Source organism: Choloepus didactylus, chromosome 9 (assembly GCF_015220235.1).
Source record: "Choloepus didactylus isolate mChoDid1 chromosome 9, mChoDid1.pri, whole genome shotgun sequence".
Lineage (NCBI taxonomy): Eukaryota > Metazoa > Chordata > Mammalia > Pilosa > Megalonychidae > Choloepus > Choloepus didactylus.
Genome location: NC_051315.1, coordinates 4,406,094 through 4,478,182, shown reverse-complemented (window position 1 = coordinate 4,478,182; position 72,089 = coordinate 4,406,094).

Sequence of the window (72,089 nt, the reverse complement as noted above, 5' to 3'; positions counted from 1 at the left end):
GGAATCCTGTAGGTCCCTTTCTGGGGACAAGTTTTTGTCCCCCAGGATTTAGCATCTGTGCTTCTGACCAATATGTGCACAGGCTGATACAGGTCAGGGAGCACTGGATCACATGCACCCCAAAGAATTCTAAGTTCTTCTATGAATATTTGCTGTGTTTGGGGAAATCTTTAATTAAAGCTCTTAATTCAATTCAGGACCAAGGTTTAAGTTTTGCCCTAAGAGGCAGCCAGTCTCCATAGAAGCCTTAATTTGTGGAGGAGTCAGGACTAAATCATTTTCCCTCAGAAAGTCAGGAGAAACTGGTCAGGGCAGCTATGGGGGAAGGGCTGGGTGCAGGAAGAAGGGGGTGGTATAGGTTTGGTTTGGAGTTTGTTTTCCTTTGTTCTGTGGTTGTTTGTTGTTTATTTTGTTTTGTTTTGTTTTTGACTTTTCTTTTTCTAATGAACTTTTAAGTGAAGCATTGTGAAGCCAGATTGCTCCCTAGCAGCCTCTGAGTACAAATCTTGCAACCCTTTCCCCTTTTTTAAGGCAACTCTCAAGTACACAAATTTGTTCCTTTGTTTCTCAAAGTGGCCAAATCGTCCTTCATCAGATCTACTCATGACCAGAAAGTCACAGGTCCACGGAGTGGGTCTATGTAAGAAGCAGGAGTTTTAGCAGGAAGAGGAGAGGGAGATTGAGAGCAGGGGGGTCCCATTATGTTGCTCGCGGATGATATGTCTTGGGGCCCTGGCATTTTGACTCAGCCATTTGGACACTGCTCTGACCTTAGCAGGGTCCCCCTGTGAGTGGGAATTCCAGGCAGGTATCTGGAACTGAACACAGGTAGCATAATGGGTAGGTAGAAAAGGAGGCCAATTACACAGGAGCAAGAGGACTGGCAAGCTGCTCACCAGGTAACCCAGAGGGAGTCTTCTTAGCAGGCCGCGTTGATTCCCAAACCCTATGTCTCCAAGAGAGACAAAATTAGAGCTGGAGGCAGAAAAGGAATGAAAGCAAATGGAAGGTCTGATGATAGAACCCAAAACAAACCCAGACCAAAGGTAATTAAACTCAAAGCAAACTGCAGAGTTCAGATGTAGGAAGCAGTTACCTGGGGTATTGGACAGCAGACACAAGGGGTGTTTTGTGAGTGCCTGAGGTGTGGTGGTTTCTGGAGCCTGCAGCCCTAGAGGGCACCTTCTACATCTCGCTGGGGCTTCCAAACTTACAAAAGACAAACCAGAGTTGAGTTTTCACACTGCAGCATTTTATTTGGGACACCAAAGTATTGCTGAAGCAAAGGAAGTCAGATCACCTGCAAGAATGGGAGTAGCTTGGGGTTTCTGGGGATGGCAAACAATTTTTATAGGCATACATGAGAAGTTAGCATGACTCCCATTGATTGCACAAGCGTTCACCCATCTTAACAGAGGTGGGTTTAAAGCAGGTGGAGTTTATTTTGTATCAGGTCAAACTAATGAACTAGGAGCTAGATTGGCTGTCTGAGTCAGCTGCCTTAGTGGGGATTTCAAATTTCAAAAGATATCAAGAAGAAGCTCAAGTAGGGGTTCAAAGGGGAAGTAAGACATATTTTCTTTGGCTCTGAGGTACTCCCAGGACTTTGTCTAATTTAATCACATCCAACTTTAAAAGCAGATTAAAACAAAGCCCTTTGCATCTCAACAGTGTACTGGACAAAGGGGTAGAGACACTGGGTTTTCAGAGAGAAAGAGTTTATTAACAGGCATGAAGCAGGAAACCAGACAGCCTAGCAGCCCAAAAATCTGTCTCCCTGAACTGCAATAATTCTGATAGTTTTATAGTATCAAAAGATGGTCAGGTTTTAGGATAATGAGCACAATGGCCCCAGATGATATAATTAGAGATGATCTAATTATTGAGCATGTGCAGATTGATTACATGCTTAGTCACAGACTGTATGTAAGAAAATGGCAGCCTTAATATTATGATGGGTGTGATTTTTAGTATTATAGTGAGGTATAGGTGACTTATAGATTAATGCCTAAGCTACTGCACATCAGGCAGGCCCATTTTGGTTAGATCCAGCTTTGGGTATCAAGATAACTTTGAACCTGTGGTGAGTTAGTTCTGGGCTGATGCAAGACCATTCATAACAAACATTAGGGGCTGTCTTTAGTGATCATAAGTCTCTAAAATCAAAAAAAACAGATAAAATGGGTACATGTGAAGATTAGTTACAGGGTTTTACAATCACAAGAGCACAAGATAAAGGCTATACAATCATTATCAGAGATCAAGGCAGCTGGATTATGGTTCAGAGATTTCAGGCTTTTCCCTCTGTCTACTCTAATATACCAGAAAGTAAAAAGGAACATCTATATAATGATTCAGTAATCATAATCATCCCTTAAATCCTAACATCTCAGGTACAACTTTCTCTTTGCAGGAGCTTCATCCTTAGAAATCTGGTGTCCAAGTAGGTAAATATTTGAACTGTAGAAAGGTTGACTCAGATAATAAATAGATAATAAACAGATGTTGATTTAAACTGTGATGATTATGAAGATTTATTGCCCTAAGAAGCATATATTGACTTATTAAAAAGTAAGGGGAAATTTTGACATTGAATTAGCAATAAATATTGCTATATGCCAGAGCAGAATGGCAGTAGATGAAAATACTGCTCTCTACATGCTGAATCTAAAAATGAATCATTTGCTCTTCCAGCCCTTGGTTCCCAAAACAAACACACACCCTCAAAGGCTTGGTAAACAATGTGAGAAAAAAGGCGCTTGGAAGCAGAGCCCTTCTGACATCATCTGCATCAGCCCCAATGTGGCTTTGGGATAATTACCAAAACAGGAATCTCACTGTAGCTAGGACAAGGCAGCTGTCCCCAACCTGATTTTTTTCTAGGGCACAGGGTTCATTGCAAAATAACACTGTATAGGAATCCCATGCTACCCTGGACAGGTAGAGGAGATATTGGTAGTCAGTAAAGCCTACTGGATTCAGTTGAAAAACTGCTTTCCAGACATGAAGGGTGTGTGTACACCAACCAAACGTCTGGATAGAAAGCTTGAGATGTGGTCGGCAAAGTACCATGGTTTGAATTTTCTTTTTCATTCAGACACTGTCATGACTTTGTAATTCCTAGAGTGCTTTATCTACTATTTCCCTCCTATATATCATCTGTCTATCTTTCTAATGCCTGCATTCCTGATGCCAATTGAGAGGCTCAATGAGCACAGAAACTTGTCAGATTCTAGGTTTTAGGCTACAACAATCAACCCCAATGTCTGTAGGTATGTTTCAGCAAACAGAAAGCTCCTGAAATTGTATAAAACATTGTACACGTATTTATAAGTGTATATGTATCTCTCCATAGAAAGTGTCCACAGTTCTAGAAAGATTCTAAAGAGTTCTGTGACCTGAAAGAGGTTAAGAACTTGTAAAGAAACATGTATTTTGAAATATATTACAAAGCAACAGTGGTCAAAACAGCATGGTACTGGCATAATGACAGATATACCAACCAATGGAATCGAATTGAGTGTTCAGAAGTAGACCCTCACCTCTACAGACAATTGATCTTTGATAAGGCAGTCAAGCCAAAGCAACTGGAACAGAGCAGCCTCTTCAATAAATGGTGTTTGGAGAACTGGATATCCATTTCCTATCTCACACCTTATACAAAAATTAACTCGAAATGTATCAAAGACCTAAACATTAGCACTAAGATCGTAAGACTTTTAGAAGAAAATGTAAGGCAATATCTTAAAGATCTTGTGATAGGAGGTGGTTTCCTAGACCTTACACCCAAAGTGCAGGCAACCAAAGAACAAATAGACAAAGAGGATCTTCTCAAAATTAAACACTTTTGTACATCAAAGGACTTTCTCAGAAAAGTAAAAAGGCAACTTATGCAATGGGAGATATTTGGAAACCAAATATCAGATAAGGTTTTAATATCCCGAATATAAAAAGGGATCCTACAACTCAACAACAGAAAGACAAACAACCCAATTAAAAAATGGCCAAAAGACATGAACATACACTTTTCTGAAGAGGAAGTACAAATGGCTCAAAAACATATGAAAAAATGTTCAACTTCACTGGTTATTAGGGAAATGCAAATCAAAACCACTATGAGATATCATCTCACACTTACCAGAATGGCCATTACCCAAAAAACAGAAAATTACAAGTGATGGAGAGGATATGGAGAAAGAGGCACACTTATTCATTGTTTGTGGGAATGTAAAATAGTGCAAGACAGTATGGAGATTCCTCATGAAGCAAAGTATTGATTTGCCATATGACCCAGCTATTCCATTGCTAGGTATATACTCAGAGGAACTGAATGTTAAGACACAAATGGACATTTGTAAACTGATGTTTATTGTAGCATTATTCATGATTGCCAAGAGATGGAAACAGCTCAAATGTCCATCAATGGATGAGTGACTAAACAAACTGTGGTATATACACATGATGGAATATTATGCAGCTGTAAGACAGAACAAAGACATGAAACATATACTAAGGTGGATGAACCTTGAGTGAAGTTAGGCAGAAACAAAAGGACAGATACTGTATGATCTCACTAATGTGAGCAAACATTAATGAAAGCAGAATGAGATTCAGAGAGACAGAGTGAAAAAGGCAAAGGGACCAACCAGAACCTAAAATCCAATGGAACTCAAAAGAGAACAGAGACCGGGAGACACCGTCATGTGCATTGCCATATGACAGAGGAGATAAAGACCAAGGATTGTCAGCAGCCGGCCCCAGAACACCACAGTCTTCAGGAAGAAAGCACCATCTTGATGATGCCTTGATTCAGACATTGCCACAGCCTCAAACCAGAGGAGCTAAGATGGCGGCATAGAGAGGAATGGAAGCTAATCAGTTCCTCTGGAACAACTAATAAACAACAGGAGCAACTAGTAAATAATCTGGAATAACTGCGGGGAGACAAACATGACTGTCCACTCATCATACACCAACCTGAATTGGGAGGAAAGCCCAAGATTGCAGCATAAAATCTGTAAGTAAAAACTGTGGACCTGAGCCGAGAGCCCCTCCCTCATGGCAGCCTGAACAGAAAAGCCTCACAGTGCTAGAGAACAGCTCTCTCTGAACAAGTGAATATACCTCAGCCCAGCTCCAACTGGGGTTTTAATGTTAATGGCTCAATACAAACTATGAATCCCCAAGAAGCAAACAGGCTTTTGGTGAGGACTGACCTTATCCATCACATACAAAGGAAGCTTAATAAGACTATGTGTGGATTTCTCAGCAGAAACCATGGAGGCAAGAAGGAAGTGGTGTGATATATTTAAGATACTGAAAGAGAAAAACTGCCAACCAAGAATCCTATATCTGGCAAAACAGTCCTTCAAATATGAGAGGGAGTTCAAGATATTCTCTGACAAACAAACAATGAGAGAGTTTGTGAACAGGATACCTGCCTTACAGGAAATACTAAAGGGAGCACTACAGACTGGTTTGGAACACGATCTTGGGTGGTGGTAGCACAGCAATGTAAGTACACTAAACAAAGATACCTATGAATAGGGTTGAAAGAGGAAGGTTAGGAGCATGTGGGACACCAGAAGAAAAGAGGAAAGATAAAGACTGGGACTGTATAACTCAGTGAAACCTAGAGTGTTCAACAATTGTGATAAAATGTACAAATATGTTTTTTCACAAGGGAGAAAAAACGAATGTCAACCTTGCAAGGTGTTAAAAATAGGGAAGTATTAGAGGAAAAATACAATCAACATAAACTAGAGACTATAATTAACAGAATCATTGTATTATGCTTCCTTTAATGTAACAAAGGCAATATACCAAGGTAAATGCAGATAAGAGAGGGGCATAGGAGAGAGGTGTGAGACTCTTGGCATTGGTGGTATTGTCTGACTCTTTATTCTACTTTGATCTAAGGTTATCTGTCCTTTTGCTGCTTCCTAGCTGTCATTTTTTTTCTCTTTCTTTTTTTCTTTTCTTTCTTTTTTTTTTTTTTTTTTTTTTGCCTCTCTGCCTTCTTTGACTCTTCCTCCTATGATGGAATGTATGGTGTATGTACAAAACCATCTTAAAAAAAAAGAAATGTGTTGATGGTGAAACCTTGAGGGCAATATACGTGTGAAATAAACCAGACACATAAGGACAAATATTGCAGGGTCTCACTGATAAGAACTAATTATAATATGTAAACTCATAGACATGAAATATAAGTTACCAAGATACAGAATGAGGCTAAAGAATGGGGAGCAATTGCTTAGTATGAGGAGAATGTTCAACTAGGATGAACTTAAATGTTTGGAAATGAACAAAGGTGATGGTAGCACATTGTGAGCATAACTAACAATGCTGAATGGTGCATGAATGTGGTGGAAAGGGGAAGCTCAGAGTCATGTATGTCACCAGAAGGCAAGTCGGAGGTTAAAAGATGGAAATGTATTAAACAGTAAACCTTGTGGTGGGCAATGTCTGAGATTAACTGTACAAATATTAGAAATCTCTTTCATGAACCAGAACAAATATATGACACTACAACTAGAAGTTAGTAATAGAGGGTCTATAGGGAAAAAACATATACCTATTGCAAACTATATACTACAGTTAGTAGTATTTCAATGTTCTTTCATCAATAGTACAAATGTACTACACCAATACTATGAGTCAACAATGGAGGGGGGTTGTTAGGAATATGGGAGGATTTGAGTTTCCGTTTCCTTTTTTTTTTGTTCTGTCTTTGTTTCTTTTCTGGAGTAATGAAAATGTTCCGAAAATTGAACAAAAACTAATTGTGGTGATGGATGCACAGCTGTATGATGGTACTAGGGTTAATCGATTGTAACTTTGGATCTTTGGATAATTGTATGGTATGTGAAAATCATAATTAAAAAAAACATTAATGAACAAACTTTGAGAGTTAAAAGCTGACAACACAGGCTACCAGGAGACAGAAAGAGGGTAGAGATCGGTCATTTGATGCTGAAGGACTACAGAATGTTCAGCAGGATTGATTGTATAGATCCAGAAATAGCATAATACTGTGTGATGGTAGCACAGTATTGTAAGTACACTGAACAAAGATGTTTGTGAGTAAAGCTGAAAGAGGTGGGATAGGGGAATGTATGACACCAGAGGTAAAGATAGATGATGAAGACTGGGACTATATAACTTGGCAAAAACTGGAGTGGCCAATGATTGTTACTAAATGTACAAATATAAAAATTTCCTCACATGTGGGAGAACAAATGAATGTCAGCCATGCAGAGTGTTGAAAAAGGGATGGTATTTGGGAAAAAACATAATCAAAGCAAACTGGAGTCTGTGGTCAACAGTAACATTGTAATATGCTTCCATTCAATGTAAGAAAGGCAATATACCAAAGCTAAATGTGTATGAGAGGGGGATATAAGGGAGGGATATGGGATTCTTGGTAGTGGTGTTGTTTTCTGTCCTTACTATTGTATTGTATGATACGTTATTTTTCTTTTTATCATGTTTATTATTCTCTAAAAAAGAACAAAAAAACACACCATTTTTTGTAGTACTTAATATGTTCAAGTGCTGATTGTGGTGATAAATGTACAACTTTATGATGACACCATGAACAACTGACTGTACACTGTGGATAAATGTATGGTATGTGCATATAACTCTATAAAATTGTAGGAAAAAATATAAATAGGAGTAAAAGTGTTGGAGAAAACATGGAGAGAGGGATATACCTATCTACTGTTGATGAGCAGGCAGAATGGTATAGCCTTTCTGGAGGTCACTGTGGTGGTTCCACAAGAAGTTAAGTATGTGGGAGCTATAAGGTCTTGCAGGCTCATTATGGGGTATGTAATTGGAAGATCTGAGAGCAGAGACATGAATGGACATTTGCACGCTGGTGTTTATGGAGGCAGTATTCATGATTTGCAGTGGGTGGAGGTGGCCTAAGGGTACATAGACTGAGGAACAGAATGGTGAACTGTGGTGTATGATACAGTGGAATATTGAGCAACTGTGAGAAGGAGTGAAGCTGTGAAGCATGCAATGAGGTGAATGGTTCCTGTACACAGCATTTTGAGTGAAGTACGACAGAAACCAAGGCAAACACTATAATGCCTCACCAATATGGACTAACTACAATGTGCAAACTCAGAACTGTATCTTAGAACACAGCCTAACAAGGGAATGAGTATTGTAATGGTCCCTAGATTGTAAGCTCTTACAGCTATCAAATCTATATCTGAATAGTAATAGCTATCTCCAAACTTTGAAATGCTAATCCCTTAGTGTATAATCTGATTGGTCTCTGGAACATTGGGTATCTGTGTGACACCTGAAACTCAGAGCTAGAGCTCAGCAGATATGAATGTCAGTATTAGTGCATACAGCAACTGTTTAAAAAAAAATCTGAAAAAGACTTCAATTAGTAATATAAATGAAGCAGATCTGGTTAAGACTAGAGCATACAGGGCCAAAGGGTGAAGATCAAAACTGACTGGTTTTAAAACTTCAACTTCCACGTGAGGCCAAGGGAAGAGATGTCTATTTGGTACAGGATCTATATTTTCTGAACAGTATAACTCTATAGTAAGTTTGTTCAAACACCACAATTACATGGAACTTTGAATAGGAAGTGAGATATGGTAACTTTGTATAGGTTAGAGTGAAATAGTGACACATCCCAAATACATATATATATATAATATATTTGCAGGTCCCCCTTGAAGAGCTTGGAGAAAATGCAGAGGTGTTGGACTTTTCACCTGGACTGATGCTGATGTCAGTCCAGGTTGAAAACATTGGGGACTGGCAATTTGATGTGTCGAGCTCTCTATCATGGGACTTGCCCTTATGAAGCTTGTTACTGCAAAGGAGAGGCTAAACTTGCATATAATTGTGCCTAAGAGTGTCCCCTTGAGTACCTCTTGGTTGCTCAGATGTGGCCCTCTCTCTCTCTCTAACTAAGCCACCTCGGCAGGTGAACTTACCACCCTGCCCTCTACATGGGACCTGTCTCCCAGGGGTGTAAATCTCCCTGGCAACACAGGATATGACTCCTGGGGATAAATCTGGACCTGGCATTGTGGGATTGAGAATATCTTCTTGACCAAAAGGGGGATGCAAAATGAAACAAAATAAAGTTTCAGTGGCTGAGAGATTTCAAATGGAGTCGAGAGGTCACTCTGGTGGACATTCTTACGCACTATATAGATAACACCTCTTAGGTTTTAATGTATTGGAATAGCTAGAAGTAAATACTGGGAACTATCAAACTGCAACCCAGTAGTCTGGACTCTTAAAGACGATTGTATAACAATGTAGCTTACAAGGGGTGACAGTGTCATTGTGAAAACCTTGTGGATTGCACTCCCTTCATCCAGTGTATGGATGGATGAGTAGAAAAATGGGGATAAACACTAAATGAAAAATAGGGTGGGATGCGGGGATGATTTGGGTGTTCTTCTTTACTTTTATTTTTTATTCTGATTCTGATTCTTTCTGATGTAAGGAAAATGTTCAAAAATAGGTTGGGGTGATGAAAGCATAGCTATATGATGGTACTGTGAACAGTTGATTACATCATGGATGATTGTATAAGATGTGAATATATTTCAATAAAACTGAATTTAATTAAAAAAAAACGAAACCTGTGAATTAGAATGAAAGAAGGGACAACTGGAAGCATCTCTCAGATAAGAAAGAGCTTTCATAGCATCCTTTCTGCAGCAACGGGTCTGCTGCAGTAGGGCTTAAACTTTGGAACCCAATGCCATTTTGGTGCCTGCAGTGGGATGTCCCTCCCTTCTTCCTTCCCAGGTCTGCCCTTCTGTGAAATCCCAGCTCAATCAATATCCCTCCCTCCATGGGGTTCAGAAGCCCCCCCACCCCCACCCTTTCCTCCCATCTTTGCCTCTCCTAATAGCGCATGCAGTATTCCCCCCATGTTTTCACTCATGCTGCTCTTTCTGCTGGACCGCCTCTCCTTCCCTTTGTTGCAGGGTTAAAGCCTCTTCTTGTCCTTTAAAGGCTCGGTGGAAGCAGCACTGCTTCCAGAAATCCTCCTCCAGTCGTCCCCATTCTGCTTCCCTGCCCGACCCCTTGCCGTCCAGCGCCTGCTTCTCTCCTAGATCTGAGCCTGCTGCGGGCGCTGTCCGCTTTCCTGCTCTCCAGGCTCTCGGGGCAGGAGCTCCTTGAAGGCAGCAGGTGAAGTGGGCTCCCTCCCCTTACTCTGTAACAAGAGAGTCCCCTTCCCCCTCAAGCGGTAATGACTGCAAAGTAAACATTAAAGCCCTGAGAGGAAGGGAGTGAAACTGTGCCGTTTTAGGGAGTGAGACTTGCGGATGTATGCATTAGCCAGGCGTAACCGTTCCAATAATTAACCATTGCACCGGCCTTGAGAAAATTTCTCAAGGTTGCTAAAGATCTTAAGCACCCATTAATTAACCGCCAACTCTGCTTTTGTCAAAGTAGCTTGCTTGCATTTTCAGGATGCGATTTCTGCCTATATAAGTCTCAAGCAATCTCCGGTCCAGCGGCTGCTTACTAAACTCCCTGCGTGGAGTGACAGGCAGTAGCCGCCAGCTAGCTGGCTAATAAAGGCCCTTTAAATTCTGTTTGGCTGTCTCCTACCCTAACTCGCGGGCCCCGTAACAGCAGGGGTCGCTTCCTCGCCATACCCCAGCCCCACAGGGGGCGCGCCCTGAGGAGGGGCTCGGGAAGGTCGTGGGCCTGTGTGACCCCCACAGCCACAGGCAGCGGAGGAGGCGCGCCTGCAGGGCGCCGAGGTGTTCCGTGGGGGCGACCCCAACACCTGGGGCGAGTGGGAAGGTGCAGCCTTCACCCCTCAGCCCTCAGCACAGCCACTCGGCCGCTCCCTTAGGACCCGCGGGAGGGGCCCGGCAGCGCCCGGCGACGCTTGGTCGGGAGGAGCGGGGCCGCTCCAGTGTTTTACATCCCTCAGAAGAACTCTTTCCCTGAGTCTCCCTCCCCCAATAAAGATGCGGTCATGAAAGAAAATAAAGATCTCCTGGAAGAAGTGCGTGGGTTCTGTGCTTAGCCCCGCCATCAGAGGAATCTAAGCGGTCCATTGCTGTCAGCCATACCAGAATTGCGGAGTGGGTCAGGGAAGGGAGATGGGCCGCGGAAAGCGGATGAGGCCCAGGCAGTGCCCCCTTCCCCGACCCCCACCCCCGACCCCAGACTGCCTAACTTGCAATGGGTCCTGCCCCTCTTTGTCCCCGCTATGCGGAAACTCCATCCCCACCTGGAAGCAACAGGCAGCCAGCCGGGAAGCTCCTTCCTCCCCTGGAGCAGCACAAACAAGCACAGTGAGAATCAAGGGGAAACAAAGACATTCTCAGATGAGGAAAGAATAAAGGATTTGTCACCAGCAAAAATATCCTTAAATAATGGCTAAAAGAAGTTATTGGAACAGAAAGGAAATGATAAAAGAAGAAATCTGAGTATCAGGAAGAAAGAAAGAACAATAAAAAGAGCTGAAATAGGCATAAATACCACAGACTATCTTCTTCATGAGTTTCCTAAATCATAAGCAAGAGTTGAAAGAAAAATTATTACATAAGAAGATATGATGGTATCGGAATATGGGGAGTGTAAAGGAACTGGGATGGAGGTAAAGTGTTAGAGTTAGACTGTGATAAGACACAAGTAATAACCAGAGCAACCATTAAAAAATATTACAAAGTGGCATATGAAAATACATAAATAAATGTAGACAGAATCCTAAAAATATGCCCAAGTAACAACAGGAAAGCAAGAAAAGAAAAATAGAGGAAAAGAAACAAACAGAAAACAAATAATAAAATGGTAGAATTAAGCCCTAACATACGCAAATTACCTTAAATGAAAATGGCCTAAGTACACCAAAATTGAAAGACAGAGATTGTCAGAATGGGTACAAAAAATCATGAATGAACTGTAGGCTTTTGGTAAGATACTCACTTCAAATTCAATGACAAAAGTAGATGAAAGGATAGAAAAAGATATACCATATAAAAATTAATCAAGAAAGCCCAGGAGTGGCTATATTAATGTGAAATAAAATAGATTTCAGAGCAAATAAAATTGATACAGTCAGAGATGAACATTAAATAATGATAAAAGGATCCATGAATAGGTCATAAAAATCTGAAAAGTATGCTGCCTAAACATTAGAGGCTCAAAATAATATGAAGCAAAAACTGATGGATCTGAAATGAGAAAATAAAAAAATCCATGAGTTAGAAGTGGGAGTGTCAACATGCCATTCTCAGCAAGTGACAGAACTACTGTACAGAAAATAGCAAGGATATATAAAAGATCCAACTGACACAAACAGGATCTGACACATATAGAGCATTCCACCTAACAAGAAGAATACACCTCTTTTTCAAAGCCTGTGACACATTTAACAAAATAGAACATAGCCTAAGCTTAAATAATGAATGAACCTTGACCTAAGTCTCACACTTTATAGAAAAATTAACTCAAAATGGATTACATAATTCAATGTAAAATGTAAAACTATAAAAACTTTTAGGAAAAAAGATAAAACTGGAAAACTGGATAAAATCTCTAAGACCTAGGACTAGGCAAAGCATTCTTAGATTTTGCACAAATAGCACAATCATTAAAAATGAAAACAACAATAAATTTCATTTTACCAAAATTAAAAACTTTTGCTCTGTTAGAGGTACTATTAAGAAGATGAAAAGTCAAACTACAAACTGGGAGAAAATATTTGCAAATCACATAGGGCTAGTCAGTCTCTCTCTCTCTCTCTCTCTCTCTCTCTCTCTCTCCCTCTCTCCCTCTCTCTTCTGTCATCTATCTATCTATGTCTATATCTACTATATCTATCTTGAAGCTCAACAGGGAAAAACACCAAACAATCCAATCAGAAAATGAGAAAAAGCCATGAAAGGCATTTCACTGAAGAGGATATACAAATGGAAAATAAACATATGAAAGGATGGGCAACATCATTAGCTATTAGGAAAATGCCATTTAAAAACACAGTGAGATATCACTTCAAACTTATCAGAATGGCTACAATAAAAAATATTGATAATACCAAATGCTGACCAAAGGCTGGTGAGGATTCTGAGAAACCAGATCACACATATGCACTGATGGTGATGTGCAGTGGTACAGCCACCCTGGAGAACAGTACCATGCAACCCAGTAGCTGGATTCCTGGACATTTTCCCCAGGGTAATGAAAGCGTGGAGTTACAGAAAAAACTCTCATACAAATGTTTGCAGCAGCTTCGTTTGTAATAAGCAAAAACTGGAATCTTCCCAGATGTCCTTCAGCGGGTCAGAGGTTAAACCGAACTCTGATACTCATCTGTTGCATGCTACACACAGAAGAATGAACAGTGATAAGTGCAACAGATTGAAAGGAAATCAAGGGAATTATGCCAAGTGAAAAAAGCCAATTCAAAAAGGTTACATAGTATGGTATTCCGTTTGTATAACATTATTGAAATGGCAAAATTATAGACATGGATAGGAGAGGGAATAGTAGAAGGGAAGTAGATTGGGTCTAAAAGGGCAGCAACAGGGATCCTGTGGTTATAATATTGTGCAATAGTTTTGTAAGATGTTCCCATTGTGGTAAACTGGACAAAGAGTACACAGGATCTTTCGGTATCATTTCTTACAACTACATGTGAATTTACTATTATGTCAAAATAAAAAATTTAACTAAACAATAAATACGTGGATCTGAGAGACTTCTTTCCCCCACAATCCTTTTTCTTTATTCATTCATTTATTTATTTCACAAAATTTCTTGAGACACCTATTTTTACCAAGCCCAGAGAATCAAAAACCTGAGCTCCATGTGCAATGTGAGAGAAAGGAAAGTGAACAAATGATTACAATTTAAAATATAACAGTGGTAACTTCATGAGCTCTGGCAGCACAGAAGAAACATACCAGATCCAGCCTGGGGAAGGGTGCACAACTCAGGTCACAGGGAAGCCTCCCTGAAGGAAGCGATGTCTAAACTAAGTCTTAAAGCAAACAGAGGTCATCCAGGTAATTACACAGATGAGGAATCGCGTGAGCGAAACACTCATGACTGTATTCCCAATACCTGTTCTCCCTTTATTTTCAACAATATATCAGTTGAGGAATGACACTTCACAGGCTCCATGCCAATGAAAACCACCAGGTAGGTTTCAGGTAAAACTCTTTAAAAAGTTTAGCCTAGCTGGGAGTATCACCCCTTGGCTGGAGCTCTAGCAGCCACATTGTCACCTTGAAGAAGGAAGCCCCGTGAGGAGGGCCAAGGAGGAGGCCCCAAAAGCCCAGGTTCCTGATGGCTTTGTGAAACTGCCATACTAGCTCTGGACTTGCTACATATGAAAAAATAAATCACTAAATTATTTAAGCCTCTATAGGTATGTCTCATATACTAGTGGCTAGTCACTATTCCCAACAGATACTTTGAGACCAAGAAAAGATGGAAAGCCCAGAGATCTTTAAATGATAAAGGGAAGATCCAAGCAGATTAAGACTTTGGACCATGTCCCAAGGTTGGTAGGGAGCCAGGGATGGTTTTAAGCTCTAGAGTTGCCATGTGGTGAAATTTCTTTTGAGGTTGGGGGAGAAGCAAAGTGATAACACTTTCCGCAGTCCCAAAAATGTTTTCTCCCTATCTACTTTCTTTCTCCCAGCCCCAACGTACCTCAGCTGGGGAAGACATTGTTCTACCTCCCACCTCATAATTTTCTTTCCTTTCCTGATTCTGCTAAATACCAACTCCTACATGCAGCATTAAGTAGCCCATTAGCTTTTTTTCTTGGAAAAAAGCAATTATAATTTACTGCCTCAGTGTGGCAGAGAAGTGTGATTATCCTGATTATAGACGGTTTTCCCTACTTGCTGACTTTCAGTAATAGAGCAAAAGTTTCCCTCAGTGTTAGTCTCACTCTTCTATGAACTCAGGGGCAAGTTTGGGCAGCATAAATGGCAAGCAACCCTCCCAGTAACCTCTTGTGAAAGACAATCTGTTGGGGTCTTCTTTATTAAAAAGGAAATCCTCTGTCCCTAGCAGAACTAGAAAAAAAAAAAAATTACAAACACACAATGCACTAGAATACCATCTGTCTTAGTTTCTTTGGGCTTTCATAACAAATTACCAGACTTGGGTGGCTTAAAACAACAAAAATGTAGTGTCGCAGTTCTAGAGGCCAAAAGTCCAAAATCAAGATGTCAGCAGGGCCATGTTCCCTCTGGAACCCACAGAGGAGAATCACCACCTCCTCTGGCTTCTGGTGTTTGCCAGCAATCCTTGGCATCCCTTGGTTTATAGAAACGTGAATCTAATCTCTGCCTCTCCATCTGCAGGTGGCCTTCGCCCATGTCTGTCTGTTTCTATGTCCAAATTCCCTCTTATAAGGACACCAATCACAGAGCGTCACTGCCCACCCTAGTCCAGCTTGGCCTCATTAATTAGCTGATCACATCATCAAAGACTCTGTCTCCAAATTGGGTCATTTCAGGGGCCTGGGGTTAGAACTTAAACATATCTGTTTGGGGGCACAATTCACCCCATAGCACTAATCAAAATTGCAAAGCACTTATAAACTTCCCGAGAGGTAGTGACCAAACAGGCAAAAGTGACAGTATGTCTGTGGGTTCTTAAGGACCCTGGGGTGGATTCTCCCACCTGTTCCTGAACTAGATTTGCTGCCTTGGAAATGGCATGAGCTCACATTCAGGTTCCCTCCCAGCATTTCTACAGCTATATCTGGGCTTCTTGGAGCAGTAAGGCAGAGTTTTTCTGAGTAGAGGGAAGAGAATCAAAGCTGACTCAAATACCCTGTAGAATAAAGAGTGTCATAACCTTCCCAGACTGTGGAGGTAGAGGCTGCCCAGCTAGGAATTCTCCCAGACTGCAGCCAGCAGTGACTCTAAGGATTCCCCTCTGGGGTCCACTGTGCCTTTTCCTGGCACGTGAACCACCAACAGTTCTTATTTGCAGTCTTCTGAGGTTTGAGCCATCACACTGGTCAATCTGGTTCTACTTGTCCCATTGCCCACCCCCTGCCCTTTCACTAGGAATCCTGTGCTGCTCCTGCTGGTCATCATTGGCCATGGTCAATGCTATAGCTCCAGGCCACCTGCCTCCCCAGGGTGGACTTGGGGTGGAAGGACTGCACCCTGGGGACTGGGCCACAGAGGGGCATGCAAGGGAAAGAAGTCCAACAGAGTGGTGGTTGTGCAACACACAGGGCAGGGGGCCACAGTGGAGAGAGTGGTTAGACCTACCTCCGGAGAAGGCTGCAGCAGTGAGTCTCAACTTAAAGACCAGGTAAGGGAGGGGGCACTAAGCTTCTCAGGTGCCAAGTACTCAGGCTCTTTGGATTACTCCCTGCAGGGTTTAACTCTGCCCCCCTTTTCCTCATACATAAGAAAACCAAACAAGCAAACGTAAGTTGAGTTTTTACGTAACTCAATTATTTTTCTTCCATGAATCCATAGACTGTTAATAAATGAGCTCTTCCTTCCCCTGCATGCATGAATATTATCATTTTTTAAATAGCTAAGTTTTTGTTCCCTTTTTTTTTAAATAATCATGTTACCTCTGAAATTCCTGTATTTTCTTTTAAAGCCTTTCATTGTCACTTTGGTTAAGTAGGTTTATTAGTCATGTTTCTCTAGGGAAATAGAACCAACAGGAGATAGCTGTAAATAGCATGAGATTTTATAAAAGTGTCTCACACAACTGTGGGGATGCACGAGTACAGATTCCATAGGGCAGGATGCAGGTTGGCACTCCGAGGAAGGTCTTCGATGAATTCCCCAGGAGAAGCTGGCTGGCTGCTGTAGAGACGGACATGCTGTGTTCTGACAAGTGAAGCTATCACTCGCCCCTTAAAAGCTTTCAACTGGTAAGACTAAATGTCTCTCATTGCAGAAGACACTCGCCTTAGCTGACTGCAGATATCATCAGCCATAGATGCAGTTAATGCACTGATGATTTAAGTCCAGGAAATGTCCCACTAGCATCAGATAGGCCAGTGCTTGCTTGACCAGACAACTGGGCACCATTATCTGGCCAAGTTGGCACATGTAACTAACCATCACAGTAGTTAACCAACTATTTTTTATCAGTGACCGTGCCAGTTTGAATGTATTATGTCCCCCCAAACGCCATTATCTTTGATGTAATCTTGTGTGGGCAGACTATCAGTGTTGATTAGATTGTAATTCTTTGAGTGTTTCCATGCAGATGCGCCCCACCCAACTGTGGGTGATGACTCTGATTGGATAATTTCCATGGAGGTGTTGGCTTGCCCATTGGGTGGGTCTGAATTAAATTACTGGTGCACTACATAAGATCAGACAGAAGGAGCAAGCTTGCTACAGCCAAGAGGGACACTTTGAAGAAAGCACAGGAGCTGCAGATGAGAGACAGTTTGAAGACAGCCGTTGAAAGCCGACCCTTGCTCCAGAGAAGCTAAGAAAGGACAAGTACCCCAAGAGCAACTAAGAGTGATATTTTTGAGGAACTGCAGCCTAGAGAGGAACATCCTGGGAGAAAGCCATTTTGAAACCAGAACTTGGAGAAGACGCCAGCCACGTGCCTTCCCAGCTAACAGAGGTTTTCCGGACACCACTGGCCATCCTCCAGTGAAGGTACACTTTGTTGATGGACAGTTTATGGCCTTAAGACTATAACTGTATAACCAAATAAACCCCCTTTTATAAAAGCCAATTCATTTCTGGTGTTTTGCATTCCAGCAGCATTAGCAAACTAGAACAGTGACCTATGATCCTATCTTGTCAGGTGTACAAACCTCCTGACAATTTTTAACATTTTGTCTTCTAAAAATCAAATCCTAAAGGATTTCTATTTTATTTCAAACTTTTTTTGTGGATATTCCAGAAGGCCCCTGGAAAATCACAAAGGATTTGTTCTTTCACCCGATAAAAAGAGAGGTACTAGAAATAGGTTCATTTGATATATTGTTTGTTGCATGGAAAATGTTATCAAATTAAAAGGCATTTTCTAACATCTGTTGATTAAATCTGTATAGGTAAAATGTTATTCTACATATCACAGAAGCAATAAATTTCCTTGTCAGCTATATTGTTTTCCACTAATCTCCAAAAGTGCTTATAATCAGCTACTGGTCAAAGATTCAGCTTCAGAAAAAAAAAATTGGGACTCTGAACGAGAAGTAAGGCAAGCATTTAAATTATGTTCTACCTGTCAATTAACACACACCTTGTAAAACTGTAAAGAAGGGACAGGATCAAAATACCTCCAACAACAGGGCCCCTCTGGACTCTTCAAATGGACTTTTACAGCTACACCCTTCCTATGAGTTTGAATATGTCCTTGTTATCCCATGTTTATCTTCTGGATTGGTATAGACGTTTCCTGGTCACAAGACTACTGCCCTCTCAGTAGCTAGAAAACTATTAGACTTTGTTTTCCCCACCTGTGGAATTCCTGCTATTCTCTCTAGTTCCAGTTTACTGGAACTGTAGTCAAGGAACTTAGCAAGGTCTTTCCCATCAACCAAAAGTTTCATTGTCCCCACCATCCTCAACTGTCAGGAAAAGTAGAAACAACAAATGATATCTTTAAAGTTAAATTAGCTAAATTACTTGAATCCCTCTCTTTATCTTGGCGTAAGTTTTTCCTTTAGCCATGATGGCCATAAGATCTAGCCCCTGGGAAAAACACTGACTAAACCCCTATGAAATTATAATGAGAAGACCCATGAGGCTCATTATTTCTTCTACTCTGCTGGACTCCACCCTATTACAATATGAAAATTCTAATTGTTATAAGTGACTAATCACAAACACCCAGTTCCACCATTCACAGACCTAGGCCTGTGATATAGTTTAGTTCCTGTTATATAGTTTATGCTGTTCCCCAAATGGTTATCTATGATAAGCTTCCAAAAGGGAAATATAGAAATACGAGGGCCTGTACAACCTCTTCCCACACTACAGAAACTCAGAAACTCCCGGAGAGACTATTGCCAGACTACAGACGGCTCTAAATGGATCATGAAAAAAGAAAAAAAAAAAAACAAAAAAGAACAAAACTCATAACCCAGGCTCAACTCATGGGGTGCTCTGTTCTTGCCATTGTTCCCCTTGTCTATCTCCTGTGTTGGAAGACACATCATAAGATTACAGATGGTATTAGAAAAGGTAGCTTTGAGTTATAGAAATCTGTCTCCCACCAAGGGCAGGCCATCAGCTCACTAGCGGATGTAGTATCAGAACCTCACCAAATGACTACAAAATTAATTGCCACTCAACTATATTCTGGCTTCCCAAGAAGGTGTGTGTGTATAGTGGATACCCAGTGTTGTGTATCTGTAAATGTCAGTCAGGAGGAAGTTTATCAAGAGCTAGAGGCAGCAGAATACCAGGCTAGAAAAGCAGCCAAATCAGCTGTCACATTTCTTGAGTCTGATCGGTCTGAGTCCCTTTTTGCTTCTAGGTTCACAGGAACCTTGGATCAGAGATGTCCTAATAGGGACACTTGTTATCCCTGTCACATTCATGATATCCCTCATTTGTCATCTGATCTCTCTTAAACGCTACTTCACTACCACTAACTCAATAAATGAAATGACTGAGGATACAAAACTAGTATAGAGGGGACAAGGGAAATCTAGAATTTCAGCTAACTTGTTAAATCAGTAATGAAACATGAGAGACTTTTATTAGTAAATGAGAGACTTACAACATCTTTGGTCATGCCTTCATAATTGATAAATTTATATAGTAAAAGCCCTGGGGACCCCTCACAGCCAAAATGCCAGTGCTCTACTTCCTGTTTGAGCTCCCTCTTGAGTTTGCTCTTTATCTTTTAAAATTTGAATCCATACCAAAGCAGCTGACTTAAATAGACAGTCAAAGCCCTAGTTCATTATATTTGATGTAATACAAAATAAAGCCCACCCACCCTAAACCTATCCCTATAAGATGGAAAAACCCTCAGACAATCAATTGGAGTCAAGCTAACTTCCTTTTTATGTCTATAAAAATTGTTTGCCATCTCTAGAAACCTGAAACTACTATTTCCTTTGCTGCAACAACACTTTAGTGTCCCAAATAAAATGCTGTAGTGTGCAAGCTCAACTCTAACTTGTCTTTTGACAGATGTGAGAGCGGAAATAAAAGCAATACGAAAGGAAAGGCCCATAAAATGGTTTGATGGCTCAGAAAATGGTTGAGTTGTAAAATCTTTGCTGGAGGAGAGACCTAAGAAATTATTTAATTTGATACCTCCTCTTTTCCAAGCAGTATATCCTTAACATTGGAGTAGACTTCCACCTTTCCATGGATGTCAATGGACTTAAAAGTCTATTTAGCAGCATTAAGTACCAGAATTGGCTTTCCCATTAGAACGGTCTTCATTTGGTTCTTGAAGTTATTTTAAGAATGGAATTATGAACCAAATCAGATGTGCTATCAAGCAATTCCTTCTCCAATGGATACCCCAGTCAGCAGCTGGACTCAGACTTGATGTCTGGTTTTGGCGAGAAGTGGGGTCACTGGGGAGAGGTTTGAGTCAGTAATTGCATGAGTCTGTGCTGCCACAGAAGTCCTTCAGCCCTGTCAGCCTCTCTGTGTGATTGCATCCTTCAGAGGACTCTGGATGAAGACCCAGCCTGCACAAAGCCAGGAGCTGCATTACAGCCCAGAGCTGCTCATGTTCCAGGGCCTCAGTATCCTTCCCTGCAAAGGAGCAGCTGACCAGGAATCTCTTCTCTGACTCGAGCATCCCATAGTTCAAGGAGCATAGCAACCTAAAAATTCCCAGCCCTTTGAATCTTTCACACACTTGGTTGTGTCTGGGTCCCTTCATGCTTTATGTTTTGGAGCTCCTGCGCAAAGCATTCAAGGTTAGGAATCATTTTGGGCTCTCAGAGAGCATCAACAACCCGTTTAAATGCTGAAGGCCTCTACCCCTTTGCTCCAGCAGCTGGAGGTGTCAGGCAGGGTCACCTGGCTGGGTGGACTTCACTGAGTTGAAACTTCTTGTGTGGATAAAGGCAATCGGGGCTTCTCGCTGCAGAATGACATCCACAGGTGGGATTCCCCAACCACATTGCACTCTTCCCTTTGTGTCTGCCATCTGCCTAATTTGCCCAGTCTTTTGGGTGTCCTCATTCTTTTCAGGAGCCAAGCAGATGAAGCACCAGTTTGGCAGCATGTACACCCTACCATAGCTGGATGAAGTATAGTTCTGTGGTTAAGAAACAAAGTTTTAGCCCTATTAGTGACATAGGGGAGGATGGTACTCTGCACCAAGCTAATGATAATGGAAAGGTTAAAAGAAATTTAGTAAATTATTCAGAGAAGAAATATCAAAGTGTCCATGTCACAGTTAACAATAACAATAAAAGAAACAGAGCTTTTGAAACAGGCAATCCTGGCTGAATCTCATGGAACAACCCTTGGCAGTGACCTCATGTGTGCCATTGGGATTCTGGGGTGTGAGAATTGGGGTTGTGCATGATGGGTCATTTGTCCAGCATCTATCTGGTTGTGCTCCTCAACAAGTGTTTATTGCTTCCCTGCACTTCTCCCTTCTCACTGTTGGCATTGTTTGTATTCTTTGCAGCCCTATACCAGGTGCTCAACGCAGTACCAGAGTGAAATGCGGTCCTTATCCTTTTGCAGTGTAGTCAGGGGGTGCAAAACTAACTCATTTAGGCAAACAAGGCCCATTTGCGTGGTGCAGAAAAACCTGGAGCAAGCAGAAGAGGGAACTAATCTTTACTGAGCACCACTGAGGATAAGAGTGACATAGAAAGCTCAGGTAATCCTCACCTAGCCTCTAAAATGAGTCTCCTTCTTCCCTTTCACAGATATGGAAATCGAGCCCTGGTGAGAAGAATCCATGGCCCAAGCGACTGACGCTATGCTCCAGAATGGAGATCTGTACCCATTGGGAGGTGGGTGCAGGGGCTGCCTGCCTTGGGAGTCAGTGACTTTACTCTGGTCTGTAGGTGTCCGTGGAGAGCTGGGAGACCCAGAGAGGACAAGGAATCAGAAAGGCAGTCTGGAAATGGAACTTGAGTGGGATTGTAACATGTGGTAGCATCTGATGGTCCAGAGGTGTGGAGGCTGTTCAGGGAACAGCTCCAGGTGCCGTTGCACTAAAGTGGGAGGCACACGGTGTGGGGGCAGGTGGGATGGACTCATGTGGGTGGTCAGACCATCTGTGTATCTGGGGGTTGTTCACCCATCTGCACTCATTTAATGGAGCAGAGGAACCAAATCCAGATCTCCAGATACATACTTTGGAGTTTTCTTTGGGGAAAGGATTTTAATCATGAATTCAGTTTATTTGGTAAAGGAAAAATCCAAAATTTCTACTGCTTCTTCTGTCAAGTTTAATAAGTTGTATTTTTGGAGGAATTTGACCATTTCAACCAAATTTTAAATTTTATTGGCAATAAATTTCCTTTGTTATAATAGCCTTAAAATGTATGTGATGACTGTTATGATATTCCTGAAATTGTTAAGTCTTTATTTTTTGATGATCATTTCTGCTAGGGGTTCATCAGTTTGATTGACCTTTTAAAAATAAACCAAGTTTTGCATGTATTCATCCTTATTTTATATTTGTTTGGTATTTTACGATTTTATGATTTTTCCTTATTAATTTTAATTTTCCTTCTGCTTTCTTTAGGTTTGATTTTGTTTCCCAGCTTCTTGAGTTGAATATGTACATTATTGATTTTCAGCCTTCCTTCCTAAGAAATTAATTTAAACTTATATATTTCTCTCTAAGTCCTGCATTAGCTGTAACATGAAAGTTTTGATATACTATGCTTCTATTATGTTTCAATTAAAATATTTTCTAATTTCCACTTTGATTTCATCTTTGATTCATGAGTCATTTAGAAGTGCAATGCTTAATCTCAAATCTTAACATACAGGGATTTTCTTTTCTTTCTGTTACAGAAATGTAATTCAGTTCTACTGTGGTCAAAGAACATACTCTGTATGATTTCAATTTTTCAAATTTTGTTAAGATTTGCTTTATAAACTAAAATGTAGTCTCTTTTTGTAAATATTCCATATTGAAATATACTGACCATAATATACTCTGAAGTTGCTAGTAATATGTTCTATGCAGGTCAATTGGTTCAAGCTTGTTAGTTATGTTATTTAAATATTTCATATTTAAATTGTTTTGGTATTCGATCAGTAGAAAGTTTGCTAAAATCTCCAAATATGATTGCTACTTCTTACCTTATTTCTGTAAGTTTTTCTTTATATTTTTGAGACTATGCTGTTAGGTCAAAAATGATACAAAATTATATTTTTTCCAGTTAAATTAATGCATTTATCATTGCAGAATATTCTTCTTTATCTTTATCAATATTTCTTGCTTAAGAGTTTACTATTGGATATTATTATAGGAATAATAACATTCTTTTTGTTAGTGTTTTCATGGAACATGATTTTCCTTTCTTTTCCTTTAAATTTTTCTGTGTCTTAACATTTAAGATGTGTATTAGGGTACAGCCCACAGTTAAGCTTTATTATTTTAAATATTATTGGCAATTTTTACCTTTTAAAAATATTAAAATATTCTATTATGTGAATATACATCAATTTATCTATCCTTCTACTGATGAAAATTTTTCATGGTTTCTATTTTAGTGCTTTTACAAATAATGTTGCTTTTAAACGTTCTCTGTAGTTTTTTTCTAACAAATGTGCACATTTTTTCTTGGTATATGCCTTGGAATAGAATCTCTGGGTCTTATTGTGTGTTTATGTTCATCTTTCATAGATAGTACCAAACAATTATCCAAAGTAATTGTACCGATTACTAATCCCACAAGCAGTGTAGCAAAGTCCCTGCATCCTCACATCCTTGCCAACGGCTGTCTGTCTTTTCATTTATTCTTTCTGGTGGCAGTGCAGTGGTGTCTCGAGGGCTCTCGTTTGCATTAATCCAATGACCAATGAAGTGAATCACATTTCCTTATGTTTATTATTTATTCAGATATCCCATTTGGTAAAGTTCCTATTCAAGTCTTTATGCTCATTTTTCAGTTAGGATGTCTGTTTCCTATTGACTTGTGAGAATTCTTTTTTGTTTACTTTCTTAATGAGTCCTTTGTCAGCTATGCATTGCAGAGGTCACCCATGCTCCATGGTTTGCTTTTCTCTACTCTCTTAATATGGCCTTTGGTGAAACAGATTATATTTATTTTTAGTATAGTACTACACATTAGTTTTTTCCTTTGTAGTTAGTGCTTTTTAAAAGTGCATGTTTAAGAAATCTTTGCCTACCCCAAGATCATGAACTTATTTTAAATTTTCTTCTAAAGTTATATGCCCTTATTTATTTATTTAACATTTCATATATATATATTACAATTCATCATGCAGTTTGTGTCTGGTGTAAGGAAAGGATCAATAATAAATCTTTTTTCACATAGATATCCGTTCGACCCAACAGCTTTTATGGAAAAGATTACCTTTTCTTACTGCCCTGCATTGTCACCTTTGTTATACATAAATTCTTTGTATGTATGGAAATCTTTATGCTTAATTGGATTAAATTTACTGGACTATTGATAAATATAATAAAATTTATAATTAGTATATTACTGATTATTTGTGTTTAATCTACCATCTTATTAGTTTTCTATTTTTACATTTGTTCTTTGTTATTTTTTTCTAATTTTTGCATTTTTGTTGTAAAAAGTGTTGCATATTATTCCAATCCTCCTCTTTATTTAAAACATTTCAATTCTGTAGATAGATAGGTAGATGATAAAATTGATAGATGATAGAAATGATAAAGAGAGATGCTCAATGAAATGACAACATACATCCTTGATTTATGTCTCTCTTAATTATTATTTTAACACCCCCTGAACAATGTAAAAATCTTACACAATTTTTCCTCCTCTTTCACCACCTTTGTGTCAATATTGTTGTTTATTTCTACATGTACTTTATACCTATAAGATATTATTATCATTGTCTCAAATAGTCAAATTCATTTAGATTTATCCATATATTTTTCTTTCCAGTGCTCTTCACTCCTTTCTCCATCCCAGGCTTCCATCAGGATCATTCCTTTCTTCTGAATAACTCTGTTTAGTATTACTTTAGTTTGGCAACAAACTCCTTCAGTTGTTGTTGTGTGGAAAATGTCTTATTTGTATTCATTTTAGAATAATAGCTCCAATAACTTATATTTTAAATGTTTTCACCAGGCTTTGTGTATCTCTTACAGTTTTCTTTAAAAGAAATAAAAATCTCCATTGTACAATCCTGGTACTAATTGTACTAATCCTTCATTTTCCTGTGCTTAGCTTGCTATTGTCTATTTCGTTTAATACTCTTAATTTCATTCACTGAAATTTTCAATTCTAAAATGTTTACTTGAATTTTTAATTGATTCTAGTTCTCTGGTGAACTTATCCAGATTTTTCTCTATTTTCTTGATCATAGTCATCATAATCTTTTTAATTCTAACATCTGATAACTCCAATAGCTAGACACCTTTAGAACTTTTTCTATTGCCCATTTTTTTCTCTAGAATTTTAGTCACTTGGTCTTATTTCTTGGTATGCCTGGTAATTTTTCACTAAATGTCCACATATTTTATATGAAAAATCATATGGTTGGTGGATAATATCTTCTTCCAGATGAGGTTTCCTTTTCTGCCAAGAGACAGAGGCATGTGGGCAGATGACACTAACCTAGTTTGGCTCTGTTGTAGCCTCCGTTAGGTTTGATCTGTTTCCCACACTGCCCTGACCCTGCAGGCAGAGCTCTGACTCCTGGAGCACAGCCTTCACTGGGTCTCAGCGGAAGCCTGTTATGCTCACCACAGTCTCTCTGCACTCCATTGTTTGCTGCTCTTTTGTCTTGGCTTCTCAGTGCTTTAGTCTTTGAACACACAGCTTAGGAAGTGGACAACACCCTAAAGGGAAACTTTCTGCCTCAATCCTGTGTTTCCTGCCTCTCCAAGAGCTTGCCTACTTACCTGAAGCCCCCAAATTCAAGCCCATGGCTGTTGCAGCTCCTCTCTTAGCAGGATATTATTTTCATTATTATTATTTAACACTATGTGTCACATGCACTAGATGTATTCTTAACTGCTTCTTCATTTCATTTCTCACACTTTCTGGTAAATGATATTCCAATTTTTTTAAAGATATGTATACTGAAGCTAATAAATGGTAAAACTGGAACTAAAACTCAATTCATAGTGATGTGAAACCAAGCCAACTACATTCAGTTTTACTAGACTGCCTCATAAAATGGTTATACCAAAATATGTGGGGTATGAACTTATAATTTCTTTGTGGAAATAACCACATAAGACTAACCCCATATAATGAACTCCTAGCAAATAGCCTGAGAATTTACTCTTCAGCCTAATACCCTGTATCTATTAACAAGGAAACCAGAGAGATATTTTAACTTCCAAGGAGCTGACAAAATTTAAAAATGCAATCAGACAGCTCAAGCTAACAAATTGCCAGGAAAAAAAAAACTATAGGGTGCTGAATTTTCACAAAAACTTTAAGGTGATCTGGAGTTCTCTTGTGTGAAATGTGCAGAAGATGTGATGAAAGTTACTTAGAACTGAACTCACTTTGAAGTTTTGAGGAAGCTGGAAATTTCAATGGTGATTTTCCTTTGCTCTGCTAAAGGTGGAAAGCCTTTAATTTTCCATTTAATTTTGGATGACTTCCAGGAGAATAATAATTGTGAATTCAAGAAAAAGTTCAAATAAATCAATTACATTGGGTGCATAGTACATCTGTTAAACGTTTCCTTTTTCCAATGATGTCTTTATAATGTGCACTTTTTGGATGCTCCTGGGGCCTGTTTTCTACAGGTTTTAAGACATTTCCAAGGAAATCTCTTGGAGCATCGCAGAATTAGGTAATGTAAAGCAGAAATTTTGGGTCAGAGGGAGAATTGTAGAAAGATGACAGAAAAGGAAGATCCAGTGATCAGCCAGTCCACCAGAACAACTAATAATCAGGGAGAAATGGTCTGAATCAACTATCTCAAAATTCTCAAGTCCAGTAGAACATTATACAGCCTCCAGAGAAGGATGAGAGTAAGAGACTGGAAAATTATGGTAAATACAGTAAACTGCTTTCTCCACATGGTGGTTGCCATCACCCAATCTCAGAGCAGGCAGCAGTGGGATCTGGTGCCAGAAAGAGACATAAAATTCCCCTTTCCCAAGGTCCCATGGTTGGGGAGGAATAGGCCAATTGCTGATCAGCACTTTTGATTAGCTACTTTGGAGCCCAGGGGTCAGGCTCTGAAGGTGCCATTGCTCTAACCTGCCTTTGGCAAAGGTGGCAGAGGAGTTAGAGATGCCATGCTTCCTCAGAGCTGTGGGGGACATTGAAGGGCTGCATTGGCTGGGTAGGGGCCAAGGCAAGTGCAGCTTGGGGAGCTATAGAAGAAGATCCTGGCTTTCTTCCCAGCCCTTCACTCATTTCCTTCCTAAAGCATCTTGGAGCCAGCTGGTCTGTGGGTCCCTGTCCTGTTCCAGCTCAGTAGGGATGACTAGGGAAACTCCTCTCCATCAGGCTCCCCTCCCAATATTTTCCCTCTAGGCAAAAGCAGATTGAGATAGCAAAAGCAGAGCAAGAAACAATTGAGTCAGGTGGCCTGGGACAAAGGCTTACCTGCTTTAACACCTGCAGTGGAACACTTGGAAGATGGAGAAGGTCTGTTTCCTGGGACATGGAGAGGGGATTCAACTCCTGTAAAAAGGGAAGCTCCTAAGGCACTAGCAAGAACAAGGTCAGGACAAACCACAAACCAAGAAAACATAAGGAGATGCTGGCCTTGGATTCATCTTGGGCTGACTTTCATGATAGGAGGGCTGAATGCTGCACCTGCCAACACTAAGTCAGTTTCCAAATATGGTGAAAGGTTTTTCTGTTTGTTGGTTTGTTTTTTGCTTAGGTTTGTTTGGTTAGCTCTTGACACTCAAGAAAATCTTTGTCATATCACCAGCTGGTTAAAAGCTCAAGAAATAGACACCTCAGTGAATAAATCCCAGAAGTTAACATTTTAAAATATTAAAATGTACAGTGTGCAAAAACAGACTACAAGGCAAATAAAGAAATAAGAAATGATATCCCATCCAAAGAAAGAGGATAAAAATCCGGAAAGCATCAGTGAAGGAGACTAGACTGTGAACATGTTGGACAAAGACTTTTTAAAAAATGATCCCAGATATGCTTAAGGATCTGAAGGAAAATGCAGAGATAAGACTGAAGGATACCAGTAAAATAGTCAATATGCTCAAGAAGATGAAAGAAAATACAGGCAAAGAACCAGAAGCTATCAAGAAAACAATGAGTGAGCAATATGAGAATCTCAGTAAAGTGATAAGAATTTTAAAAAGAAAAACAGGGCTAGTGGAGTTGAAGGCTGTCATACCTGATATGAAAAATTCCCAGGAGGGTTTCAAAGCAGACTGGCACCAACAGATTAAAGAACCAGCAAACTCAAAGACAGGACAATTGAAATGAGTCAGGCTGAGGAGCAGAAAGAAAAAAGAATTTTAAAAAGTGAAACTAGCCTGTGAGACTTCTGGGACACCATGAAGCTTATCAATCTATGCAAGATGGGGCTCCAAGAAGAAGAAAGAGAAAGGAGCAGACAGAATATTCAAAGAAATACTGACAGAAAATTTCCCAAACTTAGCAAAAGTCAGGAATATGCATATCCAGGAAGCTCAGAGAACACTGCACAGGATAAATAGAAGAAAAAATATGCCCCATCATATACTGATCAGATTGTGGGATGCAAAGGACAAGGAGAGTCCTGAAAGCTGGAAGAGAAAAACAATGGGTTATATACAATGAATTGCCATTAAGAGTAACTGCTGATTTCTCATCAGAAACCATGGAGACAAAAAGGCAGTGGATTGAAATACTTACAGTGCTGAGAGAAAACAATTGCCAACCAAGAATTTTATATCTAGTGAGACTTTCTTCCAAATATGATGGAGAGATCAAGACATACCCAGATAAACAAAAGCTGAGGGGATTTAACACCAAGAAATAAGCAATGCTAAAGGGAGTTCTTCAGACTGAAAGGAAAGGTCACTACACAGTGGCTCAAAGCAGCATAAAGAAACAAAGACCTCCAGTAAAGTTAACAATTTTGTAATTTTGAATGTCAGTGTTATCGCATTGCATTTTTTTAGTATGTAAATCTACTCCTTACTTTCTGGAGGTGCTAAAATGCAAATGCATAAAAAGTAGTGATAAATATATGATTTTGGACTTAAAATATAGAAAGGTAAAACCTGTAACAAGTTTTAAAAGTGGTGATAAATGGAGAGATACATGAACAGTGTATGTGCATACTATTGAAAACTAGTTGATGTCAAATAAAATATGATTGTTACATATTTAGGATGTCAAATTTTAAGTACATGTTAACCTCAAGGAATATATAGGGAAATATATATCCAGATACCAAAAAAAAAAACACCCAAATCAAAGAAATATGAAAGTTAGGCATTAATGGAAGAATTCAGAGACAAAGAAAGTATAGGATGAACAAAGACTAAACAACAAAATAGCAGGAGAAAATTTTGCATTATCAGTAGTTACTTTAAATGTAAACAGTTTGAACTCTCCATTCAAAAGGTAGAGAATGGCAGAATGGAAAAAGGAACATGACCCAACTGCATGCTGTTTTTATAAGAGACTCAACTTAAATTAAAAGGCATAAGTAGGTTGAAAGTGAAAGGATAGAAAAAATAATCCATGCAAGTAGTAACCAAAAAAAAGCTGGAGTAGCTTTACTAATGTCAGGTAAAATAAACTTTAAATAAAAAACTGTTTTGAGGGACAAGAGCAGTCCTAAATACTTATAAAGGGGTAAATTCATCAAGAAGATGTACTAATTAGCAATATATATGCACATATAGCAGAGCCCCAAAATCTTTGAAGCAACTACTTATAGATTTGAGGGGAGAAATTGATAGTTCTATATCAATATTAGAACACTTTAATATACCACTTTCTGTAATGGATTGAACATCTGGTCAAATTATCAGTAAGAAAATATAAGATTTGAATGATACTCTAAAACAACTAGACTTAACAGACATATATAGAACATTTCACCCAACAAAAACACAATATACATTGTTCTCCAGTGCTCATGGCTCATTCTCCAGGATAGACCATATTTAGGACATAAAGCTAGTCTCAGTAAATTAAAAAATATTGAAATTATACAATGTATCTTCTCCAACCACAGAGGGAGAAATAAAAAATTCACAAATTTGTGTAATTTAAGCAACATACTTTTTAACAACCAACCACAGTGGAATGAAGTTGCAAGTGGGTTTTATCCCAGGTATGCAAGGGTGGTTCAATGTAAGAAAATCAATCAATTTAACATACCACATTAACAGAATGATCATCTCAATTGATGCAGAAAAGGCATTTGACAAAATCTAGCACTGCTTCTTGATAAAAAAAAATTTACAAAACTAGGAATACAAGGAAAATTCCTCAAAATGATACAGGATATATATGAAAAACCCACAGCTAACATCCTACCTAATGATGAAGGACTGAAAGCTTTTTCTCTAAGATCAGGAACAAGACAAAGATGCCCACTGTCACCAATGGTATTCAAATTTTCCTGGAAGTTCTAGCCACAGCAATCAGGTAAGAAAATATAAAAGAAATGAAAAGGCATTGAAATTGGAAAGGAAGAAGTAAAACTTTCCCTATTTGCAGGTGACCTGACCCTACATACAGAAAGTCCTGAAAAATCCACAACAAAACTCCTAGAACTAATAAATGAATTCAGCAACATTTCAGGGTACAAGATCAACATGCAGAAATCAGTAGTGTTTCTATACACTGGTATTAAACAATTAGAGAAAGAAATTAAGAAAAATTCTGTTTACAATAGCAAGTAAAAGAATCAAATAGCTAGAAATACCTCTAATCTAGGATGTAATATACTAGTAAAAGAAAACTACAAAACATTGCTAAAATTAATTGAAGAAGACCTAAACAAATAAAGCACATTCCTTGTTCATGCAATGGAAGACTAAATATTGCTAAGATGAGAATGTAAAGATTCCTCAAAATTCCAATCAAAATTCCAGCAACAATTTTTCCAGAAATGGAAAAGCCAATCATCAAATTTATGTGGATTGTAAGGGGTTCAAACAGCCAAAGCCATCTTGATAATGAAGACAGATTTGGAGGACTAATACTTCCAAATCTTAAAACTGATTACAAAGCCAAGGTAATCAAAATGGTATGCTACTAGAGAGGCGGGACAAGATGGCGGCATAGAGAGGAATGGAAGCCAAGTAGTCCCCCTGGAACAACTACAAAAAACCAGAAACTACTAGTAAATAATCCAGAATAACTGCAGGGGAACAAACGAGACCATCCACTCATCATACACCAACCTGAATTGGGAGGAATGCCCAAGAGCACAGCATAAAATCTGTAAGTAAAACCTGCAGATCCAAGTCATGAGACCCCTTCGCCCATAGCCCAAGCTGCACAGCCTCATGGTGCCAGAGAGAAGCTCTCTCCCAGCAAGCAAATATAGCTCAGGTGAGCTCCAACTGGGGTTTTAAGTAGCGAGTGTGAACTGCTCACTACAGGTACGAATCCCCAAAAAACAGACAGAGGCTTTGGGTGACAACTGACCTTGGAGAGCCGGAGGGTCACCTTGGACTGGGTCTGAAGGGGACTAGCTGTTTCTTTTTTGGCTCAGTGGAGAAAGCCCCAGTCATTTTCAGTTTCTAGGGCTGTGACTCGGAGAAGGGTGGAGACACCACAAGAAGAGAGAGAGACCACTGAAATGCTAATGACCTCCACCTGGGGGGTCTGTCTTCTCTAGGAGGAAAGGGGTGGGGCCCTTTCCATTCAGAACCAGACCGCAGAGCCTGGGGGAACATGGCCATACCTCCTCACACCAGTCAAGAATTATAGGCTAACAGGCATCACCTGCTGGCCAGAAAAGCACAGTGACCTGAGGCATCAAAGGGTGAAGCAATTTTCTGAGACACACCTGCAGGGAAACCAGATACTGAATATTTCTTCCCTCTGGGACCTGAGCCTGTTCTGGTCTGGGAAAAACTGATTTGGATAACCAAGGAAACCATGCCTAGACAACAGAAAATTACAACCTACACTAAGAAAAACAAAGTTATGGCCCAGTCAAAGGAACAAACATACACTTCAACTGAGATACAGGAATTTAAACAACTAATGTTAAATCAAATCAAAAAGTTTAGTGAAGATATTGCAAAAGAGGTAGAGGCTGTAAAGGAAACACTGGGCATATATACGGCAGAAATCAAAAGTTCAAAAAAACAACAAGTAGAATCTATGAAATGAAGGGCCCAACACAGGATATGAAAGACACAATGGAAACATACAACAGCAGATCTCAAGAGGCAGAAGAAAACACTCAAGAACTGGAGAACAAAACACCTGAAAGCCTACACGCAAAGGAGCAGATGGAGAAAAGAATGAAACAATATGAGCAATGTCTCCGGGAACTCAAGGATGAAACAAAGTACAATAATGTACGTATCATTGGTGTCCCAGAAGGAGAAGAGAAGGGAAAGGGGGCAGAAGCAATAATAAAGGAAATAATTAATGAAAATTTCCCATCTCTTATGAAAGACATAAAATTACAGATCCAAGAAGTGCAGCGTACTCCAAACAGAAGAGATATGAATAGGCCTATGCCAAGACACTTAATAATCAGATTATCAAATGCCAAAGACAAAGAGAGAATCCTGAAAGCAGCAAGAGAAAAGCAATCCATTACATACAAAGGAAGCTTAACAAGACTATATGCGGATCTCTCAGCAGAAACCATGGAGGCAAGAAGGAAGTGGTGTGATATATTTAAGATACTGAAAGAGAAAAACCACCAAGAATCCTATATCCAGCAAAGCTGTCCTTCAGATATGAGGGAGAGCTCAAAATATTTTCTGGCAAACAGACAATGAGAGACTTTGTGAACAAGACACCTGCCCTACAGGAAATACTAAAGGGAGCACTAGAGGATGATAGAAGACAGGAGTGCATGGTTTGGAACACAATTTTGGGAGATGGTAGCACAACAATGTAAGTACATTGAACAAAGGTAACTATGAATATGGTTGAGAGAGGAAGGTTGGGAGCATGTGAGACACCACAAGAAAGGAGGAAAGATAAAGATTGGGACTGTGTAACTTGGTGAAATCTAGAGTATTCAACAATTGTGATAAAATGTACAAATATGTTCTTTTATGAGGGAGAACAAGCAAATGTCAACCTTGCAAGGTGTTAAAAATGGGGAGGCATTGGGGGAGGGATGCAATCAGCATAAACTAGAGACTGTAACTAATAGAATCATTGTATTATGCTTCCTTTAATGTAACAAAGGTGATATACCAAGGTGAATGCAAATAAGAGGGGGGGATAGGGGAGGCATGTTAGACGTTTGACATTGGTGGTATTGTCTGATTCTTTATTCTACTTTGATTTAAGGTTGTTTTTCCTTTTGCTGCTTCCTGGCTGCCATTTTTTTCCTCTTTCTTTTGCCTCTCTACCTTCTTTGACTCTCCCTCCTGCCTTGTGGAAGAAATGTAGATGTCCTTATATAGATAGTGGTGAAGGTGGTGAACACATAAATGTATGACCATGAAGAGAACCATTGATTATTTACTTGGGATGGAATGTATGGTGAGTGAACAAAACCATATTAAAAAAAACAAATGGGTTGATGACAAAACCTTGAGGGCAATATACTGAGTGAAATAAGCCAGAAACATAAGGACAATTATTGCAGGGTCTCACTGATAGGAATGAATTATAATATTTAAACTCATAGACTTGAAATATAAGGTACCAGGATATAGGACAAGGCTTAAGAATGGGGAGTCGTTGCTTAGTATGAGCAGAATGTTCAATTAGGATGAACTTAAATGTTTGGAAATGAACAGGAGTGTTGGTAGCAAGATGTGAGAATAACTAACAGTGCCGAATGGTGTGTGAATGAGGTGGAAAGGGGAAGCCCAGAGTCATATATGTCACCAGAAGGAAAGTTGGAGGTCAAAAGATGGGAATGTATAAAACTGAATCCCATGGTGGGCAATGTCCATGATCAACTGTACAAATACTAGAAATTGCTTCCATGAACCAGAACAGATGTATGACAATACAATTAGAAGTTAATAATAGAGGGGCATATAGGGAAGAACTATATACCTATTACAAACTATATACTACAGTTAGTAGTATTTCAACATTTTTTCATAAACAGCAATAAATGTACTATATCAATACTACGAGTCAACAATTGAGGGGGGTTGGTTAGGGATAGGGGAGGATTAGAGTTTCCTTTTCTTTTTTTTCTTTTTTTCATCTTTCACTTTATTTCTTGTCTGGAGTAATGAAAAGTTTCTAAAAATTGAACAAAAATTAAGTGTGATGGATGCACAGCTGTATGAGGGTACCCAGGGGCAAGTGATTGTACACTTTGGATCTTTGGATAATTGTATGGTATCTGAACAATCTCAATAAAAATGAAAAAAAAATTTAAAAAAAAATGGCATGCTACTGGCACAAGGACAGACATGTAGACCAATGGAATTCAATTAAGAGTTCAGAAATCAGCCCTCACTTCTATGGCCAATTGATTTTTGACAAGGGGCAAAGACAACTCAATTGGGAAAGAATCATCTCTTTAACAAATGGTGCTTGGAAAACTGTATCTCCATAAGCAAAACAGTAAAGGAGGATCCCTACCTCACAGCCTATACAAAAATCAACTCAAAATGGATCCGAGACCTAACTATAAGAGCCAAGACTCTAAAACTCCTAGAAGAAAATGGAGAGAAGCATCTTCAGGATCTTGTGTTAGGCAATGTTTTTCTATACTTTACACCCAAAGCACAAGCAATAAAAGAAAAAAATTGATAAATGACACCTCATCAAAATTAGAAAATTTTTGTATTCCAAAGAACTTTGTCATGCAAGTAAAATGACACCCTACACAATGGGAGAAAATATTTGGAAACCAAATATCTGATAAGGATTTAATATCCAGAATATATAAAGAAATTCTTCAACTGAACAAGAAAAAACAAACAAGCCAATAAAAAATGGGGAAAAGTGTTGAATAGACATTTCCCCAAAGAAGATATGCATATGGCCAAAAAGCCATTAGGAAAATGCAAATCAGAACCACAAGATACCTTTTCACAACCACTAGAATAGCTACTTTTTTTTTTAATGGAAAATTACAGGTGTTGAAGAGGATGCAGAGAAATAGGAACACTTATTCATTGCTGGTGGACAAATGGTGCCACCACTGTGGAAGGCACTTTAGCAGTTTCTCAGAAGGTTAAGCACAGAATTATCATAAGTCCAGCAATCCCACTCCTAGTTATAGAATTGAAAGTAAGGACTTGAACATGTATTTGCACAATGATGTTCATAATGTCATTATCCATAATTTCCAAAAGATGGAAGCAACTCGTGTCCATCAACCACTGAATGGATAACCAAAATGTGGTATATACATACAATGGAATATTATTCAATCATAAGAAAGAATGCAGTTGTGATACATGTGACAATATGGATGAACCTTGAAGACATCATATTGAGTGAAATAAGCCATAGACATTAATACATATACTGTATGACCTCACTGATATGACATAATTGGAATAAGCAAACTCAGAATCACAGTATTCTACAATCTGAAATATAGGTTACCAGGGGATGGGGTAGGGGTAGAGAATAGGGGGTTAAGGCTTAAATTGTACAGAGTCTGTATTTGGGATGATGGAAAAATTTTGGAAAGAGTAGTGGTGATTGTAGCACAACATTGTAAAAATAATGAACAGCACTGAATTATAAATTTAAATATGGTTAAAAGGGGAAACTTTAGGATATATTTATGTTACTAGAATAAAATTTAAAAAAAATCAACAGAACTGCACAACACAGTGAACCCTCAGTTAAATGATGGACTATATTTAATAGTACTGTTATAAAAATGAGTTTTCTTCAGTTGTAACAAATGTACCACACCAATGCAAGGTGTTAACAATAGGGTGGTGTACGGAAATCCTGTATTTGATGCATGAGTTTTCAGTAAATCCAGAACATGACTAATAAAAGAGAGACAATCATTCCCAGTTAAAAATTAATATTCTGATCACAAAAGAAATTCAAAGACAATGTACAGAAATTTGTGAAAAATTTATAGAAAATTGGAAAAAAATTTAAAAAGGACAGAAACAAAATTTAAAGAGAAATATTGGGTCAAATATAATTTAAAAATAGGTGATTTTGAAAGTAAAGGAAACAGTCAAGTAGCTGAAATGGAGGTGGAATGCACAACCAATGTCCTAAGGAGGTAGGCTCTGAACATTAGCCTTTGAGTCCCATAGCACATGAAATGTGAATATCGAGACTAAGGATTAGGGGCCAGTGTTTAACCAAACAAAAGAGTATTAGAGAGATGTTCATGGTCTGTGCTAGTGAAGGAGCTACATAAACCTGGCAGTGATGCATCCATAATGATTATTGATTAGTCCATAAACATTATTATTGATTAGTCTGTGATGATTATTGATCTTTTACTATGTTCCAGGCACTACTGTATTTGACATGTATTAACTCTAATTCTCATGATAGCTATGCATGTATTAGAAAGATTTGTTCTGTTTCAAAGAGACCAATGCATATATAATGGTTCCAACACAATCAAAGTTTATTTCTGTTTCATATAACAGTATTGGGCAAGTGTATAGTCCCACAGGGTAGGCCTTTTCCTTGGAATCATTCAGCAACACTGACTGATGAAAATGTTAACTGTTTTTGATTGTGTGTTCCAGTTTGAAACTAGACCTTCCTATAGCCTACAGTATGGGGATGAAGATACCCATAGAAAGTTTCCATGGGCCAGGCTGGGAAGGGGCTTAGATCACTTACACCCATATTCTATTGGCTAAAGTCCATCTCACACCACAAATAACAACAAAGGAGGCTGTGAAGTGTTCTAGTTTGGTGGATGCCCAGCAATCTCTGCTCTAAACCCATGAGAAGGGTTATGTCATTGTCATTATCGTCATTTTATAGAGAAGGAACTTGAGTACGGAAAAGTTAACTCCCTAATGTTTCAAAGCATAGTAGAGATTAACTCCCCACCATCTGATCCCCAATCCTATGCAACTTTTCTCTATGTGGAACACACCATTATGCCATACTGCTTTTTTTCATGATAGAGAAAACAGAAAACAGCAACTACCAGATCAGGAACATGGTAGGAAACCGTGTAAATGCTTGAAGCTCTGGTAGAAAAGGTCGACTCCCATGGAAAATAATGGAACCCCCTGCCTGTGTCATGTGCTAACATTATTCCTAAATTTACACTTCCACAAGGTCCAAGATTCCAAGCTAAGAAATTGCTGGACAAACCATTTCTTGGCTCAGGAAGTACCTGAGATTCTCAGCAAAGGCTAATGTAAAACAACTTTCAAGGGCCACTTACACAAGGCAAGGTTTATGGGAATAACAAAGGGGGGAAAAAAAAACCTGGAGATGAGCTCATTTGAAGCTACACAAGGAATTTTCCCCAGAATATTGATCAGGTGGAGGGTGCAACTCTAAGATCCTTTGTTAAGACCTTTCTGACAGAAGAAAAGGCTTCTAATAATCTTAAGGGCAACCTCATGCATTTCTTCTGTCTCAAGAAGAAATGGAAATGAATTTATTTAGATATGTAAGATATTCACAATTGTTTTTAAAGAAACCGTACTAATATGGCCTGAAAAAGGCTGAAACAGTTCAAAAGGGAAAGCCTCCTCTGAGCCTTCAATGTTCTATGGGCAGGAAGCTACTCTACCATGAACAGGAGCATTTTTTATGGAAAAGGAAGGATAACTTAGAGGGCAGAGCCAAGACCCATGCAGAACTTTTCCCAGGGAGCAGAAATGGGAAGAAAAGTGTCAGAATCAAGTTCAGAATTGATATGGAAAAGTGAATGCTACATGACTTCTGGCCCATTTTCGTTTTTTGTATGGTATATAGTGATTAACATTATACGTTGGGTGATGCATAATAGACCATTTGCCTCCTTAGTTAACAGGTCTTCAATTCAAGAGAAACTATTCCTAAGGATAGTTAGGACACTGTCCACATCTGTTTGACTTCAAGCCCAAACCTCATGCTGTAATGGAATAAAATGTGGCCGTCTGAGGAGGGGTTGGTTGTGCTCTGCATGTGGGAGGAGCATGGATTATTGTATGCCTAAAGGAGAACTGTGATAGCTCATCTGCAAACAGGCCCCCCCGAAACACACTTCTCCCTCACGGAGTCTGTGCTGACCTGTGGCTCTCATTAACCAATGGAATGTACTGGAAGTGATGCCGTGCCAATTCTGGGCCTAAGACTGGCTGTTTCTGCTTTACATTTTTGTAAGTCCTGACCAGTCATGTCAAAAGTCTGGCTTCCTTGCTTGAGAGAACATATAGAGACCAAATGGGGAGGCTGAGCAGAGAAGGAGGGGCTCTGGGACCACATGGTGGGAGACAGAGGGGCCTCAGCTAACCTCAACCTTCCATCCATCTCTGCCAAGATGCCAGACATGTGAGTAAACCATCTGTGTTAGTTAGGGTTCTCTAGGGAAACTGAACCAACAAGAGGAATCTATAAATATAAGATTTTATAAAAGTGTCTCCCGCAACAGTGGGAATGCATGAGTCCAGATTCCATAGGGCAGGCAGCAAACTGGTAACTCCAATGAAGGTGTTCAATGAACTCCTCAGGAAACACATCACTGGCTAGCCAAAGAAGTGAAGGTCCTTTTTCTCCCTTAAAAGTCTTCAACTGATTGGATTAAATCCAGCTGATTGAATACTCTCATTGTGGAAGCCACACCCTTCATTGATATAATCAGACAGAGATATGGCCAATTGATTGATGATTTAATAAATGAGCCTTCTGGTTTATTAACCAGCCACAAATGTGCTTGCAGTAATGGTTAGGCCAGTGCTTGCTTTACCAGACACCTGGACACCATCACCTGGCCCAGTTGACACATGAACCTAACCATCACACCATCTTAGATTTTCTAACTGACCCCCAGGTTGATTGCATCCTCAGCCAACACCACACAGAGAAGAGATATAATTAGCTGAACCACCAAGCAAAACAGCGGTTGTTTTAAGCCATTACTTTTAGAGATGTTTTGTTATGCAGCAATAGATAACAAAAGTTGGTGGTTTAATTCTGTCTATATTATAAGTTCCTAGGACCATTAGGTAAATCAACACCCCCTCTAATTCTCTAACCTCATCTCTTTCTTTCCCCATGCTGGCTCACATGTCTTCCATACATGCCATGAGCACTGCTGTCTCTATACCTTCACTGATACAGAACCAACACCCTGGTCGTCAGACGTCTTGTGTTTCTCCAAAGAAGGAAGAAAACTAAAGAAGGAGCTAAAATAGTGCAGGATGAAATCAGGTACTCTGATAACTAGACAAAGGTGAAAGATTAAAGGAGAGAACGAAGTGGGTGAGGAGGAGTCTGTTCTGGGAATGTTAAGTAGTGAACCAATACATGGCACCTACTAAAGGTATACTAATGCATATGAATTTATGGAACTGTTATGGTCCATATGGAGAAAACTAGGTATACTTATCCAGAATGGCCTGTTGGAGAGCAATTTTGGATCCATGGAATACACTCCCAAGGAAAGCTATTACAAATACAGATTTCAAATGACTTCTTATTTAAGCCAGCTTAGAAACAGAAAATAATGAGACCGCAAGGTGCTTCATAAAATACTAGGCTACTTAGAAAGCCAGATGTCTGTGAGGGAATGAATGTACAACTCTTAAGCCCTTATAAATATTCTTACCTACATTTTGACTTTTGAAAATATCACAGAAATACAAATGCAGAAAGAATATTATAATGAACTCCCTTGTTCCCAACTCCTAAGTTCAACAATTACCCACTCTCAGTCAATCTTTTCTAATTTATTCTCCCACCCAATTCCCTTCCTCCAAATTATTTTGAAAACATTCAAGACATCACATACTTTTATCCAAAAACACTTCAGTGTGTGTCTTTAAAACAAGAGGACTCTTCTTTTAAAACATACTACATGTAAAAAATTAATACTTCTCTCATATCATCATATGCCTAGTGTATTTTCATATAGAATTTCTAATTGTCTCATAAACACTATTTTTCAAGGGCTTCCAATAGTTTATTTGTTTGTGGCACTATCCATTTGAAGTCCATGTGTTGTGACTCGATGGGATGTTTCTTCTATCCCTTTTATCTCTGCATTTGCCCTCTATCTCTTTATGTTCCTTGTGATTCAGTTGCCAGACAAACTAGGCTGCTTGTCCTGTAGAGATTCTCACAATCTTGAATTTAAGAATTACACACCCATAGTGGTATTTAACATACCTTACTGTCCTATGTGTTTCTTGTGGACTGGTGTTTGGAACTAGAGTGCTGATTAGATGACTAGAGTCAAGTTTCATTTTTCTTTTCCCTTTCCTTTCTTTCTCTGCCTTCTCCTCTTTCTTCATCTTCTTTTTCTCCTTTTCAAGGTTGTTTTTTCAGTGGTATTGTGATGGTAGCAGCTGTTGATTATCAACATTGAGATCCATAGATTGATTCATTAGGAGTTAAGAAATGGTGACATAATAATACTATATTTCTTCTTGATTTATAAAAAAGTCTGGGGAAAAGTTTTGCTTATCTTATTTTTTTAAATACTGGTTTTCCAAGTAAAGGCCCACAGGAATACTTTCACAAGTACTCGTATAAAGTGCATTAGGAATGCAGGGATTGAATCAAATTTGACATGTTTCAATTTGTTGTGGTTAATATCTCATCTTTGGCTAGTGAAACCCCCTTCAAGTTGGCTCCTGAGATTTTTGATCTGACCCTAGAAGTACTTGCTAGCTTTCGTATTATCTGCCATAATAAGACATTCCATGTTTATCTTACAAATTTCTTGCCCCAGACCTAGGATCTGTAATTTCTTTCTGATGTTACTGGGATGTAGAATTTCAGGACCACAGTCTGAGCTCTAGTGTCTCTCCTTAGTATGGGGCTCATCATTTTTTTTTCTAGGACATTTTAGTTGACAGAACTAGGGATCATGTGCCTCGTGTGTGTGTGTGTGTATGTGTGTGTGTGTGTGTGTGTGTGTGTGTGTTTAATGTAGATAAAGTACATCATGAGTTTATATTGATAATTCTAATTCAAATCTATAATTACAAGGTTGTTACTTAACCCTTTCAGTCTTACATCTGTATCCACTTTCAGGCAGAGAATCTCAGTTCTTAATAACACTAGGAATGACAGAATTAGAGGATCATGTCATTATTCTAAGACTATATTTTTAAAGCAACACGCCCATAAAAATCTAGAATAAAAATACCAATATTATCCCAACAATATGTTTACTGAAAATATTTTAAGGATTTTTGTTTTGTCTTGTTTTGTTTTGCATTTTTTTAAATCTAAGGATATATTCCATTAGAGAAACACAAATCATTATGTGTTCAAGTCATTCAAGATCTTCCTCTCTGTGTCGCTATGCAACCAACTGGATAAACATTTAAGTTCATTTGTTTCATTTTATTTTTGAGTTTTGGAGATCATTTAAAATTAAGTTTGTTTCATAATTATGTAAAATATTGTCATGGTGCCAAAATTAAATTTATTTGCCTAGGTCTATTTCAAGAAGTCTAGCTTCTATCTTCGTCCTCTCCATTTTATCCCCTTCACAGGTAAGCGTTTTAAAAAACCATGGTTTATCCTTCCAGTGCTTCTTATTTCTATAATATAGTCAGATATCTATATAGATTCATATCCCTCTCCTTAGCTAGATGTGACATGTTAAACCCGATTTTCTCTTTCTTGCTTTATTTCTTCTGTGTACACAGTGGAAATAACTGTAGCAGTGAACAGAAAAATCCTTCATTCATTTTATATTTATATTGTGTGGATATACTATCATATAGTTAACCATATTGATAGATATTTGGGTACGTTCCAGACTTTTGCTATTACAGAGTCCTGTAGTGAATAACCTTGTGCCTCTCTGTCTTTTGGAAATTTTGCCAGTGTATCTCTGGAATAAATTCATACAAATCCAATTGTTGTGTCAAAGGATAAAGACATGTGCAATTTTGCTGGATATTGACAAATTCTACTTCCAATATATGGTCTGAGATGTGGTTCAGATTTTATCATCTGCTCACTGATTTGAGATGCAGCCTCTGTTGTACACTAAATTGTTCCTGCCAGCAACATATGGGAGTTCCTGTTTCCCCATGGCCTGACCAACAGAGTGAGCTGTCAAAATTAGGATTTTAGATCAATCTGGTAGGTTAAGATGCTATCTTAATAGAGTTTGAATTTGGATTTCTTTTACTTAGAGCAAATGAGCATCTTTATATATGATTAAAATCCATTTGCATTTAGTTTTCCATGAATGGTATACTACTCTATTCCATGTTTTTATAGGGTTCTTGGTTATTTTCTTCTGTAGTCTTAGAGGCTCATTGGATGTTAGATACATCAATCCTTTCTCTGTAATATAAATTGCAAATCTTCTCTTAGTTTGTTATCTGTCATTACTTTGATTATGAAGTTGCTCTGCAAGGTTTTCTTTTTATTTTTATGTAGTCAAACTCATTGATCTTTGTCCTATTATTTCTGGCTTCTAATTGTTTTCTCTTTTCTACTTGCTTTGATTAACATCTGTGGCACAATGTTAACAGTCATTGAGATAATGGGCTTCCTACATTAGTGAGAAAGCCTCTAATTTTCCCTATTCAGTAAACTTCAGCTTTTGGCCTGGAGTATATGCGGGTGTGTGAGTATGTGTGTGTCATTTCAAGGTAATATCCATCAATTTATATTGTATTGAGTGTTTTCAAGGATTTGTCAAATACTTTTCTGCTTCTTTGGAGATAAGCAAATGCTTTTCTACTTATCTTTATAAGTATAATAGATTATATTAATGCATTCTCTAATTGAATAACCCTTACATTGCTGGAATAAACTCATTGATAATGATGCATATTTTTAATCCACTGTGAAATTCTGTTTGCTAATATTTCCTTTAATAATTTTGAAATAGTATTCATAGATGCCTTCATTTGCTAGGGCTGCCATAGCAGAGTACCCAAAACTGGATGGCATAAGTTTATGGCCTTGCTGATCTGTAGGCTAGAAGTCAAAAATGACAGTCTCAGCAGACCATGGTTCCTCTTAAAGGGAGAGGCCCTCCCCTGCCTCTCTCCTGGTTTCTGGTGAGCAGCCAGCAATCCTTGGGGTTCCTTGGCTTGTAGCAGCATAACTCAGTGTCTGCCCCTTCACGTGGCTCTCTCTCCCCTCCCTCTCTCCCTCTCCAGCTCTCCCTCTCTCCCTCGCTGCTCCCTCTCCGTCTCTCTCTCTCTCTCTCTCTCTCTCCCTCTTCCCTCTCTCTCTCCTCTCTCCTTCTCTCTCTCCTCTCCCCCACCTCCCTTGAGCCCTCACTCCTCACTCCCCTCGCTCCCCTGGATCCCCCCATCCCCTCACTCACTGTGCTCAAACTTCCTCTGCTGATAATGAAGACTCCTTTTGGATTAAGGGCTCACCCTAACGCGGTTTGACCTCTTCTTGACTCTAATAGCATTTCAAATATCCTCTTTCCAAATGGCCACAGTCACAGACTGAGGGTTAGGACTCAAACGTTTCTCTTAGGAGCATACAATTCAATCCATAACAGTAGATGATGAACTTATATATTTATTTTTGTACAATTATTTGTCAGCTTTTACTTTCAATATTGTACTTGCTTCATGAAACTGATTTGGAAATTTTTCTTTTCACAGGCCCCAATTTGTACAAGGACTGAAATTTATCTGATTGACAGAATCAATCTTCTGTCATTTCATTCGAATTTGATGACTTTTTTTGTGAGGGGACTCTTCAATTACTTTCTCTATTTCTCTATATTAATTGTTCTATTAAACTTTGACTAAGGAAATTTGGGTCAATTTTATTTTTTAAAAAATTATCTATTTCATCTAGGACTTAAAAGCATCTGAATAAAATTACATAGAGTAAACTCATATGATTTTCTTAATGTCCTACATTTTGATGCTGACTTTCTCCTTACCATTTTGTGACTTTGTACTTCTTATGTTTTTGTAGATTTATTTTTTTCTGGTAGCAGTTTGTCTATTTTGTCCATTTTTTTCCCAGAGAACCAGCATTTGGATTTTTTCATTTTTGTTTGCCAACTTGCTATTTTCTTTTTTTTTTTTTTTTTGATGGTCTAAGTTTTGTGTTTAGTATTATTTGTCTAGTTTTTTTAAGTTGGATGTTTAATTGATTTTTTTTTATTTTTTTTATTCACTTTATTGAGATATATTCACATATCATGCAGTCATACAATACAAATCGTACATTTGATTGTTCACAGTACCATTACGTAGTTGTACATTGATTACCAAAATCAATCCCTGACACCTTCATTAGCACACACACAAAAATAACCAGAATAATAATTAAAGTGAAAAAGAGCAACTACAGTAAAAAAGAACACTGGGCGCCCTTGTCTGTCTGTTTGTTTGTTTCCTTTCCCCACCTTTCCACTCATCCATCCACAAACTAGACAAATGGGAGTGTGATCCCTATGGCCCCCCCAATCCCACTGTCCCCCCACATAAGCCACATTTTTATACAATTGTCTTCAAGATTCATGGGTTCTGGGTTGTAGTTTGATAGTTTCAGGTATCCACCACCAGCTACCCCAATTCTTTAGAACCTAAAAAGGCTTGTCTAAAGTGTGCATAAGAGTGCCCACCAGAGTGACCTCTCGGCTCCTTTTGGAATCTCTCTGCCACTGAAGCTTATTTCATTCCCTTTCACATCCCCCTTTTGGAAGAAGATGTTCTCCGTCCCACGATGCCGGGTCTACATTCCTCCCCGGGAGTCATATTCCACGTTGCCAGGGAGATTCACTCCCCTGGGTGTCTGATCCCACGTAGGGGGGAGGGCAGTGATTTCACCTTTCAAGTTGGCTTAGCCAGAGAGAGAGGGCCACATCTGAGCAACAAAGAGGCATTCGGGAGGAGGCTCTTAGGCACAATTATAGGGAGGCCTAGCCTCTCCTTTGCAGCAACAGTCTTCCCAAGGGCAAATTCCGTGGTAGAGGGCTCAGCCCATCAAACCACCAGTCCCCTATGTCTGTGGGCATGTTAGCAACCATGGAGGTGGGGTAGGCGAATACCCCTGCATTCTCCACAGGCTCCTCGAGGGGGCACTGCATCTTTTTTTTTTTCCTTGTTTTTTTTTTTTTTTTTTTTTTTTTTAACTTTCCCTTCTTTTTTAAATCAACTGTATGAAAAAAAAGTTAAAAAGAAAACAGACATACAATAAAAGAACATTTCAAAGAGACCATAACAAGGGAGTAAGTAAAAGACAACTAACCTAAGATAACTACTTTACTTCCAACGTGTTCTTACTCTACCCCAAGAAAGTAACCTAATATAGCAACATTTTTGTGAACTTGGTCCTACTATACCCATCAGAAATTAACAGACCATAGTCATTCCTGGGCATTCCCAGAACATTAAATTTACCCATGATAGCTTATCTGTTCTTCTTGGATTATTGTTCCCCCTTCCTTAACTTCTCTCTATCGCTAGTTCCCCTACATTCTACATTATAAACCATTTGTTTTACATTTTTCAAAGTTCACATTAGTGGTAGCATATAATATTTCTCTTTTTGTGCCTGGCTTATTTCGCTCAGCATTATGTCTTCAAGGTTCATCCATGTTGTCATATGTTTCACAACATCATTCTTTCTTACTGCCGTGTGTATATATCACATTTTCTTTATCCACTCATCTGTTGAAGGACATTTGGGTTGTTTCCATCTCTTGGCAATTGTGAATAATGCTGCTATGAACATTGGCGTGCAGATATCTGTTTGTGTCACTGCTCTCCGATCTTCCAGGTATATACCGAGAAGTGCAATCGCTGGATCGAAGGGCATCTCTATGTCTAGTTTTCTAAGGAACTGCCAGACTGACTTCCAGAGTGGCTGAACCATTATACATTCCCACCAACAATGAATAAGAGCTTCAATTTCTCCACATCCCCTCCAGCATTTGTAGTTTCCTGTTTGTTTAATGGCAGCCATTCTAATCGGTGTGAGATGGTATCTCATTGTGGTCTTAATTGGCATCTCTCTAATAGCTAGTGAAGCTGAACATTTTTTCATGTGTTTCTTGGCCATTTGTATTTCCTCTTCAGAGAACTGTCTTTTCATATCTTTTGCCCATTTTATAATTGGCCTGTCTGTACTATCGTCATTGAGTTGTAGGATTTCCTTACATATGCAAGATATCAGTCTTTTGTCAGATATATGGTTTCCAAAAATTTTTTCCCATTGAGTTGGCTGCCTGTTTACCTTTTTGAGAAATTCCTTTGAGGTACAGAAACTTCTAAGCTTGAGGAGTTCTCATTTATCTATTTTATCTTTTGTTGCTTGTGCTTTGGGTGTAAAGTCTAGGAAGTGGCCACCTAATACAAGGTCTTGAAGATGTTTTCCTACATTATCTTCTAGGAGTTTTATGGTACTTTCTTTTATATTGAGACCTTTGGTCCATTTTGAGTTAATTTTTGTGTAGGGTGTGAGGTAAGGGTCCTCTTTCATTCTTTTCGATATGGATATGCAACTCTCCCAGCCCCACTTGTTGAAAAGACCTTTATGACCCAGTTCAGTGACTTTGGGGGCCTTATCAAAGATCAGTTGGCCATAGATCTGGGGATCTATCTCAGAATTCTCAATTCGATTCCAGTGATCTATATGTCTATCTTTGTGCCAGTACCATGCTGTTTTGACATCTGTGGCTTTATAATAAGCTTCAAAGTCAGGGAGTGTAAGTCCACCCACTTGGTTTTTCTTTTTTAGAGTGTCTAGCTTTTTCAAGTCTGTAAAGTAGGTTGATGGAATTTTGATTGGGATTGCATTGAATCTGTAGATGAGTTTGGGTAGAATTGACATCTTAATGACATTTAACCTTCTTATCCCTGAACATGGAATATTTTTCCATCTTTTAAGGTCCCCTTCTATTTCTTTTAATAGAGTTATGTAGTTTTCTTTGTATAGGTCTTTTACATCTTTGGTTAAGTTTATTCCTAGGTACTTGATTTTTTTAGTTGCTATTGAAAATGGTATCTATTTCTTGAGTGTCTCTTCAGTTTGTTCATTTCTAGCATATAGAAACATTACTGACTTATGTGCATTAATCTTGTATCCTGCTACTTTGCTAAATTTGTTTATTAGCTCTAGTAGCTTGTCATCGATTTCTTGGGGTTTTCCAGATATAAGATCATATCATCTACAAACAATGACAGTTTTACTTCTTCCTTTCCAATTTGGATGCCTTTTATTTCTTTGTCTTGCCAGATTGCCCTGGCTAGCACTTCTAGCACAATGTTGAATAACAGTGGTGATAGCGGGCATCCTTGTCTTGTTCCTGATCTTAGGGGGAAGGCTTTCAGTCTCTCACCATTGAGAACTATGCTGGCTGTGGGTTTTTCATATATGCTCTTTATCATATTGAGGAAGTTTCCTTCAATTCCTACCATTTGAAATGTTTTTATCAAAAACGGATGTTGGATTTTTTCGAATTCTTTTCAGCATCTATTGAGATGATCATTTGATTTTTCCCTTTTGATTTGTTAATGTGTTGTAATACATTGATTGATTTTCTTATGTTGAACCATCCTTGCATGCCTGGAATGAACCCCACTTGGTCATGGTGTATGATTTTTTTAATATGTCTTTGGATTCGATTTGCAAGTATTTTGTTGAGGATTTTTGCATCTATATTCATTAGGGAGATTGGGCGGTAGTTTTCCTTTTTTGTAGCATCTTTGCCGGGTTTTGGTATCAGATTGATGTTAGCTTCATAAAATGAGTTAGGTAGTGTTCCATTTTCTTCAATGTTTTGAAAGAGTTTATGTAAGATTGGTGTCAGTTCTTTTTGGAAACTTCGGTAGAATTCCCCTGTGAAGCCACCTGGCCCTGGGCATTTCTTTGTGGGAAGTTTTTTGATGACTGATTGGATCTCTTTGATTGTGATTGTTTGGTTGAGGTCTTCTGTTTCTTCTCTGGTCAGTCTAGGTTGTTCATATGTTTCCAGGAAATTGTCCATTTCCTCTACATTATCCAGTTTGTTGCCATACAGTTGTTCATAGTACCCTCTTATAATTTTTTTTAATTTCCTCGGGATCTGCAGTAATGTCACCTTTCTGATTCATTATTTTGTTTATATGGGTCTTTTCTCTTTTTGATTTTGTCAGTCTAGCTAGGGGCTTGTAAATCTTGTTGATCTTCTCAAAGAACCAACTTTTGGTGTAATTTATCTTCTCTATTGTTTTTTTGTTCTCTATGTCATTTATTTCAGCTTTAATCCTTATTATTTCTTTTCTTCTACTTGGTTTAGGATTGGTTTGCTGTTCATTTTCTAGCTTTTTCAGTTGATCCATTAGCTCTTTGATTTTGGCTCTTTCTTCCTTTTTAATATATGCATTTAGTGCTATAAATTTCCCCCTCAGTACCGCTTTTGTTGCATCCCATAGGTTTTGGTATGTTGTGTTCTCATTTTCATTCGTCTCTATATGTTCAGCAATTTGTCTTGCTATTTCTTCTTTAACCCACTGATTGTTTAGGAGTGTGTTGTTTAACCTCCAGGTATTTGTGAATTTTCTAAGTCTCTTAGGGTTATTGACTTCTAATTGTATTCCATTGTGGTCAGAGAATGTGCTTTGAATAATTTCAAACTTTTTAAATTTATTGAGCCTTGTTTTATGTCCCAGCATATGATCTATTCTGGAGAAAGTCCCATGAGCACTAGAGAAGTATGTGTATCCTGGTGATTTGGGATGTAATGTTCTATATATGTCTGTTAAATCCAATTCATTTATCAGATTGTTTAGGTTTTCACTTTCCTTACTGGTCTTCTGTCTGGTTGATCTATCTATAGGAGAGAGTGATGTGTTGAAGTCTCCCACAATTATTGTGGAAACATCAATTGCTTCCTTTAGTTTTGCCAGTGTTTCTCTCATGTATTTTGTGGCATCTTGATTGGGTGCATAAACATTTATGGTTGTTATTTCTTCTTGTTGAATTGCCCCTTTTATTAGTATGTAGTGGCCTTCTTTGTCTCTCAAAACATCCCTGCATTTAAAATCTATTTTATCTGAGATTAATATTGCTACACCTGCTTTCTTTTGGCTGTAACTTGCATGAAACATTTTTTTCCATCCTTTCACTTTCAATTTCTTTGTGTCCCTGTGTCTAAGATGAGTCTCTTGTATGCAGCATATTGATGGTTCATTTTTTTTTGATATATTCTGGAAATCTATACCTTTGAATTGGTGAGTTTAATCCATTTACATTCAATGTTACAACCGTGAAGGCATTTCTTGAATCAGCCATCTTATCCTTTGGTTTATGTTTGTCGTATATATTTTTCCCTCTCTCTATTACTATCCTTTAATGTACCCATACCTAATCTCTTTAGTAGTGAACCTTTCTCCATGTCTCTCTCTCCTTTCTTTGTTTCTCTGCCTGTAGGGCTCCCTTTAATATCTCCAGTAGGGCAGGTCTCTTGTTAGCAAATTCTCTCAGCATTTGTTTGTGAAAAATTTAAGCTCTCGCTCAAATTTGAAGGAGAGCTTTACTAGATGAAGTATTCTTGGTTGGAAATTTTTCTCACTCAGAATTTTAAATATGTCGTGCCACTGCCTTCTTGCCTCCATGGTGGCTGCTGAGCAGTCACTACTTGGTCTTATGCTGTTTCCTTTGTATGTGGTGGATTGCTTTTCTCTTGCTGCTTTCAGAACTTGCTCCTTCTCTTCCATATTTGGCAGTGTGATCAGAATATGTCTCTGAGTAGGTTTATTTGGATTTACTCTCTTTGGAGTTAGCTGGGCATTTGTGATTTGCGTATTTATGGTGTTTAGAAGATTTGGGAAGTTTTCCCCAACAATTTCTTTGAATACTCTTCCTAGACCTTTACCCTTTTCTTCTCCTTCTGGAACACAAATGAGTCTTATATTTGAACATTTGATATTATCTATCATATCCCTGAGGTCCATTTTGATTTTTTCGATTTTTTTCCCCATCTTTCTTTTGTTCTTTCATTTTCCATTCTGTCATCTTCCAGGTCACTGATTTGTTGTTCAGCTTCCTCTAGTCTTGTACTATGAGTATCCAGAATCTTTTTAATTTGGTCAACAGTTTCTTTAATTTCCATAAGATCATCTATTTTTTTATTTAGTCTTGCAATGTCTTCTTTGTGCTCTTCTAGGGTCTTCTTGATGTCCTTTATATCCTGTTCCATGCTCTTCTTGATGTCCTTTATATCCTGTGCCATGGTCTCATCATTCGTCTTTTGTTCTTTAATTACTTGCTCTAAGTACTGTATTTCTTCTGATCTTTTGATTTGGGGGCTTGGGCTTGGGTTATCCATATCATCTGGTTTTATTATGTGCTTTAAAATTTTCTGTTGTTTTTGGCCTCTTGGCATTTGCTTAACTTGGTAGGGTTCTTTTAGGATTTGTAGACCAATTGAAATCCTTATCTCTAATTTGTCAAGTCTACAGCTTCATGGAGTACACTTTCTGTGAGTAATCAGCAGGTGGCATCCGTGAGCCATCTGTTCCCCTCAAGCCAGTTCTCCCCCACTTTGCCTCTGTGGTGAGTGGGGGAGTAAATCTTGTGGGGTCCAGCTGGTATACCAAGCGTGCGTGTGTAGTTGGTGTTGCCCGCCTTGTATAAGGGGCGTGTATCTGGGCGGTCAGGGAGGGGGGAGGCTCTAGCAACCAAATCTCCCTGGTGTTCCTGGAGTTTTAAAGCTGCTGCAGTAGTCTAATCCTTCAGTTCAGTCCTGCCACAGTTTGTCTCTGCCACTGACCCACAAGTCCTTGGTATTGGCGTGTGACCCCTGAGACTTGTGAGTGGGTCCCTTTTCCAGGCCTTGCACCCCTGGTCCTCTGTTGAGGGATGACTGTGCTATGTCACAGGTGAGTGCCGTCCCCCCAGGGTGGTTCTGGGCTGCCAGTCTGTGTAGGGAGGCTCCCACTCTGCTGAAATGATGTCTGAATGGGGCTTGTTAATTCCCACTGCTCCACCTTCCCAAGTCTGGGACAACCAGCTGAGGGTGCAGGGAAGGCTAATGTCCATGCCCAATTTTGCGGTTTATGCATCTTATTGTAAGCACTTCCGTCACATTCAGTTGTCTGGGGCAGCTCTGGGCTATGGGGCCGGTGACGGGCAGGAGTGTTTCCTATCCACAAGGATGATGGCTGTGAGCGGACACCCCCTTTTCTTGGGAAGTTGTGGTGTTTAGTGAATTTTCTCAGCCACTGGATTATTGCCTTTTGTCTCAGAGCTCTCAGTTCTGCTCTTGTCTTGACCTGCCAAAATTGCAAGTCTTTGAGGCTTTCTGTATTGGGCTTCTTAGAGTAATTGTTTTAGAAAATGAAAAAGAGATTAAAAAAAGAAAAAGAAAAGGGTCCTCCCGGCAGATCTAATGCATTACTGAAATGCTAATAGACAAAGCAATTAGGGCTATTAAGGAAAGATCCAGGGGGCAGAGATATCTGTTTTTCTTCAGGTTTTGCAAATAAGCCTGCAGGCCTGAGCTCTGCCCTTCCCCTTTCTATGTTCACCAGAACTCCAAAAAGCATCCGCTTTTATTTTTGAGTTTGTCTTGCTGTTCTTTTGCTATGCCTATCTCCTCTCTGCTGGGCTGGCTGCTCTCAGATTCTCTGGTGTCTGGTCTCAGTCTGTCTATGGTTGGAGTCTGGATCAGTAGAATGAGTTTCCAATAAGAGCTGCCACTGCAGTTCTCCTTTCTCCTTCCCGGCACTGACAGCCCCTCCTCCCACAGGACTGAGCCTGGCAGGGAGGGGAGCGGGTCCCCTGGCCGCAAAAACTTACAGATTTTGCTGATCTCAGCAGTTCCATGTTTTCATGAGTGTTGTATGAAGTATGCCCAAAGTCAGATTGCTCTGCGGTGTCCAGTCCATGCAGTTCCTTGTTTTCTACCTACTTCCCTGGAAGAGTAACTAAAACATACACCTCACCAATCCACCATCTTGCCCCACCTCCTCTTAACTGATTTTTAAAAAAGGTATCCTGATTTTCATGGAAGTAGCTGATATCCATAACACAATTAATCAGCTTATTCTGTTTTTCATAGACTATTCCTTTTCTCCCACCACCATCAGCTTTTTAATAGTTGTCTTAGTTCTACAGGTAGGTAACTCATGATCATGCTTCTCCAGTGATTTTGGTTTTCTGAAACTCATTATCTAGTAGATTCTGCATGAAGTTTTCATGGGAAAAATGTTCCCTGAATTTTTTTGACTATTCATAAGAAGTTTTTTATGGCCATTATACTCAAAAGTCCATTTGGCAGGGAACAAAATCCTGGGCATAAATATTTTCTTTACTTGGGTATTTGAAATATATATTTTAACTCCCGGCATAAAATTTTGATCTCAAAATGTCTGATGATGATCTGATTTTCTTTCCCTTATAAGTGACTGGGTCTGCTTCCCTAGTTTCCCAAATGACTTTTTTCTTCTTATCTTGTTGATTGTTCTGGGTCATTTTCTCAGCATATGGTAAATACTGTCAATATACAATTTGGAGCCTTTATTCTTTTCAGGAAATTGTTTTTTATTAAATTTTTCAGCATTTTTCTCTCATTTTCTTGGATCCCTTTCACATCTTTGCTTCTTTCTTTATATATATCTTCTATTTCCTCTTAAATCCTTTGTATCTGTATTTTTGATTTTTAAAATTTGCTGTTTTCTATTTTGAAACATTATCTATTATGCCTATTTGCTCTTGTGTTCCTTCCAGCTTAAAAGTTATTTTTATTTATTTTCTGAGTTCTACCACCTCATTTCTGAGTTTCTCTAATTCTGATATGTTATTTTTTTTCCTGTATTTAATTTCTGTTAGGGTTATTTTGAGATATTAGGTAACATTTATCTTCTATTTTGAGGGCGTGTACACCCAGCATGATTTATTACCTACAGGGACAATATTCTGCTCATTATTCCTTTTTTTGTTATAATAAATTTGTATGAAGTTTACCCACAATTTTTTTCTATTGTTCTTTTTTTATAAGGTTTCTAAATCATATTGGATGGATTAAGTAAAAATTATAACATCACTTGATTTGGTTCTCAGTGTATGCGGTGGAAACACATAGAACAAATATACATAAAAGATGGGAGCATAAAGGGACCTAAATGGAGGTCTATATGGTAAAATATCAATTGCAGTAGATTTTGGTAAGCTAAATGTATACTACATATATACACTATGTATGGTAATATGCTATATAAGGTATATATATTTATACAAAAATAATATGTAGTAGTACTTAAAACAACAGCTAAGTAAATTATACAAAGCAATATACTCAAAAACATTACAAATCAAGATGGAGTCCAAATAATGTTCAAGTACCCTCTGGAAAATAAGGGAGGACAAACAGAGGAAACAAACAGAAAGGTAAGGGTAAGCCCTAAGATATCAGAGTACTTAACTGAGAATCATTTAAATACAGCAATTAAAATATTGAGATTGTCAAAGTAGATAAAAAACATTTGATTAAAAAGTACTGTGTCTATAAGAAACTCACTTTGAATTCAATGACATAGGTAGGTTTTAAGCAAAAGGATAGAAAACGGTGCAAAAATTAATAAAAAGGAGCAGGAATGGTTATATTAATATAAAATAAAGAAGTTTACAGAGCAAAGAAAATTCCTAGAGACAATGAGGGATGTTACATAATGATAAAAGGGTCAAACCACCATGGGGACATAACAATCTTAAAAATGCGTGCAACAAACTCCCCCTCTCAGCACCTGACAGAACTACTAGACAGAAAATCAGTGAGGACACAGAACACCTAAGGAATACAATCAACCAACAGGATAACACATATAGAGCACTCTCCCAACAACAAAAGAATGAACATTTTTTTCATGCACCCATGGAACATTCTGGGTGATAAAAAAAAAAATCCCAAAACATTTAAAACAATTGAAATCCTTTAGAGTATGTTCTCTTGACTATAATGGAATCAAACTAGAAATAAATAACATAAAGACTATAAGAAATATCCATACAGTTGAAAATTAAACAAAAGACTTCTGAACAACCTATATTTCAAAGAGTAATTCTCAAAGGAAATAAGTAATACATGGAATGGAAAGAAAATGTATCTATAACATATCAAAATATGTGGGATGAAACCAGTGCTGAGAGGGAAATTTGTACCACCAAATGCTATGGGAAAATGGAAAAGATCTCACGTCAATAATCTAAGTTCCTACCTCAAGAAACTAGAAAAAGATGAGCAAAATAAATCCAAAACAAGCAGAAGGAAATAATAAAGATAAGGATAGAAATGAGTGAAATTGAAAAAAGGAAAACAATGGAAAAATCAATGAAACAAAAAGTTGATTCTTTAGAAAATCAATAAAATTGATAAATCTCTGGCAAGACTGGCAAAGATAAAAAGAGAGAAGAGCATGAAATGGGGGAAATCACACAGGTCTTTCAGCCATTGAAGGGATAATAGTGAATGCAGTGAAAAACTTTACAGTCCTAAAGCTTATAAGAAGAGGGTCAATTCACTGAAAATTACAAACAACCAAAACTTAGTCAAGATGAAATAGACAATCTGTACAGTTCCATAATCATCAGAGTTATTAAATTTGTAATTAAGAAGCTCCTCCACAGGAAATACAGAGGTGCAGAAGATTTGACTAGAAATCATCCACCATACATCTGAAGAATTAACACCAATTTTACAGTCTCTTACAGAAATAGAAGAGATTTTATACCAAAACTAGAAAAATACAGTACAATAACTGAAAACAATAGGCACATATCCCTCATGAACTTAGAAACATAAATCCCAACAAAATATTAGCTAATTGAATCCATCAATGTATGAAGAGAATTATACACCATGACCAAGTGCAATCTATTCCAGGCTGTTTCAGCATTTGAAAATCAATCAATGTAATCAATCATATCAATGGGCTAACTAAGAAAAATTATGTGATCATATCAATTGACACAAAAAGCATTTGCCAAATCCAACACATTAACGATAAAAATTCTCAATAAACAGGAATAGAAAGGAACTTTCTCAACTTGATGAAGAGTATCTACAAAAAATCTTCAGCTAGCATCATACTTAATGGTGAAAGATTGAATGTTTTCCCTTAAGATTGGTAACAAAGCAAGTATTCCCACTCTTATCCCTTTTCCCCATGATAGAACTGAGAGCTCTAGCCATTGCAATAAGGCAAGGGAAATAAATAAAAGGTCAGAAAGGAAGAAATAAAACTGGGCCTATTTGCAGATGACATGATAGTCTATGTAGAAAATCTCAAGGAACTGACACAGAAAAATCCTAAAACTATGTGAGGTAAGAAAGAGAAAGTTCTCAAATCAACACACAAATATCAACTGCATTTCTGTATTCTAATAATGAGCATGGAAACAAAAATTAAAAGCACTACTTTCATTTACTCCAAAAAGTGAAATGCTTAAGGGTACATCTGACAAATAATGTACAGTATTTATATGCTGTTAATGAAAAAATGCTGATGAGAAAATTACAAGATCTAAACACTTACTGTGTTGATTGGATGACTCAACATAGTAAAATTGTTAATTCTCAAATTGATCTATAAGTATAATCCAATTCCTATCAAAATGACAGTGAGGTTTCTTTGTGGACATAGAGAATCATATTCTAAAATGTTTATTGGAAGTCTCAGGCCTGAGAATGACTAAAACAATATTTATTAAGAAGAGTAAAGTGAGAGGAATCATTCTATCTGATAGTAAGGTTTAGTACATTGTCACAGTAATTATGACACTGTATTTTTGGCAGAGGGACAGACATTGATCAACATAACACAATAAAGAAACTAGAAATAGACCCACACAAATAAACCCTTTTTGATAAGGTTGCAAGAGCAATCCAGTGGAGGAAAGATAGGCTGTTTAAGGATTCCAGAGCAGTTGGGCATACATGGGCAAAAATGTACCTCACCTTAAATCTCATACCTTATACAAAAATTAATTCAAAATTTATCATAGAATTAAATGTAAATTGTAAAACTATAAAACTTTCAGAAAAGAAAAAAAACATATGAGAAAATCGTCAGGATGTAGGAATAAGTTAGTTCTAGAGTTGACACCAAAGTATGGCCCATAAAAGGAAAGAATGATAAATTGGACCTAATCAAAATTAAAAATTTTTGTTCTGTGAAAGACCCTGTTAAGAAGATAAAAAGACAAGTTACAGACTGGATGAAAATATTTGCACTTCTAATATCTGGCAAAAGACTAGTAAATAGAATTTATGTTTTTAAAATCTGTCAAAATTCGACAGTGAGAAAAATAAACCAACCAATTAGAAAATGGGAAAAAGACATGCATAAACATTTCATGCAAAGATGGAAAATGAGCACATTAAAGTATGTTAAGCATTATTAACGATTAGGATAATTCAAATTAATACCACAATGAGATATCACTACACACCTATTAGAATGCCTTAAATAAACAATATTAACAACATCAAATGCTGTTATAGTTGTGGAGAAAGCAGACCATTTACACATTGCCAGTGTAATGCAAAATGTTACAGCTATCTGGAGAACAGTGTGACTGTTTCTTATAAAACTAACTTTATAATAACCATACTTAGCAATTGCTTTGGTCTTAAAGAAATGAAAACTTACGTCCACACAAAACCTGTACAGGAATATTCCTAACAGCTCTATTTGTAATCGCCACGAACTGGAATCAGTCCTGACACCCTCCAATAGGTAAATGGCAAAGCAAACCATAGTACATTGATACAGTGGAATACTACTTAGCAATAAAAAAGAATGAACTATTAATGCAGCAACAACTTGGACAAATCTCCAGTAAATTATGCTGAGTGAAAAAATCCATTCCCAAAAGGTTATATGCTGTTTGATCCCCTTAATACAACATCTTTTAAAAGATGAAGCATTAGAAAGAGAAAACTGAGTAGTAGCTGCCATGGGTTAGGGACAAGGACAGGGAGAAGGGTGGGAGGTAGGGGGGTGAGTGCTGCTACAAAAGGGCAACATTGGGCATCCTGTAATGAAACTGCTCTATTTCTTTACTGCAGTGGTGTGTGCACAAACCTTCCCATGTTATAAAATTGTGTGAACTGAATGTCCACACACACAGACGAGTGCAATAAAATGGGAGAAATCTGAATAAGACAGGTGGATTGTATCATTGTCGACATCCTGGTTGTGACATCATACTACAGTTTTGTAAAATGTTACCACTGGGAAAAAAGCACAGGAAATCTCTCTGTATTATTTTTTACAACTTCATGTGAATCTACAATTATCTCAAAATAAGTTTAATTTTTTAAAAAAAGGCCCATGGGTTTAACATGGCAGGGTCAAATTATTGACAGGGCAAACCAGCAAGGGTAGAGGGTGTTTCAGAACATCTGTCGGGTCAGAAAGGTCCAGTTTCAATTAAAAACAAACAGAGCCCTTTTGTCCTTCCTTCTGTGTCTTTTATGTTGCCATAATAATCCTACCCTGGTTAACTCTATTCAAAAAATAATCCATTTCTCTCTCATTTGAGCTCAAATTAGATGCAGGTAGGAATGAGGACTGGTCTGGTTGGCTGGTCAGGGAGGATGACTTTGGAGTCCTCAGGCCAGGTGACCTTGGAGTCACACAGTGAAGGTCATTGGGAACATATGTGGTCAAAGGCCACTTCTTGTTCAAAGGCCATTCATGTTCTTCTGTTTCATAGGGTAGAGCATGGATACGTTATCAAGAGTGTACCTCTCATTCTACCCTTGACTTCCAGCTCTGGCTTTTGGTCTTTTCTTTTTCATTTGAGGTGCTCTGGCTGTTTATGTTTTGCCATGACAATGGGAAGGTTTGAAGAGGCAGGTGTGGTAGCTGCTGTTCTAGCTTCATGTTAACTCATGTTGTATGGATTTCAACTTGGGCTGCAATCAGTCAAGGTTCATTGTCTCTTGTACTTGGAAGTTTGGTGACCAAGTCCTCCCAAGAACTTGCTTCTGCTCCTGCTCCTGCCCTCTGACCTGGGTACTGGGGACATCATTGTCACCCTCAGCTTCACTGAGGCATGTGCCCCCTGCTTTGCTTCTGGGTCAGAGGCTCTGGTGTCCACCATGGGCTCGAGTGTGCCACTAGTCAGAATGTCTTGACAATAAATCAACCCTGCCATTCTCCTCCTCCAGCTCAGCTTTCACAGTGGTCTCCAAAGTGGGGTCCAGGCTCCCTGCTGGTTCTCAAGATGATTCATTTAGGCCTGGGAAGAAACGATTGTATTGTTTCTATTGGTTTTTGCCTAAAAAGTAGTGTGACTAGATGTAGCCTGGATTTAGTTGGTCCTGGGGCCCTCCCTGGTTGGTTTGTCAGAGGACCGCTGTCTGCTGTGGTGTCAGGAGTCCTGGGGAAGGGGAAGTGTTGCCATGTATACCAGTGCATGTTCTCCATCAGGTGGATTTTCAAGTATGTGACCTGTTTTTAAGTAAACTAGTCCTTAAAAATGGACAGGTTCATAGTGATTCCTCCAAGAAACTGCCAATTGGAGATGATAATAATATGCAAGGACAAGTAAAGCAACATTTTTCTTCAAAGCTGACATTTTTTTCTACTCCAAACACAAACTCTTTGTTAACTAAATAATACTGACTTAGAACAAAGATAGTATGATAAGATCTGATATAAAGCAGGTAAAATTAGAAATTATCATGAAGGCAATATGAAATGTAAAATTATGTTCATTTTTGTTGCTACTGAACTTCTTCCTAAACGTCTTGGGATGTTAGCTAATAACATTAGTACACATAGACATATTTATAAAAATAAATATGCATATATTTTGGGGTGTTGACATTTTTCCAGTTATGAAGTGATGATCAAAGGAATTTTAATCACTTGGCCTACTTTCAAGTGTCCTGCTGTTTTACCTTACCACGTAATTCCTGATTAATAATCAGAATTTAGTTTGGTATGGCATTCCTTCTCATTTCTGCTTGCCACCACCACCCTTTCCCCTTCCGTCTCTGCAGGGGAAGTCAGGCTAATCAGGCCATCAGCTGGCACTCAGAGGCAGCATCCCCCTGCATCTAAATGAATGAAGGGAAATCCTGAATGTACTGTGATTTGTGCTCAGATCATATGGCACACTCTTTTATCTAGCCCCCAGTACCATGACTCACTTCTCTCTTCCTTTATTGGTGTATACTTTTTATTTTTTAACACAATTTTAACTTACAAATAACGTTATGGGTTGAACTGTGCCCCTAAAAAAGGTATGTTCAGTGATTGCATACTAAGGATGGTTTGTATGGTGGGTGAATGTATCTTGAAAGAATTGCATTAAAAAAAATTTGTTGAAGTCTTTAGGTACCTCAGAATATGACCTTATTTGAAAATGGGCCATTGCAGACGTAATTGACTGAGTTACAATGGTGTCCTTTTGTAGCAGGGTGGAATATCGTTTGACTGGAATTTTTCTGATGTTTTCACATGATTAGAGTATGGTATGGGTGTAGAGGAGCAAAGTGCTATTCTCATCACATCACATCAAGGGGTGTGCTGTCGACATGACTTCACTGTTGATGTTGACCTTGGGCAGCTGGCTGAAGTCGTGTTTGTCAGGTTGCTTTACTGGAAAGTTACTCTCTTTCCCCCTTTCTGTACCATATGCTTTTGAAAGACACCACTGTGTACAATAAAGTGGTGGAGATTTATGCCCACCTCCGTGATTGTGATGTAGCTACAAAAATTATTTGAAATTCTTCTTCAGGCAAGATATATCTGTTGGCTCCCATTTTTATTTAATCATTAACTTACAGCAATATGAAAGTACAGATATTTACTTTATACTGTGAGTTATAGTCCAATGCTACTCTATTTTCTTGCTCAATTTTTTCCAGTTTTGTCCTTTGGAAACTTATTCATTTGGCTCCTGTGTTCCTTTGACATCCCCATCTTTGTTGGGGGTAATTTGATTGTTGTTTTTATTAGTATTCTATCTATATTGAAGTAATTGTGTTCCAACATTAGGTAACAAGAGCACAAGTTTAGCTCTGAAGTGTGACTTTGTTAGGTTTTTTCCACAAGCAGTGAAAGCTTGAAGACTTCACAGCTATGAATCACTGAACAGCAGGTGCATGCAAAAAACAACATTTCTTCAGTGGTTCTAAAAAGTACTTGTCAGAAATGAATCTCTCTTCTAAGCTGAGCTGGGAGTCCAGACCACGATGAGGATGTCCCAAAGCACAGGAATGCCTGAAACCAGAGGAGCATGTTTGTGTAAAATGAGGGAGCTTCTGCTGGAATCTCCACTGGGGCAAATTTCCAAGTGAGGGCCTTGAAGGTGCCAACTGATTCAGACATACAACTTCAAACCACTGGACTTCGGGACACACAGTAATCTTCTCTACCTCAGCAGAAGGGAGCAAGTGGCTACAAAGAAAATTTGCAAACTTTACCTCTCTTTCCCTGGGACCACAGATGCTACCTTGACACTAAACATAGATAGTGGATAGATATGGATAAGAGTTTTTCTTGATGTGTAGATGGGGAGAAGATGAGCAAGAGTGAGAGAAGTTCAGAGTCTTGGATTGAAAAACTGTCGTCCTTTTGAGATTTCATGGGGGCAAAAAGGAAAAGTTCTCATGGTTTTCCAAGCAGTGTGAAAGACTCTCATTCACTCAATTACTCAACACAATATTCACTGACAACCCTCTTGCACCAGCAGGGGACAATGACAGGGACACATGAGTGTATAGGGAACCAGCTTTGCCATAGGAGCCTGGCAGTGCTCCTCACACATCATGTTGTTAAATAAAATAAATGAAAAGGTGCATGCATGGACAGATGGATGATTAGATGGATGGTGTTCTGGTTTGCTAGAACTGTTGTTATGCAAACACCAGAAATTGACTGGTTTTTATAAAGGGGATTTATTAGGCCACAAATTTACAGTTCTGTGGCCACAAAAGTATCCAAACTAAGGCATACAACAAGGAGCTACTTTCACTGAAGAAAGGCCGATGGCATCCAGAACACCTCTGTCAGCCGAGCAGGCACATGGCTGGTGTCTGTTGTTCCTTTGCTCCAGGGTTCTGGTTTCAAAATTGCTTTCTCCCAATGTCTCTGGGCTTGTCTCTCTTAGCTTCTTCAGCTTCTGTGCATCTAAGCATCTGGGGTTCCGCTCTTAACTTCTCTCTCAGCTCCTGTGCATCTTTGCTTGTTCTCCCAGGGTGTTTCTCTCTAAACATCTGGGGTTCATCTTAGCTTCTCCAGAGTAAACTCTGGGCTAGTGTCTCCAAATGTCTCCAAGCATCTGGGTCTGTGTTGGCTCCTGAGATCTCTTAAATAGTTCAATGAACCAATCAAGACACACCCTGAATGGGCAGGGTCCACACCTCCATGGAAATTACCCAAAGGTGTCACCCACAGTTGGGTGAGTCACATCTCCATGGAAATACTCAATCAAAATATTCCACCCAACAAGATTGGGTTAAAAGATCATAGTTCTTCTCAGGTCCATAACAATTTCAAACTGGCACAGATGGATACATGAATGAATGATTGAATAATCAGGAGAATGAATAGCCTGACAAGGGAGAAAGGCAATGCCCCTACCATGACAAAGTAAGAAAAGAAGCTCCTGGAAACCAGCAAGAGGGGCATCTAGCATGTCCCAGCCAAGCTGAGGTTTTTCAAATGATAAAAAGCATTAGATTAAGTCAATCTTATTTTGATATGGTTGAGAGTAATTCCACCAGGGAGAAACAATCAATGAATTATAGATTGACGCATTCAGCCAAGGCCATGACACAGGAGTTGTCATCAGAGCCTGGGAACTCAGACATGCCTGAACCCCTATTTAGCTCTTCAGCTCTTTGGGGCCCCGACCAGCCACTTTCTCTATCCACTCCCTTATTCCCAAGCTAATGGATATGTCAATATAACATGGTACCTAAAGCTGCCAAGCTCACAGGGTGGTAGGAGATAAAAATGACAAGATAACTGAAAATCCTTTTAAAAAGATCAAACACTTTTACAAATGAAAAGGATCATGTTCATTAATCATTTTATTAATAAATAATTAAATTGATGATTTGATTGGTCAGTCTCCTCTCTACTGATCTATTCTCCACCGGTTTGTGTTGAGGCTGAGATGATGAAATACATCAAAATGTGGCTGGAACTAGAAGCACACACATGACAGCCACACCAACCAGAGGATGTGTTGAAAATGACTACTGTACATTAGCAATCAGCTCAGGTTCCTCAGGAGTAACTTATGGAAAGATGAGTGTGGGAATGGAGAATGTAGTAAAGTCTCCTAAAATGAGATCATTCATGTAAAGTACTTAGGGCAGTGTTTGGCTCATGGTAAGTGCCCAATAAATGTTAGCTATTGTTGTTATAAATATCCAAGTCATTTTTATGCTCAGGAGAGACCCTATGTTTCTTTATATGACACTATGCATTCCTTTGGGCAGCAGTAAGTAATGAGTAACATTTTTTTTGCGCTTTGGTTTTGCTGTCTTATTTCTTATTTTTTGGTTGGATTTTGGAGTTAGGCAGACGTGTGTGCTCACCCCAACCCTCCCAGTTACCAGCTCTGTGACCTTGGAGGTGTCAGTTAACTCCTCTGAGCTTATTTACTCTCAGGTAAAATGGAAATAAGTACATGAGGCTCCTTCTCAGGGGCATGGTTGCCATTCTCACTCTGCTCCATGTTCTTAGCTCACCACCATCAGTGTCTCTTGGTCCTTGATCCTGAGAGATATGGTTGAGAAAGTATCTTTTTGTCTCTTCATACAAGTCAGAGGTTACTGCTGAGTCTTTGGATGGGTCCCTTGGACCATGTGCTCACCTCTGTACCAAATGGACTTGGCCAGGTAAGAGAGTGGTATTTGGAATATAACAAGACAATCTAGGGCAGCGGGGCTGTGGCCAGCAAGAGAGATGAAATGCATCTAGTTCACACTTTAGTTCTGTTCCCTCTGGCAATGGAAGGCCCAACTGTTCTTCAAAGCCCAGCACCTATGTCCTTTTCTCTCTGATATCTTCCTGGAATTCCCCTCCCAGCTGGCTGAGTGGATGCACCATTGCGTGTCCTTCTAGAATTCCTCCAAGAAGGCATATCTACGTGTGTTCCTGGGTGAGCTGTGTTCCTTGATAGCAATGGCAGGGACCATGCGTATATCTAGAAGGTAAGAGGTGCTCCGTATCACTTGCTTAAACCCAGATGGCTGGGGGGTGGAGAGCCCAGTTTATTCCAAGTCCCACACTCTTGAGGCCATGATGTGCTTTAGCAGAGAGGATACAAACTCTAAGAATGACCAGGGTGAGAAGCTTCAAAGAGGGTGAGCAAGCAGGAAATAGCCTGAGGACACTGAGAACATGGGAAAAGAGAGATAGGTAAGAGAGAAACCCAGAAGAGGGAAGCCATGCCAAATATTGAAATAATTCAGTTATCCAACAAATATTTTGTCAATGCTGGCTATATCCCAGACACTTTGGTAGGTACTAGGAATAAGAAAATTGCTTGGTTCTGGAGAAATATAAAATAATGAATTAGACCATGCCCTCCCAAAGTTCACAGTCTAATAGGGGAAGCCAAAGAATAATACTGGGAGATGGAAGTGGTGGATGGTCAGATGGACTGGTATGGGTGAGGCTAGGTGCCCAGTCTCTGGAACAAAGAAGTAGCTGGCTTCACAGATTTGGTCTTACTCCCTCTGCCTCCTGTTTTTCTTTTGTGATTGTTAGCTAACCTCCATGTGACACTATACCTCCCTGTCATTGAAGTTTGCCCATCTACTTGCCTTCCTCTACATGCTCTGGAGGATTGATTTGATCCTTGTCTGCTGAGGCTGGTGGGACTGTGAGCAACATGACCAGCCCAGAGTTGAGAGTGGACCTGGGGAAACAGCTGCATCCTACTTAGCATGGACCACAAGGTCACTCAATGAGACCCCTAGGGACAAATTCAAGGTCACTTCTGCTCTTTAGTTGGTACTGGTCCCCAGCAATTATAGGTTGTGGGTTGTCATGGTGATGGATTAGACACTTAGAGGTTACTTTCAATCCAGTGTCTGGATTGAAAGAAGGCTTTAAAAAGTGCTACAGTATGAGAATATGAGCATGATGTGTATAGTAGTAAAATCTTGCATTTCTAAGCTGGGCTTCAGCTGTCATTTTTTTTTTTTATTAAATTCAGTTTTATTGAAATACATTCACACACCATACAATCATCCATGATATACAATCCACTGTCCACAGTATGATAACATAGTTATGCGTTCATCCCCACAATCTATCTCTGAACATTTTCCTTACATCAGAAAGAACCAGAACAAGAATAAAAAATAAAAGTGAAAAAAGAGCACCCAAATCATCCCCCCGTCCCACCCCATTTGTCCTTTAGTTTTTATCCCCATTCCTCCACTCATCCATACACTAGATAAAGGGGGTGTGATCCACAAGGTCTTCACAATCACACTGTCACCCCTTGTAATCTACATTATTATATAATTGTCTTCAGGAGTCCAGACTGCTGGGTTGGAGTTTGGTAGTTTCAGGTATTTACTTCTAGCTATTCCAATACATTAAAGCTTAAGAGGTGTTATCTATATAGTGCATAAGAATGTCCACCAGAGTGACCTCTCGACTCCATTTGGAATCTCTCAGCCACTGAGACTATTTCGTCTCATTTTGCATCCCCCTTTTGGTCAAGAAGATACTCTCAGTCCCACGATGCCGGGTCCACATTCATCCCCTGGAGTCATACTCTGTGTTGCCAGGGAGATTTACACCCCTGGGAGTCAGATCCCACATAGGGGGGAGGGCAGCGAGTTCACCTGTCGAGATGGCTCAGTTAGAGAGAGAGAGGGCCACATCTGAGCAACAAAGAGGTATTCAGGGGGAGACTCTTAGGCACCATTACATACAAGTTTAGACTCTCCTTTGTGGTAATGAGCTTCATAAGGGCAAGTCCCATGCTCGAGGGCTCAGCACATCAAACCACCAGTCCCAATGTTTGTGACAACATCAACACCAGTCCAGGTGAGGATGTCCAACACATCTGCACCTTCCCCCAGATCCTCGGGGCTGGGAAGGGGGAGGCTGTAAATATATTTTTTGTTATCTGCCCAAATTACTCTAGGATGTGTCACTATTTCACTCCAGCCTATACTAACCTACCGTATCTCACTTCCTATTCAAAGTTCCATGCAATTGTGGTGTTTGAACAAATTGACTGTAGAGTTGTACCGTTTAGAAAATTTAGATCCTGTACCAAATAGATTTCTATTCCCTTGGTGTCATATGAAAGTTGAAGTTTTAAAACACAATCAGTTTCAACCTTTACCCTTTGGCCTGGCTTGCCCTGGTCTTAACCAGACCTGCTTCATTCATATCACTAATTGAAGTCTGGGCTCTTTTTCAGCTTTTTTTTTTTTTTTTTTTTTTTTGACAGTGGCTGTATGCACTAATACTGACATTCATATCTGCCAAGCTCTAGCTCTGAGTTTCAGGTGTCTCAGAGATATGCATTGCTCCAGAGACCAATCAGGTTATACACTAGGGGATCAGCATTTCAAAGTTTAGAGATAGGCCTTACAATTCAGGGATAGAGTTAACTGCTGTAAGAGCTTACAATCTAGGGACTATTACAATTATTATGTCCACGTAAGGCTATGTTCTAACATTCAATTCTGAGTTTACACATTGTAGTTAGTCCATATTGGTGAGGCATCATCCCTCTCACCATGTTTTCTCCAACACTTTTACTCCTATATATATATTTTCCTACAATTTTATAGAGTTATATTCACATACCATACATTTATCCAGTGTACAATCAGTTGTTCATGGTATCATCATAAAGTTGTACATTTATCACCACAATCAGCACTTGAACATACTGATTACTACAAGAAAAATTGTTTGCTTTTTTTTAGCAATAAGAAAAAATGATAAAAAGAAAAATAACATGTCATACAATACAATACTAAGGACAGCAAATAACACCACTACCAAGAATCCCATATTACTCCCCTATATCCCCCTCTCATATACATTCAGCATTGGCATATTGCCTTTGTTACATTTAATGGAGGTATATTACAATGTTACTGTTGACCATAGACTCCAGTTTGCTTTGATTATGTTTTTTTTCCTGAATACCATCCCTTTTTCAAATTTCTACATGGTTGACATTCATTTGCTTTCCCACATGCAAAAACATTTTTATATTTGTATATTTAGTAACAGTCATTGGCCACTCCAGTTTTTGCCACGTTATACAGTCCCAGTCTTTATCATCTATCTTTACCTCTGGTGTCATACATTCTCCTATCCCACCTCTTTCACGTTTACTCACAGACATCTTTGTTCAGTGTACTTACAATACCGTGCTACCATCACACAGTATTATGCTATCTATTTCTGGATCTATGCAATCAATCCTAAACATTCTGTAGTCCTTCAGCATCAAATGGCTGATCTCTGCTCTCTTTCTATCTCCTGGTCGCCTGTGTTGTCAGCTTTTAACTCCCAAAGTTTGTTCATTAATGTCTGTTCATATTAGTGAGACCATACAGAATCTGTCCTTTTGTTTCCGGCTAACTTCACTCAACATAATGTCCTCAAGGTTCATCCACATTATTACATGATCCATGTCTTTGTTCTGTCTTACAGCTGCATAATATTCCATCATGTGTATATACCACAGTTTGTTTATCCATGTATTAGTTAGGGTTCTCCTTGGAAACAGAATCAATGAGAGACGTCTCTTATTATCAAATTGTAAAAGTGACTCACGCAACTGTGGGAGCGCACGAGTCCAAATTCTGCAGAGCCGTCAACAAGCTGTCAACTCCAAGGAAGACGTCCGACGAACTCCTTGGGAAACAAACCGACAACTTTGACGAACTCCTCAGGAAACGAACTGGCAACTTTGAAGAACTCCTCAGGAAACGAACCGGCAACTTTGAAGAACTCCTCAGGAAATGAACCAACAACTTTGACGAACTCCTCAGGAAACGAACTGGCAACTTCGACGAGCTCCCCAGGAAATGCTTCACTGAGCAGCTGAAGAAGAAGTGAAGGTTCTCTAACCGTCCGGCTGATAAGCCTCCAACTGATCACCCGGACCAAATCCAGCCAATTGCATTCTCTCACTGTGGAAGCACGCCCCTTGATGAGTCATCAGTCAGCTGCAGTCAATTGACTGATGATCCGACAAACCAACCAGCCTCAAATAGCCTCACAGGAATCGTCAGGCCAGTGCCCGCTTGACCAGACAGCTAGGCCACCTAGCCAAGTTGACACATGAACCCAACCATCACAGTCCACCCCTTGTCAACTTGGCAGTCGTACACATCACCTAAAACCATATCTTCAAAATGAATGTTACAGCTTATGCCATATGATAAGGGGATAAGACAGAGAAGAAAGCAAAAATATTTTCTTCACAGACAAATACAAACATAATCATCACAAAACGAGGAGGAAACATTCATATCATCATAGTCCTCGTTTCTGTAACTGGTCACGTGGCCGTAGTTCATATTTATCACGACCTTCTTCCACTACCCATTCCATGTTCCCTTTACCCTCAACAAGCACTTCAGCTGGCTGTGGTTCTTTGCCTGGTGGGGTGACCCAAACCTTCATTCCTGAAGTTTCTTGGCCATTGTTAGTCCTGCCTGGATTGGGTTGTTGCAGTTTTCCATTGACTTGAATCACGGGGCATGGGAGGACTAAGAGACACCCTAGGGGATCTCCTGTATGCCAGGAAAACTCTTCCTTACCTCCATTGTGTAGTTGCAGTGCTATTTCCCCTTGATAGTCAGGATCAATCGCCCCAGCCAGTACAGTAATCCCCTTCCTTGCCTGTTGATTCAGAGGCATAAGAAGCCCAAAGTGGCCAGGTGGCAGCCTTAACTTCCAGTTCAATGGGATTATTGTTGTGTTTCCTGGTGGAAGCACTCCTCCTTTTGGAACCAAGACTTGTAGACCAGCAGAGCTTAAGCTTGCAGGGACAGGAAGCAAAAATTTCCCTAGTGGATCACTAGGAGTGATAGTGAGTGGTGCTACTCCTGTTTCCACCCCTTGATTCCTGGACCCATGAATCCTGGCTATGGGAGAAACAGCAGAATAGAGTGGATGTTGATTCAGAGCATACACAGCCTCCTGGAGAACACTGCCCCAGCCCTGCAAGGTATTGCCACCTAGTTGGCACCGTAATTGAGTCTTCAATAGGCCATTCCACCATTCTATCAACCCAGCTGCCTCTGGATGATGGGGAACATGGTAAGACCACAGAATTCCATGAGCATGTGCCCATCCCCTCACTTCATTTGCTGTGAAGTGGGTTCCTTGGTCCGAAGCAATGCTGTGTGGAATACCATGACGGTGGATAAGGCATTCTGTAAGTCCACGTATTGTAGTTTTGGCAGAAGCATGTCGTGCAGGGAAGGCAAACCCATATCCGGAGTATGTGTCTATTCCAGTAAGAACAAATCGCTGCCCTTTCCATGATGGAAGTGGTCCGATGTAATCAACCTGCCACCAGGTAGCAGGCTGATCACCCCGAGGAATGGTGCCATATCGGGGACTGAGTGTGGGTCTCTGCTGCTGGCAAATTGGACACTCAGCAGTGGCTGTGGCCAGGTCAGCCTTGGTGAGTGGAAGTCCATGTTGCTGAGTCCATGAGTAACCTCCATCCCTACTGCCATGACCACTTTGTTCATGAGCCCATTGGGCAATGACAGGAGTTGCTGGGGAAAGAGGCTGATTGGTATCCACCAAACGGGTCATTTTATCCACTTGGTTATTAAAACCTTCTGCTGAAGTCACCCTCTGGTGAGCATTCACATGGGACACAAATATCTTCATGTTGTTTGCCCACTCAGAAAGGTCTATCCACATACCCCTTCCCCAGACTTCTTTATCACCAATCTTCCAATCATGTTTCTTCCAAGTCCCTGCCCATCCAGCCAAACCATTAGCAACAGCCCAGGAATCAGTATACATACGCACCTCTGGCCAGTTCTCCTTCCAAGCAAAGTGAACAACCAGGTGCACTGCTCGAAGTTCTGCCCACTGGGAGGATTTCCCCTCACCACTGTCCTTCAGGGATATCCCAGAAAGGGGCTGCAGTGCTGCAGCTATCCACTTTCAGGTGGTACCTGCATATCGTGCAGAACCATCTGTAAACGAGGCCCGAGTCTTCTCTTCCTCAGTCAACTGACTGTAAGGAACTCCCCAAGATGCCATAGCTGTGGGCTGGGCAAGAAAAGGTAAGGTGGAAGGAGTGGGGGCCATGGGCATTTGGGCCACTTCCTCATGTAACTTACTTGTACCTTCAGGACCTGCTCAAGCTCTATCTCGTATATACCATTTCCATTTTATGATGGAGTGCTGCTGTGCACGCCCAACTTTATGGCTTGGTGGATCAGATAACACCCAGCTCATGATAGGTAACTCAGGTCTCATGGTAACTTGGTGGCCCATGGTTAAGCGTTCTGTCTCTACTAAGGCCCAGTAGCAGGCCAACAGTTGTTTCTCAAATGGAGAGTAGTTATCTGCAGAGGATGGTAAAGATTTGCTCCAAAATCCTAAGGGCCTGCATTGTGATTCTCCTATAGGAGCCTGCCAAAGGCTCCAAACAGCATCTCTATTTGCCACTGACACTTCCAGCACCATTGGATCAGCTGGATCATATGCTCCAAGTGGCAGAGCAGCTTGCACAGCAGCCTGGACCTGTTGCAGAGCCTCATCTTGCTCCGGTCCCCACTCAAAACTAGAAGCTTTTCTAGTCACTCGGTAAATGGGCCGGAGTAGCACACCTAAATGAGGAATATGTTGTCTCCAAAACCCAAAGAGGCCAACTAAACGTTGTGCCCCTTTTTTGGTTGTAGGAGGGGCCAGATGCAGCAGCTTATCCTTCACCTTAGAAGGGATATCTCGACAGGCCCCACACCACTGAACACCTAGAAATTTTACTGAGGTGGAAGGGCCTTGTATTTTTGTTGGATTTATCTCCCATCCTCTGCCACGCAAATACCTTACCAACAAATCTAGAGTAGTTGCTACTTCTTGCTCACTAGGTCCAATCAACATGATATCATCAATATAATGGACCAGTGTGATGCCTTGTGGGAGGGAGAAATGATCAAGATCCCTGCGGACAATATTATGACATAGGGCTGGAGAGTTGATATAACCCTGAGGTAGCACGGTGAATGTAAACTGCTGGCCTTGCCAGCTAAATGCAAACTGTTTCTGGTGGTCCTTGCTGACAGCAATTGAGAAAAAAGCATTTGCTAGATCAATAGCTGCATACCAGGTACCAGGGGATGTGTTGATTTTCTCAAGCAATGATACCACATCTGGGACAGCAGCTGCAATTGGAGTCACCACCTGGTTAAGCTTACGATAATCCACAGTCATCCTCCAAGACCCATCTGTTTTCTGCACAGGCCAAATAGGAGAGTTGAATGGGGATGTGGTGGGAATCACCACCCCTGCATCCTTCAAGTCCTTAAGAGTGGCATTAATCTCTGTAGTCCCTCCAGGAATCCGGTATTGCTTCTGGTTCACTACTTTGCTAGGCAGAGGCAGCTCTAGTGGCTTCCACTTGGCCTTTCCCACCATAATAGCCCTCACTCCAGGAGTCAGGGAACCAATGTGAGGATTCTGCCAGTTGCTGAGTATGTCTATTCCAATTATGCATTCCGGCACTGGGGAAATAACCACAGAATGGGTCCGGGGACCCACTGGACCCACTGTGAGACGGACCTGGGCTAAAACTCCATCAATCATCTGACCTCCATAAGCCCCAACTCTGACTGGTGGACCAGAGTGACGTTTTGGGTCTCCGGGAATTAATGTCACTTCTGACCCAGTGTCTAATAATCCACGAAATATCTGATCATTTCCTTTTCCCCAATGCACAGTCACCCTGGTAAAAGGCCGTAGGTCCCCCTGGGGAAGGCTGGGAGGAAGATTAACAGTGTAAATTTTTGGCAGTGTGACAGGGTCCTTCTCCAAGGGTACCCGGCCTTCCCTTCATTCAAGAGGCTCTGGATCTGTAAACTGTCTCAAGTCTGGGAATTGATTAAGGGGTCGTGACTCTCTGTTTTTGTAATTCAAGGGAGATTTTTGTTCACGTGGCCTAGAATTCTTCTGCTTATATAGTTCAAACAAGAATTTAGTCGATTGCCCATCTATTTTACTACTTGGTACTCCATGATCCACTAGCCAACGCCATAAGTCTCTGCGAGTCATATTATTTTGATTGCTGCTTTGAGCCTGTTTTCCATTATGGTAGCCCTGTCCACCTTGTCTGTGGCGATTAACTGCAGCCACTTGGCTTCTGCTGACTCAGGACCCGATTATCCCCATTGTGTTTAAGGATTCCAGTTCAGTGACAGCAGTTCCTACAGTAATATCTGGCCTACAGAGAAGGGCGACTACAGAGCTCTTCAGGGATGATGGAGCTAGTTTCACAAATTTATTCCTTACAGTCCTGGTAAAAAAGGTGTGTCCTCTGGACATTCCAGGGCTGTGTGAGCAGGTTTTCCATGATAAATCCACTCTAACATTCCACTCTCTCTAAGCCTTTGAATCCCCTCCTCCACATTATACCAGGGCAGTTCTGGCATTTCAACTTCTGGTAATGCCGGCCACCTTTTGATCCATGTTACAGCCAGCCACCCAAACAAACTGTTAACACCCTTTCTAACCCCTCGAGCTACAACATTGACTGCAGAATCTCTGCTTAGTGGGCCCATATCAGTAAATTCAGCCTGATCCAACCTTATATTCCTTCCACCATTATCCTA